The 55,886-nt window shown below is 37.5% G+C and overlaps 1 protein-coding gene across 2 annotated transcripts; it reads left to right on the top strand.

Moving 5' to 3' along the window:
• Nucleotides 1-13,721: 13,721 nt before the first annotated feature.
• Nucleotides 13,722-55,669, top strand: ZFC3H1 (zinc finger C3H1-type containing). Of its 2 annotated transcripts, none has more exons than XM_065838234.2 (35): nt 13,722-14,405; nt 17,844-18,263; nt 21,268-21,332; nt 21,585-21,780; nt 21,982-22,208; nt 23,785-23,908; nt 24,974-25,071; nt 26,050-26,253; nt 27,000-27,164; nt 30,850-30,987; nt 31,378-31,496; nt 31,835-31,981; nt 32,757-32,931; nt 33,124-33,255; nt 33,946-34,494; nt 34,578-34,687; nt 35,935-36,066; nt 37,137-37,258; nt 37,798-37,899; nt 38,242-38,358; nt 39,242-39,425; nt 41,476-41,662; nt 42,139-42,324; nt 44,205-44,442; nt 45,564-45,669; nt 45,747-45,945; nt 46,415-46,509; nt 47,417-47,527; nt 48,956-49,060; nt 49,165-49,330; nt 50,050-50,150; nt 51,761-51,862; nt 52,452-52,491; nt 54,640-54,702; nt 54,828-55,669. In XM_065838234.2, exons 1-35 carry the CDS (start codon nt 13,817-13,819, stop codon nt 54,963-54,965), a joined length of 5,952 nt encoding a protein of 1,983 aa, XP_065694306.1. In that variant the 5' UTR covers nt 13,722-13,816; the 3' UTR covers nt 54,966-55,669. The 2 variants fall into 2 exon arrangements, with proteins under 2 accessions (XP_065694306.1, XP_065694297.1); XM_065838225.2 differs by having other exon boundaries at nt 21,582-21,780.
• Nucleotides 55,670-55,886: the final 217 nt, after the last annotated feature.

Raw genomic sequence — 55,886 nt, 5'->3', positions numbered from 1 at the left:
AAACAGTGATCAAAGTCTTCAAGGCCATCAATGAAACACTCCATGTTTGAATAATAGTTCTGAGTTCTACCCGTGAACTCCCTCTGTCCTTTGGTCCTTTTGAGCTCCCCAAAAGTGTTGAGGGGATCCACATTACCATCTAGTTCCCAGTCCAAGACACATCCCCCTGGAGTGTTCAGTTCTTTGAGAAGACCACTTGCTTTAAATTTAATACATTATTGCTCAGTGATCCTCTTATATACGGTAGCAGTCCTGAGGTTAGCAACCTCCTGGCACTGTCCTTGAGTTATCCTACTGTTTTCATGATACCTTTGTCACTTTCAGATGAACAAGTCACGTTGTTAGTGGATTTCTGAGAAATGGAAGGCATTTTACACAGCAGGAAAGTTAAAGAGATTGGACTAGATTGTGAAAATAAGGTTATAGTGGGGTAAAATCACAGGAAGAAAGGGAAGTAAAGAGGTGAAAGGACTATGCACAAGGAACGTGGATGACTGAGGAAGGATCAGCAGAGTTTCATGAAGGGGTTGAGAGCTGGCAGCTGAGGCAAACACTCCCATGGCATTTGGCTCTCTAGAGCATCAGACAGATCGATGATGTGTGAGAGCTCTGACATGCTAGAGAACCTCTAATTCACATTTGTTAGGTACATGCTGTAGGACATGCTGCAGCACTTTGTGATGGCATGGGCTACAGGTGGGGTTACACCCCTTAAGCCTTGGAGTGTGTCTGGAGGGCAACTAGGAGGTTTGGCTCATCCAGGAGGAATCTAGCTCATGTACACCAGAACTGCTTTGAGAAATGAATAGACATATGGTGGATGAGAACAACCATGGGACTTGCATCAAAGCTGCTTCGTTGTTCTGTATTACTATGCTAAGTAGACCACAGTCTGTGTTGACAGAATGACAGCTATGCAAAAGAACAGGACTGAAACAGGATAACTTTTGAGTGATTCAGAATCATTAAGTTAAATACATTTTTAGTCAGTGAAAACACATGTCCTTCCATGTCTGCTGCAACACAAGTGGGTGTAACTTGTGACATGTAATGATTCGTATCAGCAGTTTGACCTGTTTAGGCAGACTGAGCAGAAGAGATGGCAGTATGCACATACATATTTCTTTTTCTGCATAGTTCAGAGTTAGATTTTAAGATTTTCAGCAAAAAAACTACATCGCATTTACCTCTAGGGTCGTTAGCAGAATTGGACAATTCTGTTAAATACTGCTAAAGATTTAAGATGATTATTAACTTTGTTTAAAATAATTTATAAGAGATACTGGGGGGTGAGGAGATGAAACAAAACTAAATCTAGATATGGATTAAAGTCTTAATAAAAATATTCCCCTCCCGGTTATTAGTGACTAGGCCTTGATTTGTACAGGTTTGCCAAGCTCCCATTGATTTCAGTTGGCAATGGGTGCCCAAATATCTGTGAAGGCATAAGTGTAGTTCTTTAAAAGGAAAATACCTGCAAATGCAATCCAGAGGAAGGGCAGATTCCAAACATTTTCAACAACTGAAGTTTCTCAGGAAAAAGAATAACTGTATATTCTGCTGCTTAGCTCTGATAATTTATTCCCATTCTTTCAGTCACACAGTAAAGTGATGCCACAGCAAAGCGTCCTGTCATGAAGTATATAAAAAAACTGAGAAATCAAGATGCTGACAAACAGGGTGGATCCCAATTCACGCTTCTCATGCCAAGACAGTGTCAATTAAAGAATTATTTTCTTGTTTTTCTGACTTCAGAGATCCACCCAGTGTCATAAATTGGTACTGAAGTTGCAGAGCACTCTCTTACTGTGTACAACACTCTAAGGTACCACTGTTTTAATCTCAGAAAATATTGTATTTTTGACTAGCTGTGGAAGAAAAAAATATGCATTTTTAATCTGTGAAAGGAGTCTTTATTTATTTCCTAGCATGGTCATAACAAAAATAAAACACCCCTTCATGCTCTGCTTTTCTACTTAAATCTGAGATACTTCCATTTTGGGAAGTCTAAGACATTGCTATAACAGGAAGTTATCTCATGGCTGCCATGTCTTGATACATTTGGTATTTTTTCTTGATGACATAGGCATTGGATCATATGAATGCAGAAAGGAGAGTGACTTGGATTCAAACAAAATCTTCTCAGAAGAAATCTGAAGACACAAATAAAAAGTGAATATTTTTAACATTCGTGTTTATTTTAGTAGAACAGATAATGATTTTTTGATATATTTTGCATACTTCTGTCTTGAGACTTCACCCAGCCTGCTTTTATGTTAATTATTTGAGCCTCCCACCTGTATATCTGTGCAACTATCTGGAATTCATCTTACATGTTTAATTTCTTTTATGTCAGCCACTGTTCTAGTTGTAAGCCTAAGGCACGCCGGGGCTGTTCCAGTCCTTGTGAGCACAGTACTTGTATTTTTAAAAAAGGTTTTTTTTGCCTAAAAATCCAAACCTAAAATAATTTTTGTCAAAGGCTTTTGATTTCTTTCTTGCAAGTGAGGAACTCAAGAACTCTTCCAGAGTTGGTGCTGCCACACAGAAGAGCTTCTGAATTTTTTTTTTCTGAAAACTGATCTTAAAGTTTCACTAGAAGATACATCCAAAAGGTAACTAGTAATTAAAAGTTCTCTATACAACAATTGTGCCACTAGTAGCTGCTGGCTCATGTGAGGTACTGAAACTCTTGCAGAAACGGCTCATGGCATGATAGTCACAGATTCATTGTCTTAAGGACACTGGCGTTGTACATATAAAAGTTAAGTTCAGCCTGTGGAACCCACTCTCTTATTAATTAATACAAAGCAATTTCTGCTATGTATCCCCCTCTGAAGTCACTTGACATTAGGTGAACTGAAACAACCAGTAGAGAAAATCGTCTTTCTCCATTAGCTAAGAGAGAAGACTTTGACAATAAATTTATACTGCTAAATAAATAGGACCTGAGTGCAGCTCCAGCACTGACCTCTTCGTAATCCACACTGCTGAATGTCGAATTATTGCAAGGCTCTAACGAAATGTGTGAGGACTATTTGCTCACAGGTAAAAGAAGCCCTTCTAGAACCTCCCTCTGAATGTGCCACTCTTGGCAACCTGGAGACTTGAGTCTATAGCAGGGTGACACACGGACAACTCACGATCAACAAACATAAAGATGCCCTGTCCTCCAAGAGTCAAAAGTCTTTATATCATCACATACACTATTAAAGTACCTTTCTTCAGTTTGCCTACCATTATGCTAAAGACCTACACATTTCAAAATCTTCCCTTATCACTCTAGTGAAGGTGTCACTATGCTTTCTATAGCATGTAATTTGTCAGTAAAAAGACCAGTCTGGAATCCCCAGAGGGCAGAAATTCCTTATCCAAGAACATTCCCACTGACAATAAATGGGAACCGATCCAAGTTGAACCAATACAGCAGCATGTGAAGATCCAACTCCTACCCACAACCTGGGATTAGTTGCCCCCGGGAACATTTCTTACTTGAAAGTAAATGCAACATGCTACCTGGGACAGAGTAATTGTACTGAAACAATTAATTATCAAAATGATACTAGATATTTATTTGATAACTCACGAAACTGTGAGTTGATGTTGTCTTCTATAGCTACTTCCTTGGGAGTCTATTTAATTCATGATACATTAGCATACCTGTGGCTCCCATGGGACTCATTTTTGGATCATGTTATATCGGGTATCTAACCCCAGCTATTCAGTATTTGTCCTTTCTCCCCTCTTAATATTCTCAGAAAAGGCAACCTATCTCAGAGCCTGAAAACATTGGGACTGTTATGGTTCCCATATACGAGGTGGCAAGTATCATTTAAAAAATTGTTTATTAGTTACTATTTAAAGCAAATCGTTAACAATCCTGCACATTCTGCTTGTCAAATGAATGAAATGACTGATATCTGTACAATCCCCCTTTCAAAACAGGTTAACACTTTACTTTATGCTGGCTCATAAAGGTAAAATATCTACCTTCATTGGAAAATAATGTTTTATGTCTATCCCAGACCATTCTGAAGCCATTCATGATTTGAGTGAACACATTAAAAAAGAGGCAGCCAAAGCCAAACAACCCAATAATGCAGGGGTGTCAAACTCATTTTCACCTGGGGGAGGGGGGAGGTCACATCAGCCTCACGGTTGCCTTCAAGGGGCCGAACATAATTTTAGGTCTGTGTGAATGTAGTAGTTACATTTATACAGTCCTAAAATTACATTTGGCCCTTTGAAGGCAATTGCGAGGCTGATGTGGCCCCTGGTGAAAGTGGGTTTGACACCTCTGCAATAATGTATTTCTTAAATACATTATCATAGAGGTCCTACCAACATTGCTTAGCTTTGGCCAGCGCAGGTCTGTCTTGGAGCGGACTGGAACTGGCTCTGACATGGGGAGAGCTGCTGGTGTCTTCTCACAAAAGCCACCCCTGCAGCTCCCCTCCCACTACCAAAACCTTGCCATGTAACCCAATGCAATGTAACACCAGTTAAACTGGTTTATTTGAAAAGCATTTTGTCAAAATACACAAGAGGGTTAATACATTCTGCAGTATTTGCACTTGAGAAATTACTATTTAAGTAATACGTAAATGACATGCTAAGTCATTTATTTCCTAGATAAAAAATGCAGTCTCAGTCATCCAGAAATACTCACAATTCTGAAGGACAGGTTAAGATGAAGAAAACTATTTCCTGGTCAAAAAGGAGGAGTTATTCTTATCTCCTGTGTCTCCAACAGCTCAAATCTTCACTTGTTACCAATACAAATAAATAAGTACTGTTTTGTGACCCTTTGTTCCCTCCATCCAAAAAGATGTTTAATAAAGGCTCCTTTTATTATTGCAACAACTAACATGAGACTTGTGTCCAAGAGCAATTTTATTATCCTCTGCTCTGAGTATATGCTGTAGGAACTACTACTTTAAAAATGTTTATATTGAGGAATTTTAAGAACTGAGAAAAACTGCAGGACATAACAGGGTATTGCTACTATATGTTTCTAAGGTGTTTCTAACAAAAAGAAAAATACCGTACCTTGATATAGATGAAAATGCTATAGTACAGTTTCACGCATGTCATCGGAAAAAAGTCTCATGTGAAGTTAATGTGAGGTTTATTTTTTTTTCACTTCTTTCTCCTTCCAACATTCTGCGTGCAACCCAACCCATGGCAGTATTACCATAGAAAAGGTACAACTGCTTATATTAAGTCGCGTTAACTTGAGCCCTTATTTTCAGATTTTCTGTTTTAAGTAATATTTGAAGTATTTAAAAAACATTTAGGAAAAACATGAAAATACCAAAAAAATGGAAATGGTTGCACTTAACCATCTATATATATACTTGCATACCTATTAAAGTGTAAAAATTTATCACGGACATTTGATCTATTACATCTCTCTAACATGAAATAGTCTGTAACATCCACATACTATGAATAACAACTGTCTTGATCTTTTATCTGAAGAGAAATTATACTCAACAATATTTTTTGTTAGTAAAAATACATCCATATGGTAGAATGCGAAATGAAAGGAAAACACAACCAGATCTTCTAGTTCTTTATTTTGATCATACTGTGTGCATTTTTGGGCGCCACAGTATAAAAAGGAGATAAAGCTACTGGAGAGTGTCCAGAAGAAGGCCATGAAGTTGATAAAGGGTTTGGAGAGGAAGCTGTATGAGAAGCAGCTAAAGTCACTGAGTTTGTTCAGCCTGAAGGAGACTGAGGGGAGACCTCATGGCAGCTACAGCTTCCTCACAAGTGGAGGAAGAGGGGCAGGTGCTGATCTCTCCTCTCTGGTGACCAACAACAGAACCCAAGGGAATGGCAGGCAGATGTGCCAGGTGAGGTTTAGGTCAGACATTAGGAAAAGGTTCTTCACCCAGAGGGTGGTGGAGCACTGGAACAGGCTCCCCAGGGAGGTGTCATGGCCTCAAGCCTGACAGTGTCCAAGAAGAGACTGGACAAACACTCAGACACATGGTGTGAATTTGGGGTTGTCATATGCAGGGACAGGAGTTGGACTCGATCCTTGTGGGTCCCTTCCAACTCAGGACATCCTACGATTCTCTTATCCTAATTAAGGAACACCAGTCATGCCACCAAAGGGCAAAAATATGCATTACACACTTGCCAATGTCTTTGGAGTTAACTCTGGGCTAAATGTACAAGCACAATAGAAGAATAAGCTTCAAGTACAATACAAACTCAACAGAAAAAGCCTGCAGTCTTCTTTGACTTAAAGAGGGCATAAGTTCTATGGTTCAATTTTTGACCTTGCTTACTTACTTCTCCTCGACATGCCATTATATCTATGAGTTCTTACAGAGAGGCTTGTGTAGAGTCTAGTGTCAAGACAGTATCCTCAGCTGTACATCTGCAGATAATGGAGAGGACACTGAGGTTGTCTAGAGGAAACTGCAATTCTTTTTAGCAACATCTGAGAGGAGGAAGTTAACTGCTACTCGAGTTGAATGTGTTCCATCTAAAGTTATCTGCAGCGATTATTTTATGTTCCTAAAAATAAAGCTTCTGCCAAAAGAAAAAGGCTTCTTGTATGCACTTTTGGGAAGACTGAACTCACAGAACCATCTCTTCCATCAGACACCATTATTACTGTGTGAGCTGACACAGGCAGGGTGCAGGAACAACCACAGAAGCATAGATGAAATTCAAAGAGCAAACTGCTTTTCGTTGCCTTGTGAACCAGGGGATCCCCAAAGCAGCATCTGGGCAGAGGAGCGGGGACACAGGCACCGCCAAGCTTGGTCCTTGCTAGAGGATCACCAGACCTGCCATTTTCGCCTGTGAGTCAAGGGATTCACACAGGCAGAGTTTACCACCGTGCTTTCATCTTTCCAGCAGCATGGCAGGAATCTCAAGCATGTTCGATAAGGTGCCTCTAAGTCTCTCACAGGCCTGTTATCTAAACACAGATGTTCTACTTGTCCGACACACAAGGCCAAACAATTAGTGTGATACATGTGTTATTCAACACGCCAGCTGCAACTTGCTTCAGCATGTTTACAGTCCTCCTCGCCCATCTTCCGTGACATTCACACAACTATCTGAGCTGAAAACTTAAAATCCCATTTTAACATCTCCCAGATTTTAAAGGTCTTCATTAATAACTGATAGTACTGAAAAACTGAGTGGTCATAAATGGAGATTTTTCTCATCACTGAGTGGATGTCTGAGAGCGTAGCAATGGGGCTGATTCATATTTTAACATTAACTCAGCATAAGTACTGAAGTAAAGATTACAGACTACTTTTTGATTTGAAAAGCTTTTATAAATAGTTTTCAGAAAAAGATCTCATTTTAATCTCTTATTTCATATAAATATAAATATTCATATAAATATTTCACATTTTTATCTTGTATTTTTAACTAATCCAAGGAAGATTCCTTAAGGTATTCTATATAATTTGCTCAGATATGTCTCTTGGTGAAATATTATTTTGAGCTGCTGATTAGACAAGTATTTTCATATATCATCATGAAGCTCTGCCTGCTGTTTGAATGTGATTCTTCATTCTTTTTTCCAATCTTACTGTGTCCTCTAATTTTTATTTCTTTTTAACTTCATGTATCTTTTGAAGGTATTAAATGCGTTCAGGAAGTACTTGTTTACACCTGATGCTTATTTTGAAGTTGGATATTCCTCCTGGGATATAAACCTCTTCTTAGGAAGATTTCGCACAGGTGTGGTGTTTTTTTTTTTTTTTTTTTTTTTTTTGTTTGGTGTTTGTTTTAAAGAATAACAAGAAGAAATTATGTAGGAAACAGAGCAAAAAAGTAATATGAAATTGTGCAACTTGCATAATGTCAGATTACATATTAACTGAATATAATTATCAGAAATTCAAATAAAATCTATATAGTGTTGAACTATTTCTGTAGAATGCCTTCATCATAAAATTTGACACCTTCAGAACCTATGAAGAAGCATTTTGCTCTTTATCCTCACCATTTCCCCAAATTCAATATTTAACCACCTCATTTTCTTGATTAGAATAAAAAAAAAAAAAACCTCATTATTCAGAGTCCATTGTATTTAAAATTATAATTGTTTGAATACCAAGAATAAAATAAACATACCAGCAAACAAAAGGCATTGAAGTCTCTTAGTTCCAGAAAAAAATATTGTAGAATCGTATAAAAGTTATTACAATTCAGCCTGTCAGAAGTTTGGGTGGGGAAAAAAAGTGAGTATGAATAAGCACTAACTGGTGGCATGTGTATATGCTGTGCGTATAGGTTATATATCCAACTGTGTTGGCTGACCCTTGCCAGCAGCTAAGCAGCCACACAGCCACTCGCTCACTCACTGCCCCCCACCAAGGGGGCTGGGGGTTAACAGGAAGCACAAAAGTGAGAAAAATCTTGGATTGAGATAAAAACCAGGTTAATAAGTAAGAATAAAAAAACAAGTGTTGCAAAGGTAATCACTTGCCATCTCCCACAAGCAGCCTGACGCCCAGCCAGTCTTTGAGCAACAGTCAGCTTGGAATACAACCCCCCCACTATCCTTCTTCCCCTACTGTTTTTTCTTGCTGAGCGCCAGGTTCTGTGGTGTGGAATGTCCCTTTGGCCCGTCTGGGTCATCTGTCCTGGCTGCATCCCCTCCCTGTATCTCTTGCTCATGGGGGCATGGGCAGAGTGGAAAAAAAGAGGTAGCCCTGGGGCTGTGCAGGGAGGGCTCAGCAACAGCCCAAACACAGGTGTGGGATCTGCGCTGTGTTAGCCCCACAGCCCAAATACAGCACCATACGGGCTGCAATGGAGAAACTCCATCCCAGCCAGACCAAATACACCAATACAAGTTTCAATTTAAGGTAAAGTGAATTAAGCTTAAACTTGACTAGATTGTGTTGGTATCAAGACAATTGTAACTGACACTTAAAAAGCAGGAATGGAAGAAAAATAACAAAAATAATGTAATTAGCCTCAGCCAAACATTATAGAACCACAAGGTACTTAGCATCTTTTATAATCTGAAATGTGGCCCAGTCCTTAAAGCTCAGATTGTGCTTCTGAAAAACAAGATTCCACTTTACTTGTAACCATTTAATTTTTGTGGTAAACGTTACTAATTTTCTGCCTCAGACGTTGAAAATTTGATTTTTTATGTTTTGTGGACCAGAAAAAAGGTCTCTAAAAGCAAAAATGTCACTGAGACCACTAACTCCAGTATTGTTTTTCAGCTCTGGATGAAGAACTCGAGACACGCATCATGAGAAAATGAGAATATGGGTTTTTTTAATATCAGGGATATTTAAAACTTTAATAGAAATAATGCTGCTAGGATTAGGATAGCTGCACTAATAGCCGTGGTTCAAATTTGTAAAGTATGCAATTAGCCTTAGTTGCATTATATATGTGTAATCATCCTGTGACCTTTGCTATTTATCTTTAAACACAGAACTTGTTACCAACTGCATGAGCAGAGCTGTAAGAAAAGATCTTGAAGATACCTTTAATTCATTAAGTCTTAGCTGCTTATGTAGACAAATTTCAGTAATTCAAGTACATCTTCACAAACTTGCTATTTCTCCAGTGCTTTTCTGCCCATGTCTAGAGGTGCAGATAATATTCAGGGAATGTGATAAAGAATAAATCAAATTTTGTGCTCCAGTATTAAGACATATGCTTTCCTATATTTTAGATTATTACATTTGTATTTTACTGAAAACATATTCAGTATTTAACACAAAAATTTGTGCTCCAGCAGCCATATCAGATCTCTTTTAAAGAGAAATTAAGTAAAATGCAACTAAGATAAAATCTCTTTACTTTGGATTTTGTCTTAAATTTATAAATTGCAATGAAACCTCACAAAAAAATCCTTCATCTCTTACCCATGCCATAAGCAAGGAAGTTTCTTAAAATTTTCTCTTTGAATGGCAGCTCTCTTGCAGTTTTCAAATGTTTATGACTTCTTGTTCAAATGTGTAGATACCAAAACCACCAGATCAACACATTCTATTTACACATGCCATTTTCTTCCCCTTACAGAAGAGAGTTTAACACTATAAATTTCCCTGTTTATTAACAGTGCTAAATACAGTTGATGAATCCACTTCTTCCTGAAAATTTAGACATAAAATTATTTGCCTGATAACCCTAGATGAGAGAAAAAAGCAGGCAGTATCAGATGACTGAAATCAAAGAAGGGATATATGATACCACAGGATACACAAAACCACTGGAAGATTCTTAGGACCTTCTTTTTCAGATGGCTAAGTATCTCAGCTAGAAATGTATAATACAGATCATACAGTAGTGTTGAATAAATTCAGCACGTTTGTTGAATTAACTCAAGGCAAACATACAGTAACAATCAACAGAGCAAGAATATCCACGTAAGGTTAATTTCCCATAGAGCTGCTGCTTCTTTGCCAATACCTTACAGTTCTATAAATGTCTTCCTTCCCACTCTAAAAGATGCTGATACTAATGAAGGTAATCATGCAAAGCAAACTGGAACCAGATATATACAAAGCTCTCAAATGCCCAAGTAAGCAAACATCTGCTGGGAGGGAAACTTCTGCAGCTTAGATGTAGTGATACTGAAACTTCTTTGTAACTACAGCAGATCAGATTTCAGACACAAACACAGGCACCAAGCACTGTTTAATAAACTAGACCGACCTCCAGCTGCTACTTTAGAGTTTTCCGTAGGTCCTGTGTCACATCTGTGGGCCTTTTGAGGATGTTTTTAGTACTGTGGGATATGTAAAACAGTATAAGCCACCAAGGAAGCATCATTTCTAGAGGTAACATCTATTTAAATAGAAGAACTGACCCAAATAACACACTACTGTAGTATGATGAATACCTTTAAAAAATAAAAAGGCAAACTTTTGTGAAAAATGCAGTTGTGATTCGAGCTAAGATGTTTAATGTTTAAAGGTATAACCAAATGAGGCACAGACTCTGAACTTGAAAAAGGGAAAAAGGTGGTTAAGTTCTATGTATAAAAAAAAATTAATTATGAAACTTGTTTAGGCAGTTATATTGATAGAGGGAACTAATATTTTAAGGGTTAAGCAACTATATTATAAGGGCCTACTAACAAGCTAACATTTAAACCACATAATTAATATCTATTTTAGAGCTATATGTAACCGATTGTGCTAAAAAAAGCAGGACTTCATTAAATGCTGAGATAAGAAGTTTTACAGCACCAGCTGCAACCTTGAGGAGACAAGATAGCCAAGATTTACAGCAAAAAGGGGGCGCCAGTCCGGTTTCAGTCGGTTTGGTAGCCTGGGTTCCAGCCAGTTCTTCATAATGAGCAAAAGGTAAAAAGTCCACTGTGACGAAGCTGAAGGAGCCTTCATCCAAAGACCCCTAAAGACCCTTCCTCAAATTCACCAAGTGACATTGCACAGGCGCAACAGGGGAGGGTCAAGGAGGGGAATATGTAGATGGTTATATGAAACTCATTTTAATAAAAAGCGGGAAAGGTCATGAATATGTATAGGCATTCCTGGGATCATTATGAATATGTAATACCTTACTGTATTTAAACACACTTCTTATTGTTAAGAGTGTGCGTGTTGGGCGGAGCGAATCCCCCGCGCACGCAGCGCTGTTTTGCTTATGCTCTAATGAACACGTTTAAAAAATACAATTAAGCAATTGGATTAAACGTTGTTTATCTATAGAAAAAGCGTAAGTTATTTATTTCACTTTTAACTTGCTTTATTGTTTCCTGTAAATATTTTAATATAATCCACACTGTTTTAAATAGGAGAAATTAAGGACATGATATACACATTCCATTACTCTGAGTTTTGTGTGAAGCCAAGTCATTGAAAATGTATCTATTCTAAGTCATGTAGTTTGTCCAGATGGGTTAAAACAAGAGGATGCAAAGTGTTTTGAGCAAAGTAAAGTTTGGCACAACATTTTGTGCTTTACAAAGCATACACATTATCCACCCTCCTATTCTTGTTGGATCTAAAGAAAACCTAGAGAGAAAGAAAACTAATAAATAGTAACATTATTCTGATTTTTGGTACTTGTGCTTTTGTAGTTCACTGATATAAAACCCCTTCATAACTCACTTTCAGGAAAAGCACAAAAAGGCAGCAGTCTTTTTCCAAGTTTTAAAACCATGGAAAGTCTGCAAAGACATTTAGCATGCATAATCATTGCAAAGAAATGCTCAGTGACCGTGCTAGTTTTGGAAGTCAAGTTTTGGGAGTTTTCCAAGTACAATCATTTGACTTAGAAAGGCTGAAAAGCTTTATTTAAAAAGTTTCTCCTACCCAAGTAAGCCATCAGTGCTCTTCTGACAACATGCTGGTAGGAGGCCAAGTCCCTGAAACAAAAAAGGTAGCACCAGAATACTCTAAACTAAGTGAAATTAAAACAAATTATTTATGTAATTGCTTTACCCTCGCTGATGCTTACCTTTTACTCCTGTCACAGAAGCCATTAGGGCCTATCTGAACTTCAAAGCAATTACAGGTCAGGAAGGCTTCCCAGAAACCGCCTTCTTAACATTTTAACAGCACTTTAGCTTCTGAGACAGAGCTGCTGGGTTAAAGATGCCTACCCAGGGTGCTGCCAGAACACCCACTGCTTTTTGTCTTTATCAAGTTTGCATGCCATTTGGTGGCCTGCAGGACATAAGCCCCACCAAAGGAGAAGCAATCACAGAATCACATAATGTTAGGGATTGGAAGGGACCTCAAAAGATCATCTAGTTCAATTCCCCCACCAGAGCAGGAGGACCTAGATGAGAAAACACAGGAATGTCTCCAGAGAAGGAGACTCCACAAGCCCCTGGGCAGCCTGTTCCAGTGGTCTGTTAACCTCACTGAGAAGAAGTTTCTTCCCAAGTTTAAGTGAAACCTCCTGTGTTCCACTTTATACCCACTGCCCCTTGTTCTATCACTGGTTGTCACCGGGAAGAGCCTGGCTCCATCCTCATGACACTCACCTTTTACATATTTATAAACATTAATGAGGTCACCCCTCAGTCTCCTCCAAGCAGAAGAGCCCCAGCTCCCTCAGCCTTTCCTCATAAGGGAGATGCTCCACTCCCTTAATCATCTTTGTTGCCCTGGGCTGGACCCTCTCCAGCAGTTCCCTGTCCTTCTTGAACTGAGGGGCCCAGAACTGGACACAATATTCCAGACGTGGTCTCAAGGAATCTGCGGCTCATGGGAATAAGCACCCACAAGGCCTCCTACCCCATAGGCGCCGTCGTTGGCGCTGACCCGGACGTTGCTAAGTGAAGTTGCCATTGACAGTCTTGCAGTAGAGAGCTGCCCTGCCGGTCAGCATCGTTTCACGACCCACCTCCTCCAGATCGCTCGCTTCACTTCAACAAGATGGCGGCCTTCCCACTCGGCCTCCTCTACCAACATGGCGGGTAGAACGCCCATTAGCGAACGCCCATTAGCGAACGCCCATTAGCGAACGCCCATTAGCGAACGCCCATTAGCCACCACCCCCCGCCACAGCCCCGCTATAGGCTGAGCCAGCGGTTTTCCCCGCCCCGTGCCTCACACGGGCTCGATGCGAACTCCATTACCCAGGACACCCCGCGCTCGGGGAGTTGCCCCACCCCCTCTCTTTTATTTCTGACGCACCGCCCCGCCCTTCCCCTCCTGGGCAGGAGGGACGGGGCGTGGTCTCGCGAGAGCGCGCGGGGGCTGGGGCAGCGCGGGGAGGGGGCGCGGCGCAGGCCGCCCTACGCAGGAAACGAAAGCGGCCGAGCGGCCGGGGCGGGCTGAGCGGAGCCGCGCGCTGCCGAGCCGAGACCGTTGGTCTGGGCCCCATGGCGGCCGCGGAGGCCGCGCCTGCGGAGGCGGCACTGGATCCTAGCGGGCTCTCCCCGAAGGAAGAAGGGGAGCTGGAAGACGGCGAAATCAGCGACGATGACAACAACGGCTTCAGGCCCAGCGGCAGCGGTGGCTCCGAGCCCGGCGGCAGCCTCGTCAGCAGCAGGCCCTACTCGAGGCGCAGGCCGCCTGCCGGCCTCCGCGGGGGCGCCTCCCTCTGTTCCTCCGGCCAGCGTTTCCCCCGCTCGCGGCACCAGCCCCCGCCGGAGATGGGGCACCTGCACGGCCACGGCGGGTACCGGCCCAAGGACTCGTTCCGCTCCCATCCGCCGCCCATGCCGGCGCCGCGGATGCAGTCGGGCTCGCACTCCGAGACGGGCCCCCGGCTCTCCTTCTGGGAGCGCAGCCACAATGCCTTGGACCGATTCCGCTTCCGAGGCCGGCACTACGGGGGCGGAGGGTGGTGGGGCAGGAGCCGAGGCGGCGGTGATCGGGGAGGCAACCCTCCGGGAAGGCCGCCTGGAGGGGGAGGCGGTGCCGGATTCAGTGGCAGCCAGGGCTGGAGGGAGCCCTCGCCTCGGAAATGTATCCTTGAGACGTGAGAGGGAGCGGAGGCGGGTGGGCCGGGGTGTGTCAGTGCCGTGGGACGTGGCCGAAAGCCCTGAGAAGGGACGCACTTCCACCCTGGCGCTGGGGATCCCGTAGCGGTAAAGGGAGGGGACCAGGGGCTGGCTGGGGCAGCAGGCGCTGCTTCTCAAGGAGAGGCTGCTGGGAGGCCGGATTACTGCCATGACCTGACTTGTACGCTGGCTGATCAGTCCTGTGTAGGGTAAAAAAGAAAAAGCATAGCCTGAAACAAAGCCTTAGTCGGTTGGATCCCAGTTGACTACTTTTCTAGCCCCAAGTGTGACTATTCTGAAGCAGGGTCAGCCTTTGGTGCAGAGGTTTTAATATGTATAATTAAAGTGTCACAGCTGTAAAGCTAAAATCTGAAGCTTGTTAATTTCCCTTATTGAGCAATAAGGGATCCACTGTTTTTTCACTTTTGCTTCCAGCCCTTGAGAGGCTATTACACATAGCTAAAGCTAACTTTAGAGCTAAGCCTGAGTTAAACTGGGACTGTATGCACAGAATGTGGCTTATATGGGAGTTTGCATAATATAAGAAAGCTCTGTTTCTCTCTAAAGCAATACCAGGGATTCCTTGTAAGTTGTTTTCCACTGATTGCTCTTAGGTTTGGTTAGGTGGCTTTTAGTAGAGCTCTAATATTTCTTCCTTTTAAGAGCAGGAACTGCTAAAGTCATGGAAGAAAGCTCCTCTCATTTTCCAGGTTTGCCATAGAAAAAACGTGAAGAATCGACTGCAAGTGTAACTCAGGGACAGGCTGGTACTGAAACGATGTAACTACATTGTTGCTTAACTGAAAGTGTAGACAAATGTAAAAAACACTGGGCGAGAGTACTAGTGGTTAAAACCTATTCGTCAGAATCTTGCAGTGTTTTATTGTTCTCCGTACCAACAGTCAAAGGATGTGCACTGTTTGTTGACTGCTGGTTGATCCAAGGAACTGGAATTTTTCCTACTTGACCCAGCACTTAGAGCTTTGAAAACTACTTACAGGACCTTTATGTTATTTTAGATACAAGATAATTTATGTGTGTATTTTTTTAATGTGGATGGAATATGTAAACTAGTGATAAAGGGATGTTTTTATTTAGTCTCATCTGATAAAGTTACAGCATTACTGAAATCTTCGTAAGAGCTCTTTGTTCAAGGATGTTATCTTAAGAGGCAGCACATGAAGATATGATTTGCCTGAAGTCGCACAGTGAGACAGTTCTAATGCTGAAAACAGATTTTAAGTCTCTTAATGTGCAGTGTTGCTCTAAGTACCAGGAAATGGTTCCTTTCTGTGTAATGAGTAATTTGCAGGACAAATGCATTGATCATCCTGAACAGACCTTGCAGTGCTTGTTAATACTGATATAGAGCTTCCTTCTCCCTTGTAATTAAAAGAACATTCAGAAACTGATAATTTCATTTTCAACTCAAAAGGAGAAAATGACAATCTTTTTTTTCCCTGATACTTAAGATTGCTTTTCTGTGGGAGTGTGATAGAGAAGATTCTAATACTTTTGCTCTTTAGCAACTGACATTCAGTTGTTTATGGATCATATAGTTAAGGAAGCCCCCTGATTTTCTCTCAAAGTAAGTTCTTGTCTGTAATTTTCATATCCTTGCCACATAAAGGAATCAATATTACAGGATTCCTAAATATTAAGGTGCTTCTGTGTTGCTGATATTAGTGGAGATGGGGGCATAGTTCATGAGCATGTGACTTCAGAGGAGACCTTCACATCAAGTGGTACAAGGAGGCTTGTGGCCTGGAGCAGTATTTGTAATTCCTTCCCAAAAGTGAAATTTTTGGCTGTTAGAGAGATGACTTTTTTTTTCTTTATCCTTGGAACTTGAAGAACTGTTGTTTTAATGCATATATGCGTGTCTGCCTTTCACAACACTCCATGTAGTCTTGCATGCTGTGTGTAGAACCACAAAAAACATTTCTACATATGTGAAACAAAGATTTTCTGATTAATTCTGATTGTGTGAGCTCTAGCGTCCTGAGCACAAAAAATATTTCAAAGCTTTGTCTTGTTATCCAACTCCAGATGACTCCAGAAGCTCTTGAAGTATTTATATATCAAATAACAGGCTTATTTTTATAAATGAAGTTAAATAATTTCATTAGCTTTAGAGTTTGCTGTGACTCACAAAATCACTATTATAGTTGTCTTTTTGGAAGTAGAAATGTGTTGGAAGTGAATTTGGCAAATTACACAGCTCTTAGTATGTTCAGCATATTTATAGATTCTTTGATTGCCTTTTGGATTTTATGTAGTTTACTAGTTTCTGCTTTTTATGCTGATACTTAAGAAAGTATTGTTTAGCAAAACATTCCAGAAGTTATTTTTGTAGGATGCGTACCAAAATTCTTTATTCTTATGTTCGAAGTTAACATAACAGAACATCCAAGATGTTGATGAATGTTGTGAGCAGCATACAAATATAAATTTATCTTCCTCTGGATTCAGTATATCTGCAATCAGAGAACACTTTATTTTAGCATTTACTTTTACTCCATGTATTGGTTTAAGAGATGACATTGCTGATAAAGCATTTCACATAACTGGGAGTGAGTCAGCTGTTATCACAGCAGGGTTGATACTGAAAGTCAAACGAGTCAAACCTGACCTGGTATCCTAAAAGATTTCCCCTGGAGCATGAGTATTTTGCAGGATAGTTTAGCCTTTCAGGTGTCAGGTTAAGGTAAGAGAAAGTGAACCTCTAATAGTGAGAACTTAAACTCTAATATAACCGTTGCCTGCCTTGGTCAACATGTTTTCAAGCAAATCTGTCCCCTGGGCATGGATAGACAAGCTTTTCTGAGTAATTAGTAATTCCCAATCCTCTTTTAGCATTTTTAAAAATGTTTTTATTGCAAGTCTTTAGCCACCTGTTTTTATTCCCTTCAGATGTTGATTATTCTGTGATTATTTTGTTGAACTGGAGTTATTGCACTGTATAATTGTGCTGTGGCTAGACTTGGCATTTTTAAAAGGATAAAATGAGCATGAATTTAACCTGTTTCTTCCAGAATGTCAGGTGAGGAGACAATACTTGAGTTACGAACGCTGGAAATCTGACTTACTCTTTGTGATAGGGAACCTTCTCAGCATTACAGCTGTTGTTTCTGAGAGGATGTTGTGAGCAAGAGGCATAAGTAGGGTACTTCAAATTGTTAGTTTGAGAAAATGTTCATTTAAGCTGTCAATATATAATAAGGGATGCATCTTTTGCATGCTACTCATATTTATAAGGGATATTTTTCAAGCTAGCCTTAAGGTAAATTAAAGTATATGAGGGGGATCTTCTGTTTGTCATGATTTAGAGTTCAGTGGTGTTATCACTACTGTTTTAAGGTTATACAGGTTTTTGTTGTAGTTTTCTTGACCAGTAATTCAGCCAAAACTTTTGGAAGGTCCCCCTCTAGAAAGCAGAGCTACTCTTCTAAAAATGAAAACTCCATGGAAGAAAGTTTTGAGGATCTGCTCTTGAAGTATAAGCAGATACAATTAGAGCTCGAATGCATTAGTAAAGATGAAAGACTGGCTTTGAGCAACAAGGAGGAAAGTGAACAGCAAGATGATGATAAAAAAGTGGACACTGAGGACCAAATAACTGTAGAAAATAACAGTATTACAACGGATGCTATAAAAGAAGTATCTCCTGAGGAGAAAAATCCGGTTATAGCCTTTCAGGCATTTGAACTGAAACCTCTCAGACAAAAACTGCCTACTCCAGCTGAGAGGAGCAGATTAAAAAAGGGCAAAGAAGGAACAAAACAGCCATCACAAAAAGCTGAAGTCACAGAATCCTGCCAAGGTAAATACTTGTGAAGTTGTTTTAGCTTGTAAATTTGTTTTTACTTGCAATTATCTGTCATATTTATTAAGTGTTGGGGAAAGTTGTACTTTAATTGAAATAGTAATTTTAATAAAAGTGTTAAATGTTTTAAGTTATAGATTTAATGTACTTAATTCCTGTTTTATGTAACTCAATTACATAAAACAGGAATTAAGTACATTAAATGTAATTCCTTGAATTACATAAACATGCTTGGATGCATGTTTTTCTGTGTTTTTTTTTTTTAACTAATGTTTTCTTGGACTAACGGATAGTTTGGCAAAAAGCATGAGGACAAGACTTGAAGGTTTTAATTGCTGTTCATACCAGAAATCATTGACTTAAGGTTTTCTTTGTTTTTTTTCCCTTGTTTTTTGTTTTTTGTTTTTTTTTTAAGCTGAAAAGATGACATTTATAGACATATTTTTCTGTATTTCATCTTTGTTCTTTGTTTTCTTCAGTGTAATGAGCCTATATGAGATATTTTCACCAGAATTATTTTGGTCATAAATTATATTCACAAATAGAGAAGAAATCATGGCACAGAAATAGAAAGGATTAGTAGAAGAAATATAGCGAAAGGGTAGAATAAGTATCTTGTCCAGGTGATTCTGGACAGCAGCCCAAGGAGGATAATTGCTCAGATGCATCAACCAGTTAGTGAGAAACAAGTTACAGTGTTCAGCTCACCTGTCATAAAAGTCCTTGAGCGTATGTTTAAATCTGCAGCTAACTTAAAGTTCCTGTTCTGAGGCATCATCTAATTCTAATAAGTGTTCGCTGTGGTTGAGGGTGTGCTCGTGGATATCACTTGTCACCTTGTGTTAGCTAATTTGTTAATGTGTGTAAACTATCAATTTGAGTGAGAAGAGGCAAAGTAGTAATTGGACGAGTTAAGAACACAGGTGAGTAACTGGTAAGAATATGAAGAAGGGTGGGGCTACAACACTGAAAATCAGAATGATTTACGCATAACTTCAGAACGAGAATTTAGAAGACAGAGCCTGTAAAGAAACCAAAAGAGAAGACTGGTAGTTAGTAGTCAAACCTCACCTCATCCTAGGCACTTTTCCACTTATGTCTTTCCTATTTAAAAAAAAAAAAAAAAAAAGGAAAAAAATATGTTCTATTAGTCTTTAAGAGGTAATATAGTTTTTTAATGAGAGACATAAGCTAAACCAACAGATTTTGACCATAGAAGAAAAACCAGTAGCCTGCAGGAAGAGAACACAGCAAGGCAGAAGTAAAAGAGCTATTTAAAAAGCTAAACAGTCACAAACAAAATCCAACTTCAAAACTGAGAAACACTGAAGTTGAAAATATAGTTCATATGATGGTGAAAATAGCCACTATAGCACACACATAAAGAACATCTTAGTTTTTGCACACCACTCAAATTTATGACATGAAAATGATCAGAAAGCAGATTATGTATGAGTGGTTATTTATGACAATGTAATACAGGTTTCAAAAGTAGAGCAGCTCAGCTGATTTCAGCTATTGCAGATTCATGTATCTCAAATGAATGTATACTACTTGATTATGCATGTATTAGGAAATAGGTGACATTTGGTTTTCCCATTATATTTATTTATAAATGATGAAGAACTCATCTTGAAACTCAGGGAAGTTGGTGCCTCTAGAATTCATTCTCTGTGGTTCAGCTGCTCTGACAGAGGCTTTACTGTATTCCTCACTTTCCTTCCCTTGTTGCCCATTAGTCTGTTCTACCTATGTTGTCCCCTTCTGGTTTGAAAAAGCATTTTAGTTTGTGTAGTATGTTCCTGCATATGTCTTGTCTGCGTCACAGAAACTAGTGTACCATCTGTGTCTTCCTACTTCAATCCTGTGATCTGGTTAGGGTCTTTGCTTAGTGTAATAACTGTTTTGTATTTTATTACACATATGGGTATTAGATAATATTTTCCTTCCTTTTGTATGTGTGGTTTTAGAAAATGCATGCATATGTAAGCAGGAAGGCACTGAGCATTTGCTACATGTAATTTTTCTTTAGATATAAGATCTTGGTGTATTTTAAATAGTGTCCTTGTGAATGTGACTTTTTATAAAATGCTAGGAAGAGTAAAAACTCTACAGAGTGCAAACTTATTTTCTATAAATTCAAATTGTATGTGGGAATGAATCTCTTTGAAGAAAGACTAATATAGCAAGAGATCTCTAGCCTTCTCTCTATATGTTTGTTTCCTTTCTTTGATGCACATAGGCGTATATATATATGATTATGTATAAATTATGTCAATACAATTATAATTTTTCTAGCACTTTTATTATAGCTAGTAATTATTAATATAGTGTAAATATATGGTATTATGTATATTATATATAAAATATAACAGTGTGTATGTGTATATATATAGAGAGAGAGATATGGCATTTGGGCAGTCTAACACATTAATATGTCAACATCTTAATGTTTAGCAGGAGAAGCATTACTATTCATTATTAATTTCCATAGGATAACTCTTTTCTATTGTCCTTTGGCATGAAATGGAGCAAGAGTGTTCTTACTGCAGCTTTGGGCCTTTATATTTAATTCTGCAAAAGGCTGACCAGTTACTCAGAATAGCTGCCAGTGTAATATGAGATGCTCAGGACAGCAGCCAATATGAGATGGTAGCATAAAACAAATGGCAAGAAGTAATCTCTTCCCCTTGTCTCCAAATCTGTGTGTTTTTCTGCTTGAGGAAGTCCGTGTCAACCTGAAGACAGAATTATTAAAAAATGACAAATCTTACCTTAGGCTTGTGGCATCGCTATGATGTGGATTTCATCAGACATGCCAAGTTTCTATTATTGTTTGTTGGTGTGCTTTCATATGTATAACTGCTATTCTGTTTTACACTATGTACCAGTGATACTGATAAAATAAGTTTGTATGGATTAAATTCTATGCATCATTTTAATGTAGCTTTGCCTCATGAGAATCAGTGTATCCAAAAATATGGTATTTTTGTTTTGGAAGGTGCAGAAGACAAGGAACAAACATCAGTGCGAAAGCTTAGCAGTTCAGATGTTACATCTGAAAAGGTAAGAAAGTATTTCTCTGTAGATGAGACATAATTACATTATGATACTCTGATGGCTTTTTCCATATTACAGTCCAGAAATGTTTCAGTAATAGAAACAGTGCATTCTTAAGAAATCATAACACTACAGTAAGATTTTTAAGCTTTCTCCTGGTAAAAATTTTGGTACAGACTTCAAAAGACTTTTTCAAGAAAGGTTTAGTTAATCAGTGATGTTTCTTGACTTCTTGTCTTATTCTTTCTTCTTAAGAAGCTGCTTGATGATGAGGAGGAGATGTCTGAATTGCAACTTAGGCTTCTTGCACTTCAGTCTGCTAGTAAAAAATGGCAACAAAAAGAACAACAGGTGATGAAGGAAAGCAAGGAGAAATTAACAAAAACGAAAAGTGTAACCCCGAAAGTCAAAGCCAGTACAAAAGCACATTCAACAAAAAAACCTAGTGCTACAGGTAATAAATTTAATGTTACTGAAATAGCTATCAATGTCATGACCTCTGAAATAAAAAACATAGAATGTTATGTGAAGCATTGAGCAGTGAGCCTTTAATAATTCCAAGAGCCCATACATCTACTCAAAGCCATGAAGAATCTAGGATTAGGGGGAACCTTTTAGGTAAGGTGAAGTTAATCGTGTATCTTTTTCTTTAAAGGCAAGCAAACTTTGAGGAAACAACAGACAAAGACATCAAAGAAGATGCAACAGCAAAAGGAGCTAGACAGGCGTCAGAAAGAGGAAGATCAGAGGAAACAAGAAGAGGAAGAGGAGAGAAGAAAGAGAGAAGAAGAAATCAGAAAAATTAGGGACCTCTCAAATCAAGAAGAGCAGTACAATCGATTTATGAAGCTAGTTGGAGGAAAGAGAAGATCGAGAAGCAGGGTAACAAATTTATTATGTTTTTCAGGTGTTATATTTGTGATTCAGGAGTGATTTCTGGTTTTATGCCTCTCTTGATTCTATGTCCCTCCTACTCTTGTCCCCCTTAAAAGAAAAGCTCAAAATATTTAACTGTTTACAGTGTTTTAATCCCAAGCTAGACAGACATTCCCTTTGGGTTTGGTAAAATCAGTTTTGCGTGATTTTGCAAGTCAGTGGTGAAACATTTTGTGCCTAAAGATTTTTTGAATGTTGTGATCAGTCCGTCATTTAACACAACCAAACCAACCAAACCTTCTTGGCTTTCTTCTGTCAGATCGCAGTTTTGTCTCTACATTTTCAAAGTTCTTGTGTTTATACAACTTCAGTGGTCTGCTTCTTTCAAATTGTCCTCTGAGGTTTGGTTTCTTTGTAGTATTTTTTGAATTTGTCAAGTTACAAAATATGCCCACCCACAAAAGATAATGAATTACCTCAGCTTCAGAATTGTGTTAAATTTATGAAGAAATAGTTACTGCAGTGGTCATCATGCTTCACTTATGGGCTGTCTTAATGCTATCATCTTGAGATTAGCAAAAGACACTTGAATCACTAATGTTGTGTCTCTAAAACGTTACTGAAAAAAATTAGTGTTTCTTCAGCATTAATTCTTTTGTCATAGAAGCAGTACAGCTGCTGTAACTACATGCTTCTAGTGTTTGGAGCTACTGATGCTGGAGTGAGAAGTGAAACTCTAAGAGAAATGGACCTCCCTATTTGAGGTCGTGTTATAGAAGGATCACATTTATAATAATGATGAGTGGAAAATTAAGGCTAAATGTGTTTTAACTGTAAACAGCAGAAATTCTGAAAGCTACCAGGATGTCTGCCTCTGAAAGATACAAATTGAGGAATGTAAGAAATCACACTTTCATGTTCTGTGCATTTTCTTTGTTCACTGAACATTGATTGGCACCCATATAGTGTGCACCCATATAGCTGCCTTCTTTGAGACATCTGATTTATTAGTTGACAGTCTCTGGACATGTTTCAGTGTGATATGTGGCTCCATCTGGGACAACAGAAAGATTCTCTGCCTGGGATGTCTGCACAACATGTTTCACCTAAACGCACAGCCTTTGTCACAGTGAAGATGATCCTTGTGCAATTTTGTATTGTCTAACAAGGCTAATTTAAGCACTCTTGATAATTGCCATGGCAGATTAACAGGAACAGTAAAGCATTTAATTCTCTTTCAGTCTTTCAGAAATATATAACCATGGCAATTTACCAGATACATAATGACCTAATAGGTGTTTAAAAATTGCTTCTGTGGATCATGATACCTTCACAGCTCTCCCCGAAGATATCCAGTTTTAAAACAACTGCCTGTTAATTTGTCAAGTCAGTACCTGCAGTAGATTTAGTTAAATGGTAATCTTCATTTTACTCTTTTTCTACAAGCCAAGTAAATGATATTTATAAAGCAATTAGAAATCAAAATTATAATAGCTTGTTTCTAAAATTTACCTTTAGTTAGTTTGCTCTAGCAGAATAACATAAGACCAACTAAATAAAATACACTTTTCTTTGTGTTTAGTCTTCAGATATGGACTTGAGATGGTCTTTGGATAAGCAGCCTACAGATAGGGCAGGAGGCATGTATCAATATGATAATTATGATGAAGTTGCTATGGATACAGATAGTGAAACTAACTCTCCAGGTAAGACTTATGGTTTTCTTATCTGGTGGTTGGTAAAAATAGTTAAAAAGTAGGAAATGAGCTATCATTTTACAAGGAAAATCTTTATTTTGAGATGCAACAGTTACAGAACTACCATTTTAAGGTGAGCTAATTCTGTCTTGTTTTAATGCTCTTTCTTCTCTGCCTTTACTGTAGTGGTATTTTCAAGGTCTACAATGTTATACCATTTTCATTGCAGTACTGGAGAGTTTATTATTTTAAATTCCCAAGCAGCTGTGTAGAAATTAAGAGTCTCAGGGTGTTGACTAGATGGACAGGAGTTCTGCAAAGAGGTGCTGGTGCGTTCCGGTGATCTCTTTGCCATCCTCCCCCAGTAGTACTCTTTGCCTGTACTTGCATATTGTATATAAAGCAGAAAAAGGACATATAACTAGTCTTTTTATATGCATATATGTAAGAAATAACTGCACTTTGTGTCTGGTGTTACCTTTCAAATTGGTGCATAGTGAAAACATTTTCTCCTGCTGCATTAAATCAGTTCAAGGAGGACAGGGAACTGCTGGAGAAAGTCCAGCGCAGGGCAACAGAGATGATTAAGGGAGTGGAGCATCTCCCTTGTGAGGAAAGGCTGAGGGAGCTGGGTCTCTTTAGCTTGAAGGAGACTGAAGGGTGGCCTTATTAATATTTACAAATATATAAAGGGTGAGTGTCATGAGGATGGAACCAGGCTCTTCTCAGTGACAACCAACGATAAGACAAGGGGTAATGGATTCAAACTGGAACACAAAATGTTCCACTTAAATTTGAGGAGAAACTACTTCTCAGTGAGGGTAACAGAACACTGGAACAGGCTACCCAGGGGGGTTGTGGATTCTCCTACTGTAGAGACATTCAAAACCTGCCTGGACACCTTCCTGTGTAGCCTCATCTAGGTGTTCCTGCTCTAGCAGGGGGTTTGGACTAGATGACGTTTCGAGGTCCTTTCCAATCCCTAACATTCTGTCACTCTGTGATAAGCATGAATTGATGCTTAGTAGTTACCTGCCATATTTTTTTTACACACAATACTTTTTTTAATTACAGCGTCTTCTCCAGTGCAGCCTCCTTTCTATGAGTGTCCCGTAGGATATTTTCCACCTCCAGTACCACCAATTTCATTGCCACTGCCACCTCCAATTCTAGTAAGTAACCTTGAAGGGTGTGTATTGTTTCACATGTTGACAATTCTTAATTCCTATCTTATTTCTAATACTAAAATTTGGATTAAATTTACATTGTTTGTAATACAATTCTCTGGTGATTCCCTTGGAACTATCTGATAGACTTGTTTGCTTTCTAAAAACTTATTTTAGCTGTCTTTTGGCTGATCCAATTCATGTTTAATGGAAGTTGTCCCTGTTTGAACTAAAACTTTCCTCCCCATTGTTAGAGTTACACTGTTCCATAATAGAGATCAAAAATTGCCTGAAGCACATAAGGAAAATTAATGAATTGGAATTGTTAGTGCAAGGCAACTTTGCCTCTGATCTCTAGGCCACATATGTGGATATACTTATTCTCTGACTTGTTACCTGGGGGTGTGGAAATAAACAAAAATGTAGCTCATCACAGTCCTTCTTTCAAACTTTGTGCATTTTGTTTATATGCTGTCTGTCTTCTCACCTAAAGTCCATGTGGAAATTGGTGTGTTTTTCTTCCAGCCACTTTTCTTCACTGAATGATTCTTACCCTTCCTAGTAAAGCAGTAGAAAGTTACGTTTCCCTGCCATGACAGCTTCTGAATTTTTGACTAAGGGAAATCGTAATTTTTTTTAGCTTAAATATAGTCATAAAACTGATTTAGGACTGTTTTTCAAGCAGTCTGAACATTTCTGGTCACCCATATTTGTGTGGCTAGACTATCTCTGGTTCTGAATTCTCATTTATGTTTAGTTTGTATGTCTGTGCTACTGTATTATCCAAATGTAACCTTGTTGTTTTGTTTATCGTCTTTGAATAATTACATACTGTTTAGCAGCAGCCTTTGACAGTGGTTTAAATACACAGCAGTTTGAGTTAGTTTTAAACCATGAAATAATTTATGTCTCAACCTCTGCTAAATAATCATAAAGTAGTTGTAATTTTGAAGTTTCAAACCCTTTTTTTCCTTTTTATCTCAGCCTGTACCATCTTTGAGCCAACTTTACGTGGAGGGTATTTCTTGTCTTTCTCTTGAGCCACCTCCACCTCTTCCACCTCTTCCTCCTGAAGAACCCGAACAGCCACCAAAGCCTCCGTTTGCAGATGAGGAAGAGGAAGAGGAGATGCTCTTAAGAGAAGAATTACTCAAGTCTCTAGCCAACAAACGAGCTTTCAGATCTGAGGTACTCAGTTGGTTCTTGAATGTAAACCTCTAGATGGCAATCTTGACCAAAACTTAAATGCAGCCTGCTAAGTGAGGATTTCAGGCTTTATTTTATGCTGCCTTTCTCACAACTTAAAAAAAAAAAAAAAATCTCTGGATTTCCATCACCGTCTGGCCTCCAAAAGAAACCTAAAAAACCCACCCTGGAACACCCTTTGAATTGTAAATTGCAGCTTGTTTTTTATTTCTGAAGGAATTACGAAACTTCAAGGTACTAAAAATTGAGTATGTTCAGGGGAATGGGGATTTTATTTTCTGAAAAAAAAGTTTATGGTTTATCAGCTGTTAGTTACAAAGCAAGATGCTTAACTTTGTTTCAGCCTTCTAGCAAAAGGAGTTAGAGGTTAACTGTTCTTGTTTTTGTGTTTTGTTTTCTCTGTGGCTTTTTTTTTTGGTGGGGGGGAGGTTGGGTTTTTGTTTTTTTTTTTTTTTTGTTTGAGTAAGAAGCAGAATTTACATTGTTTTTGACCTCATTAAAAGGTCACAAATGTGTTTCAGTTAACCTTTGAATAACTGGCATATTCCTGTGTGTCTTTTTGGATATTATTGCAGAATTGCAAGATTTGTGTAATATGTTTAGATAGTTTGCTTAAATCACAATTCCAAGCTCCAAGACATGTATGGAACAACCTCATTTACGCTTGTCTTTTAAAACAGATGTGTGTAGTGTGTTTTCATGACCGTATTTCTGTTTGATTTTCTTAGGAAACCTCAAGTAACAGTGGTCCACCTTCCCCTCCTGTTCCAGATAATTTGCAGTCTGTGCCAAGAAGTAATCTCTCTGCTGTCAGTATTAACACTGTGTCTCATCCGCGGATACAAAATACAAAGTTTGTTAGAGTACCCAGACCTCCACGAGCAGTCATCACAGTAAGGAAATATTGATGCTTTTTATTAATAAGACCATGAATTGAAGTTGTCTTCTGTTCAAAAGAACAGTGAATAGACTTAAGGTTTTCTAGTGGTATAGCACAGAATGGTGGAGCTTCAGTTAAACATTTGAATTATTAGTAACTTTGATAATCCATATGCTCTTCTAGAATGAATTTGACACTGAAATAAGAATTTACAGCTTAAGAGAGCATCAAAACATGCTAGCACTCATCTGAACTTAAAGAGGCTGTACGTATACATAACTCAAGTAATTTCTTTGCCAGATGAGCACAGCCTAAAGGGTGCTGTTCAATGGTAGCTGAGACAATATAGTCACTATTTGTTGCCAAAAAAAGAGGTGGTCTTGCTCTTTGTCCTGCTCCTGACCAAATACTGTCTTCCTTCTTTTAAACTGGGGTCTGGAGCATCAGTCTTGTTGCTTAAGTTATTCAGCATACTAAACTAATTAGAAAACTAACCTTGGGGGTGGGAAAAAGGACGTATCCTTCTAGGGGGAGTTGAATGTTTTCAGTGAACTGTGTGTGAGCATCAGAGCTAGCGCAGAAGTGGTGGCAGATGGCAAGTCTGTGAGTGGGGCTGAAAGACACAGAAGAGGATATTCTCTTCATGCGACAGCAGTCTTCATTACATTAGCTCAAGCCATATTCTGTAGTGTGACCTTCATTTGAATGGTCATGGGAGGTATGTGCAGCTAGCACTTAGTTTGTGATGTCTACAATCTTCATGGATTGTTGGAATTGTGTTATAAAAACGTATTTGCCTGTGTTATGCCTGACTGGAAGCCCATGTAATCTTCTATTCTCTTTATGGCAGTGAACCATACATGGTGGATAGGTTGCATTTTAACAACACATCATACAAAGCTTGGGTTTTGTAGCTCTTTTGGGTGTAATGAATAGTATGATTGAGTCCATACCTTTGCCTTTCTCTCAGTGGATGGTATCTCTAATGAACTATTTGTTTTACTAAATTTGGAAGAATATACAGGGTATTTCAAAAGTATGGACCCAATATGAAATCACTGTATCTTTGAAATTTGGTCCAAGCACCCTGTATAATATCTTAGGTACTATAATACACTATCAAATCTAGCTATAGCTGACCAGCAGCTTTCTTGCTTATAAATACAGACTCTATGATCACTTGATCACCTGATTCCATAATAGGAAAAAAAAAAGTTTAACATGGTAGAGACTTGAATGTTCCTTTTTGGGCATTCTAAGGCCTACTTTCCGTTCTGTAGGAAAACTCTGCTCTTAAGCTTAAAGTGAATGTATTTTTTGTCTATACCCATCTGTACAATCTGCTTTAATGTGGGCATGCTTAAATCCTTTCTATAATAATTTCATGTTTACTTACATATTTGTAAGTGTTCAGAATTACCACATATTCTGTTGTCCTGAGACCTCATGAACTGCTGTTGCATAAATGAGGGAGAACATGTGTTACCAGGGAACTGTTGGCTTATTTTAATAAAGTAAGAAGTGTCTTTTATCAGCTGTACTATTAAAAAGCAACTGAAATTTACTGTCTGTTGCTAATGATGGTTAGCTTAGTTAAAGATGACAGATATACCTTGCATTTGAATCAGCTGTCTTGGCTAGTGTCTTTTTTACAAAAAATAATTATAGAAACAAAGCATTTTGCATTTATTAACAATTTTCTTTAAATAGCTTGGGATGTAGACTATTTCTATATTAAAGAGGTGTGTGTTTTAAGAACTTGTGGACAAATAGTGTTCACAGAAGAATGGGCACAACTTCCATCCTCTGTGAAAACAATTGGCTATGAAAATAATATCAATTACTTGTGTTAGTTTAAGCTTTTAGAAACAATTTGCATTGAATGCTTATGATTTTTTTTTTTTCCTTTAGTAGTGTAGAGCCTAAGAAAAGTGAATTCAGGAGAATTTAAGTTTGAACTTACAACTGATAGTTTTCTTGGGAGCATTGTTGGATATATGCAGAAATTAGAAAATCACAAAGATATAGAAAATGAAAATGCAGGTTTTTGAGATCTGATTTTATAGTTTTGGAGTCTTGGTAGCTTGCAGATGTTTGAGTATACTGACCTTATTTTAGAGGAGGTTCTAAGTTTACGAATCTTAGGATTTCTTCTGTGGAGTTGAGGACCTCTGTGTCTGCAGATACTAGTTTACTTTTCAATTACTTCTTGTAACCCTTTTCCAAAGTATTTGTGGGCGCTCAGGGATTTGTTTGCTACAAATTGACAGTACGTCTGAGAACATCATGGAGAGAGATCCTTGCATTACAGCTGAGGCCATGGTTCCCCTGCACTGGAAGCTAATCTTACCGAAGGCAGTGTGATGGGAGTTACCTGGGGTTACTGATTGTTAAACATTTTGCTGAACCTCATCAAAAAATAACACCTGAGAAAAAACACTTGGAGAAAAGCTGACTTTGACCCTCTCCACTATTAGCTTTTCCTGTAGAAGGAAAAGAAGGAAGGCAGTTATGGATGGTTTAACCTACACACGTGTGCCTAAAGCAGCTTGGCAGCTTTGGTTGTTTAATACCAAGAGCCAGTGAAAGGAAAAGGGGTGCATCCGGCATCTGAAGATGAGAAGAGTGGGGTGCCTTGCCTGATTAATTTAGATTTCCATGGAGCTGCAGCCAGAGAATATTTGTGAGGAGAGGACCAGTGCCTTGTTCTGTTTTCTTGCACTAATGCAAATTGGAATTTTACCTGCCTATGCTATGGTGGCATAAAAATGATGAAGCTGTAGTACGTTCAGGAGCAGTAGCCACAATCCTTGTTCTAAGAACTGTCCAGAAAGAGAATATAAAAAGTGGTGTATTTTTCACTTGAAAAAGTAGGAAGTTTTGTGAGGTGTGTGCTTTAAAAGACTTGAGAGCTTTGAAGAGGTCCTATCCCGAGGTAGAGGTTAATTGTATAACTGTAATTGCCCAGACTTACACTGGGAGATGGGAAGAACAGTCCTGGAAATGTAAACTATGTTGCTTCTTTTCAGGCTGTAACTCCAGAGCATTTGAAGTTAATCTAAATTATCTGCTCGTTTCTGCATCTTTGTGCTGTAATTGGCAGTCATCTGATCCTCAGTGAGCTGTTTCAGTTAGTGATGTTAGCAAAAAGTGATTAATCTTTTTTCATATGGTCTTTGTGTACTGTTAGTGTTCTGCCAGTTTAACTGCCCAAGCAGCTTGCTGCAAGGTCAGCTAAAGTATAACTGCAGGAGAAGAGGCATCGCAACTGTGTGGCTGGAAGACGAGGAGGTTCTGGTATGTCTGCCACAGCATTTCTAATGCAGGCTTGATTAATTGTTACCTCTCATTACTTAATTGCTTGCAAATGGCAGATAATTTTCATTACCCTTGAAATAATTTATGAAGTATAGGAGTCAAAGGTTTTGAGATTTGTCTGTTATGACCATAGAGATGTGAATATGCTGCAGATACTTGGGAACAGGTTGAAAGTGTTGGAGTACTTTTCATGTTACGTTATCAAAAATGGGTGCAGTATCTCTGGCTTGTAGTAGAGATGCACAGATATTTAGTTTTTTTTCTTATGATGCAGAATTGGTGTTAACCTCCTTTTGGTCTTCCAGTAAACATAAACTTAGTTGTATCTGTCTCTGTAGCTTTTTCTTCTTGCTATAAAACTTTTTTATTTCTCCCCACAGCTTCCAAAACACAAGTCTGTTGTGGTCACATTAAATGATTCAGATGATAGCGAGTCTGATGGAGAGCCGTCTAACTCCACTAACAGTGTATTTGGAGGTCTGGAATCTATGATAAAAGAAGCAAGGAGAAATGTTGAGGTAAACATTATCAGCATTTTATTTTGTAATGATTTTGCTTTGTATGTGGAGTTTAAACTTCAGAATTTGATCAAGACATGCTGGATTACATCAGAAATGGGCAAGAGTGAGTACATTACTCCTGTCTGGACCATTACTTTGTAATTTGGATCACAGAAGGTAATTAAAATGATTTCTTTGGTTAAGATGGTATCCTGAAGATAGAATTTTTAATGTATTTTGGTTTCATTTTTCAACTAAAATTCAGTACGTATTTCATTACTACCAAAAAAATACTGGCTTAAAAGATATGATTAGCCTTGGACAGCTTTAAGTTTGTGCTGAAGTGCTGCTTAAAAATAGGAGTAAATAACTGTGTGACTAGTATTGACTTGAACCTTGTTGTAACAGGCCTCAAAAATCAAAGCACCTCCAAAATCAGAAAAAGAAAATGATCCAATGAGAACTCCAGAAGCTTTACCAGAAGATAAGAAGATAGAATACAGACTCTTAAAAGAAGAGATTGCCAGGTACAACAGAGTTGAATTGTTAAAGTAAAATGTATGTTCTTTGTAGTCCTTCACACTAGTCTATTTTGTAACTGGAAAGAAAAATCAGTTTGAAAACCTTGCCATTACCTTCGGGCTTTTCCCCCTACTCAGTTTTTAGTAAGAAAACATAGGAGTCTAAAGAAAGTGTTTGGATTTGTACTGTCTTACAGTAGTTGATTGCAGTTGCGGAAAATTCTTTGTATTTGAACCTGAAATATTGTCCTGCTACTTTTTTTAAGATTTTAAAAGTATTGGGAGTACACAATGAAATGAATGTTGAAGATACTGAACATATTTGCTTTTAATATCTGTTTTAGTCGTGAGAAGCAACGCTTAATTAAATCTGATCCTTTGAGGAACAATTCTTCCCCTGCAAATTCTGATAGTGAAGTTGATGGAGTTGGGAGAATAGCAGTAGTGACAAAACAAGTTACAGAAGCAGAAGCAAAGCTTAAAAAAAACAGGTACATATTTCACTGTCATAAGTCCTGCCTTTGAGGGTGGTGTGACTTAATATATAAAAATGAATGTTTTTGCAGAACAGGTATGCTGTTTGAAGTGTTTTCTGTACACCTTTTCTCTTTTAGCATGCCTCTTCCCTGTTTTTCACCCTTCTTCCAAGTTTCCTTGGAAAATACAAGTACTTTGCATCCTTCTGTGCTTCTGTTGCCACTTGATTATTTCTGTGTGGTCTTGTGAGCAGACTGGTTCCTGGTCAGACATAAATTGAGGGACACTCTTCCACCCTGCCTTTATTCACACTAATCAGTCTAAGTCTTTATCTTGCTTCGTTTCATGCATAACTTCTTATATTTGATTACTCCACTCTTGTGCTGTGATACTATGGCATGTAATTTGCTAATGTGTGTATGTGACTTGAGTTAAGAATTGGGTTGTTACTTAACAGGAAGCAAGAACATCTGTGTCTTGGATGTCTTAATTTTAAAAGCAATATCAAAGATAAATCACTTGCTTACCTTCTCTTGTCCTCATAACTAGAATGTTTTTCATCTCCTTTACACTGACATGGTGAACTTGAGAAATGGAAGTCTGTCATATGTACTACCGGTACTTAATGTGTCATGGATGTTAAGACTTCCTGGAAAAACTTGGAATGTTGTTTGTTGACAAGTGAAGAAGAGCTGCGTTTTAAATAACAAGTGTTTCAGAGGAGCAGCAATAGCTCTGAGAAAGTTCCCTTTGGAAAAAAAAATTCTTACATGGCTTTTCTGCTTCTAGACTTCTGTTGATGAAAGATGAATCTGTCCTGAAACATTTATTGCAACAAGAGGCCAAAAAGAGAGAGAATGTTCGAATTGCTGAAAATAAGGTTAACAAGCTGGCTGAACAGCTGCAAGCAACAGAGAAGATTTTGAATGCTAACAAGATGTTTCTCAAGAAGCTTCAGGAACAAGTAACTTTAATTTTGAAATGTTTCTGTTTCCTAGAGCTTGAAATCTTGAAATGGGAAGCCTGATTTTCGGAGGCAGTAGTCTTTCTTTGAATTAATCATTAATTCCCCTATCTTTTCTGATTATATTTCATTATGTGGTCATATCTGAAAATTTGCATCTTACTGTAGTATTTCTTTATTTTCTTTTTCCAGATTCATAAAGTTCAACAACGAGTAACAGTAAAAAAAGCTCTGGCATTAAAATATGGTGAAGAACTTGCTCGAGCAAAGGCAGTAGCAAGTAAGGAAATTGGGAAAAGAAAACTGGAGCAACATCATCTTGGAGTAAGTCTGCATGCTTTTAAACCATGCTGTACTTGAAAAGCAGTAGCAATTTTGATTAGGAAACTTAGTTTAAATGGGATCTTAGGTAAACATTTCAAAAGCACTGTAGGTATCTTCTTATGGAATTCCTATATTTTTGAGAATTCAACAGAAAAAACATTAAACATTTTAAGACTGTTCAAAACCTTCATTTCTGTGCCAGGGGAATGTCATTCATAGCTAAGTAATAACAGGAGCTATATGTCTGTGAAGCAAATACTTAGTACCTGTAGACATCAATGATCTTGTTAAAACTATCTAGCAAAGATGCTGAAGTGGGGATCTGATCATCTTATTTTGAAAAACAAATATAGAAAAAGATGACTAAGTTTTTATTTTTTTTTTGTTCCCTGCCCCCCAACAGTCTCTGCATACTTGTTTTATGGCTCACCTTCTAAATGCGGCTAGAGCTTCTGTTGAAATCCTGTATGTGATGTATAGTAATTTTTATTGGAAAACCTGCAAACATGCAAGTCGAATCATGGCAAACTCTTTTGTGGTTTTCCTGCTGTTTATTGAATTTTTCTGGCAGGAGTTTAAAATACGTTTTTATAAACTCTAAGTTAAATATCTTGCCAATGTTTCATTTACCTCCTGTCAATAGATCAGTAAATGTGAAAATGAAATAAGGGGAATTTTTTTTCCTTTCAGCCAAGCAAAATGTTGAAATTGGAGACCTCACCTGCATCAAGTCCAAAAAAGCATTCAGCAGAATTGATTGCACTAGAGAAAAAGCGGCTGCAACAACTGGAGTATGAATATGCTCTGAAGATTCAGAAACTTAAAGAGGCCCGTGCACTTCAAACTAAGGAACAATCAAATATTGCACCTCATGCCGAAGAGGAATCTGACTTTTCATTACCTCAACCGTCGCTTCATGATCTTACACAAGATAAATTGTCTTTGGACAGTGAGGAAAACTACTTTGATGATGAAGTTCTGTCTAATTCTAACCGAGAACGAAGGAGGTCTTTCAGAGAATCTAATTCTTTTACTAAACCAAATCTTAAACACATGGACGCTCCAAAACAAGAAACTATAAACAAACCTTCTAAAAAGGCATCAGAGGAACCTGAGTTGTTCCTTGGATTAAATGTTGATGAACTGAAAAAACTTTATGCTAAAGCTGACAGCTTGAAAGAGCTGCTACAGAAAAGTACTGCCTCTGTAGTACCAAAGGAAGATCTGTTATGTGGTCAGGTAAATGCTTTAAAACTAAATCTGAAGGTTGTCTTTATTAGGTGGTATTGCAGTTGCTATATATCTATTTATCTGTTTCCTAGGAAATTTCAGTGGATATGGATTTTGTTACATTGCAAAATAAACAAACTGAAGTGAAACCATTTCCATTTGGACCGTATCATAGTCCTCTTCTAGTATTTAAATCCTACAGGTAAGAAGACCGTAGCAGCTGTTTGAATTCTGTCTATATGTGTTCTTGTTCAAGTATTCTTCAGTGCTCTTCCTTGATAGCCAGGCATGTACAGAAAGACAAGTTGCAGCGAGAAACTTGACTGTCCTGAATCAATTCTATCATTATGTTCCCTAAATTAGACTTAAATTACTTTTTCTGGTATGCAGGAGTCCCTTGCTTTAGTGCAGTATGCTGCTTTTATGTTGTATTGTGTACTGTTCCCTGCAACTGGATTGTTGTTTTGTATAACTAAATTAAAAAATAACAGTTAAGATTTTCATAGCCATTATGAAGCAATCTAAAATCCAGGAAATAATTAACAGAAATGTATTTCAATTACGCAGTCTTTAAACTTCGCTAGGATTTACATTAAGTCAAGATCGAGCGAATCACCTACTTTTGGATTCCTGCTCTGTGGAAAGAGACATGAGCAGAGTGATTCATCTTGACTTACAGTAGGCACCTGCAAATATAATCAATTTGAGACCACAACTGTCTTTTGACTAAAGAGCTTGATTCCTGCACGTTAACTTTTAAGAAACAAAAATTTGGAATTTAAACTAGAGCAGCAACTACCATGTCCTTCAGGTTTTTGATTTGTGTTCTTAAGCAGCAAAAGATTGAGAATGCGTCATAAAGGAGTATTCATTTTTAACTTATGGCTTCAATTACTTAAGGAGCTACAAGTCCCTGAATTGACATAGTCCAACTTTAGGTAAAGATTTTAAAAAAGCATTAGTCTGCTCATCTCAGACTTTTTGTTTGTTTATATGTTCTAAAATCTGATGTGGATTTTTTCACTATTTTCAGATTAATCTTTAATGGTTCTCTTTATACTTCCATTTGACAATGATCTTATGCTGACTTGAGCATGAGTGCAGGGTTTTTTTAGAACTAAACTAAAATATGGTTTCAGTAGTTTGCTTTTTACTACTGAATGATTACTGCCCTTCCTGTTTTGATATGAATTAAGTTCTACACCTAAGGGAGAAGAGAATGCTAGAGGAGAATCTGTTTAGGTTGAGAAATACTGTTTTGTTCTCTCTTTCCCACTGTTTTCACCTTCCTCTTAACTCACAGGTCAGTGGTGCTTTTGGTTAGTAGTAGGGTCTTGGAAATAAGAGGTTTAATACAGAAGAAGTGATTATTTTAAAAAATGTTTTATTTAGTAAAGCTGATGTCTTACCTTGTAAGCTTTGTCATAATAATTCACTGTTTCATTTTAGGTTTAGTCCGTATTTTCGAACTAAGGAAAAACTGTACCTCAGTTCAGTAACATATAGCAATATGATTGAGCCAAAACAGTGTTTCTGCCGTTTTGATTTAACAGGCACATGTAATGATGATGACTGCCAGTGGTGAGTTCTTTTTAATTTTTTGTTTCGAATAAACCTTTCTTCTAGATGTCTGACTTAAAGACCAAAATAGGAATGTTTTTCATTCATTTAACAGGTCTAGATTTATGATCCTATGCACAAGTTCTAGAAAAGAAGGTTATTTTTAATACCCTATTACAGATACTTGGTTGGCAGGACAAAAACTCCTTCATCTAAACCATGAAGAAAGGAGGCTTTTTAGATGTAAATTTAGAAAAGCAGTATGGACTATTAGAGAACATTTCACCTTTTGGTTGCCTTGTAATTCAGATGGGACTCCTTGGTTTATAGCTTCAGCATAACTTCAGACCATCATGGAACCTCAGGTAGTGGTTGATACTGTTAAGCACACTAAACATGTATCATGCTGCTAACAAAACAAAAGCCTATACCAGATATTATATGATTATGTAAAAAAACTATTGTAGTAGTGGAATTCTAATTTTCTGGGCAAATACTTGCGAAGTTTTTTTCTTTGAAGCTTGGTGTTAAATTATATTAGAAATAGTTTGTTAATGTTGCATACTATATTGAAAAAGTTGGTACAAGAGCAAATGGATATGAATTGGTCAGGAATAAATGCAGTTTGGAATCTTCTCACTACTGGAAATATGTAATAGGCGTGGACTTTAGCTTTTTTTCCTTTTCAGAGGCAGACACCTTTTTGGGTTAGCTTTTAGCTGTTACCATCAAACCAGAGTTTCAATCTTACAAGAATTAGATGTTACTTTTTATTTATAACTACCTTGTTTGACATGGGGAGTTCTAAATACTATGTTTATGTCAGTGTGAAATGAGAGTGTAGAGGTTTATTTTAAAGAATAAGCCTGTAGTGAAATAGTGAAGATAAGGATTAAGTTACTGATGCAGGTTTAAGTTTAGAGAAGACTGTAGCATATTTAAGAGAAATTTCAGAGTAGACTATAGTGTTTTCTATGGGTATCATTTACTTTATACCTCACCCTAGCATGCACTAAAACCAGCTTTCTAGTTACAAGCCTTATAACATTTTTGCTGTGATAAATATATTAATTGCTTATTTCTTGTTTCAGGCAGCACATGAAAGACTGCACTCTTAGCCGTACGCAACTGTTTCAAGATATCCTATCTTACAATTTAGAACTGATTGGCTGTTCAGAAAAAAGCACTGATGAGGAAATCAGTACTGCCACAGGTTGCTAAGAGCCTTTGTTCACTTTTGTTCCCAAAGATTCGTTTCTGAAGGAAATGGCTTTCATTAAAAGCTCTGGGTGCAAGGAGTTTGATGTAAAGCAATGTATAAGATACAGCTATGTGAAAAAATAGGTTTCTGCAGTTGTGCAGTTCAGTCTTTTGTAGTGATCGTTACCATGATGTCTTTACAGAAAGAAAAAAATCATTGATCTGTGGAACATTTCACTCAAAAATTATTGAGGGGATTGGGAAGCCATGGACATGGAATCTTTCCCTCTCCCTTTCCTCACTTCTTTTTGTAGCTACTGGACTGGTCTGCTTCAGTGGATCTGGAATTTTATAATAATGCTGTTGCCATATAGGAAAACTGCAGAACAGAACTTTCAGTTTTGCCTTTCTTTTTTCTAATATGTTACATTACGATACCTCTTAAAGCAGTCACATTTCATGAATTTAGCATAGATTGTGCTAAATTTCTGTTAAGTTACCTGTCCATTTTCATATATGTACTTACCTAAGATAAAAATATTATTGTTTCAGAAAAATATGTTGAAAAACTTTTTGGTATAAACAGAGACCGTATGTCAGTGGATCAGATGGCTGTTCTTCTGGCCAGTAACGTCAATGAGAGTAAAAGTCACAGTAAGTAACTTTGTAGATTAAATACAATATGAAGGTTTTTAAAAATCATATAATACCTTGATGATTTTGTGAACCAAGAATAATTTTTTAGTAGTTTATCTCAGTATTATAGACTCTGATTATCATAAATGAAAGGCAGCAGAGTCTGTTTTAAGGTGATAATAGTTTGAGTCTCAATTTGGTAAACTGATTTATGCACTTAAGCTTTTAAATAAGTAGGACTGAAACTTACACACTTGGGTTTCACTCACAGGATGTTTTTATCTAAAATACTTATTAGCAAAAAGGTTTTAATCTTGAATGCAGAAAAGTAAGAGTTTCTTCTACTTTGCTTGTTTACAGCACCTCCATTTACAACATGGAAAGATAAAAGGAAATGGAGACCAAAGTACTGGAGAAAACCTCTGTTAGATAGTAGCAGCAGTGAAGAGGAACAGTGTGTTGGACCTATTAAATATGGTAATTTGGATGTGTGGCATCCGTTAAAAATGAGTACTGGGGGAAAATACCTACCAGCCTCTTCCCACCACCTAATTGTTAAAGTGGTTCTTAAGAAAACTTATGCTTTTAGTAGCTCTCTTGACTTTGTATTTCCTGCATGGAAACTTTATTTTGCATAATTGTTTGGGTAAAGTTTTACCCAAATTTGTTGTAGTTAAGGAAAAAAAAAAATAGTGTAACGTGTGACTGGCAGTTAAAGTAGAGTTTTTACTGACCTGTTCTTAAAAGGAGTATAAGGAACTATTTCCCTAGAATGTTTCAGCTTTGCTCATAGACCTTTAGGATTTTTTAAATTTTAATTTTACCCTCTCAGAACTAAAAGTAGTAAAACTTTATGTCCTTGATTATTTTAAATTTCTATAGAGTTAGTATTTGGTGTTGAGGTCAGGAGTTAAAAAAAACCTGCTGTTAAATGGCATTTGAGACTTGGAAGCTTGCTAGAGCATCAGTAACCCAACAGTGTCTCACATGTGACTCATGCAAGTGAGAGATTTAGGATTTGTTAGCAAATCCTGTAAAAAGGATTTTTAGAGACTCAGAATTGAAATGAATTTTTCTTTGTCAGATATGTTCATTTCCTAATGCTGCTTAAGAAACTGCCTTAGTGTCTGTTGGTTAAAGCAGCCTTTTACTGCTTTGCCTTCACATTTGAAATATAACCGGTTTTCTACAGACTACACGTTTGTGAGTTTTAGAGGATGTTGAAATAACTGTATTTTGTTCTGGTCAATGACTATGCTTGAAATATATAAATGCCACATTTTGTATGAGTTCTTATCTTACAGGTCACTTCATTTTTAAAATGAAACATCTTTTTGTAAAATTCTTTTTTCATTTGCAGCCAATCCCACAGAACATAAAAAAAGAATCCCAGCTCTTGATGCTGTGGTGACTCCAGATGACGTCCGGTATTTCACAAGTGAGACTGATGACATTTCCAACTTGGAGGCAAGTGTCCAAGAAAACCCCTGTGATGTACAGCTTTGGATTAAACTTGCATACAAATACTTGAATCAAAATGAAGGGTAAGTCTGCTATATTTTGGATTTTATTTTGTGCCTTACCCATGCTGCTATGATCAAGTTTCCTTTCTGATGTTAAAGAACTTCCTTCAACAATGCCACAAATAATGTATTACTTAAAAGGAAACTAAAAAATAGATTAGATTTCCTATTGTAGGCAGTATAGTATGTAACAAATTACACTGGTGGTTTATCTTTAGGTAGGTTCTGATTCAGGATGGAAGTTGATGGAAAGCAGCGTGGGAGAAGTGATTGTGTTTGAAAAGTGCACAAGCTACTGTGTTCCCAAGATTACACTGGAATGTTGTACTTTCAGTGCTGAAGTAGTAGACCAATAAACTCAAATCAGTTTCTCCTCTCTTGAGTGAATGGTTGGAATAATGTTTGAAATTACTTTCATCGGAAAGCTTTCTTATAAGAACAATGGTTTTATCTCTGTAGAAATGGTCCAGCTGAGCACTTGTCTTCTTATTTTGTAATTTTTTAACTTTCGGATTTCTAAGTTTTTCTAATTTGTTATTTAAATTATTCTGCAGGGTATCATGTTTTTATTGGCAATCAGATAATTTCAGTAGGAGTTCTGTCATGATGATTTCATTCTAGAAATGGACTTTGATTTTAATAGTGAGGTACTAGCTTAAGCAGCTGCAGCGGGAGGCAAGGGAATGGAGAGGACCATCTCTCTTTCAAAAGACCAAGAAAAGAAGGGAGAAAACCTAATGGGAGACAATACATCCTTTTCTTAAAACAACCACCTACTCCTCCTCCCTTTTCTATCACCCTCCCAGTACTCCAGAGAAACTGAGTGGTTTAGTAAGTGGCAATGGTGATCTGAATGTTGGGAAATGTAGTAATAATTAATTCGATGAATGCAGATGCCGGCATAAGCTCTTTGATCGCATGGACGGGCCGGGCGAGAGTAGGGAGTCTAATTCAATATGAATTTATCATCCGTACTCTTTAATGAACTCTTAACAACACTGAATATCAATGTCCCCGAGACCACGTTTTTTCCAAGCCTTATATACTCTATACCAAAAGGCCGTGCGGCAAGTGCAGGCTACAGTTGGTTACAATTACAGTCACTCATCCCCCCCCACTATGGTGATTGGCTGCAGGGCACTGTTCACAGACTGTTCATGCGCAGCGCTGACGCCCCTCCTGCAGCCTGGGTCGAGGGCAGACCAGCTTCTGTTTACTTCCCTTCTGTCTTTGGTGTCTCAGGGAAATCCTTCCATGTAGCACAGCCACATCAAGCTCTGGCTTGTTCACAGCACACAGCCAGAAACTCTCCACAGGGAAAGGCTTGAGACTTAAACCAGTTGACTGTATTAGTTTTGTGTTGGGATATGTGCTTTTCCGTTCATAAATGGCAACGCAAAGTAATTTCTAAAGATGGTTTTGAAATAAATGTGACCTCAGAAGCTTTCTGTGGTTTTATGGAAGTTTGTTTATGCATTAAAGCTCAACTCTGTGGTTGGCAATATAGTCAGTTATTTGAGCTAATCTTGCATCATCTTGTAATAATTATCTCAAAAAGTATGATCTCCTTTATTTAATGGTTTAGAGGCAGAGAAAACCTGCATGGCATGCATAGTAACCTGAAATAAAGGCTTAAATTTGATTGTAGAAAGTAAATTAAATATGTAACAAAAATTCCAACTTTAACTTGCTCAGCCTTTGAAATTTCTACTTGCATTAAGTCTGTATGTTGTAAATGCCTTTGTATGATTGCAGCTTGAGACTTCTCCTTACAGATTAATCTTACCCATTTTCAATTAAATTGGATTCTGATTTGAATCTGCATTATTTTTCTAGAATATTTATTTTTCTATCCACTATGATAATTGCACCTAATAATGACCTTTGAAGGATAGAAACTTACTCAAACTTTGAAACTCTCATAGTAAAGGACAACATGTTTAAAAACAAAAAAAAGATGGCTGATGGTGTGTCACTTCCATTCGAATTATAAGCATCCATTTTAATATTTAATATTGTGTAAGCTGTGATACTAACACAGTTGATGTGAATGCTTTTTTAATTTTTACAGGTCATCATCTGAGTGTTTAGATTCTACTTTAAATGTTTTGGCTCGAGCCCTTGAGAACAACAAAGAAAATCCTGAAATTTGGTGTCATTACCTCAGACTCTTCTCAAAAAGAGGAACCAAGGAGGAGATACAGGAAATGTGTGAAACAGCAGTGGAATATGCTGCCTCTTACCAAATCTGGTGGACAGTAAGTTTAAAAAAAAAAGCATATGTGAACTGTTTACTTAAGTGTGTGTGTTCTACTGTAGCAAACCAGTATGTGTGACAGGGAGAGTGTGAAATGAAAAACACTACAGCTTTTTGAAAACTCAGAAGTTGCTCAGAAAGTGAAGCAATTCCAAGTTCTGTTTGCAGGATGTTTGTAGAAATCATCACTTTTCCTCAGGTATTAAGAGTTATTTAAAATCAAAATGTTACATTTCTCAATTTTGATTACTTAAGGTTGAAAAACTTACCTTTGACTATTTACTCTTTAATATTTAAACAGTATTTTTTGATATTTCATGTGGAAATTTGGTGTGAGGGAGGGAAATATGGTTCATAAGGTGGTGAAAGACCTTATCTGAAGTTTGTGATTCATATGATTTTTAAACTTAAAGCTGGAAGATTTAGTAGCATTCTGACTGTAGTAATTCATTACAAATATTAATTATTTCTTTCTAGTTTTTGAATTTGGAGAATTCCTTTGACGGAAAAGACTATGTATGTGGGAGGATGCTGCAGTTCCTAATGGAAGTGAGAGAAGAAAATCCAAATCTTGTGTCCTTTCAGCTGCTGGAGACTCTCCTGTACAGGGTCCACTTAAGCCTGTTTACAGGAAGACATCAGAATGCTCTTGTTCTGCTGCAGGTAACTTCCAGGTTACTACCCCAGGAGTTGTCTTCACACCTTCACCTTTCTAATGCCTATGACTCTGATAGTGTTGATTTCAGAAGAATTGTTCCTTCCTTTATTTACCAAAGAAATTCTCCTAGAGACTCCTGTTTTTGAGATATTATGCCATTGTAAAATTTGGATATACCTTTGGGATTTTTGTTATCTGTTTTGCTTTGCTTGTGTAGCTAATAGCCTAGACCACTACAGCTTGAAATAATTCCCAGGGAATTGCTTTATTTCTTGATTTCTGGTAAGCAGTAGAATACACTTCTGCAGAGAAGGGCTTTTGAGTACTATCTTGCCTCAGGTGCTCAAATGTCTATTGATACACACAATTATCAAACCAGTTGTTATTGGGAAGAGCATAATATGCTATCTACCAGCATTGCCCTGCTCCAAAATTAGTTATCTCAGGCTTTTATTGTGGTTGTAGAAAGAACTTTGATCACTGTTCTGTAGTCAGAAGTGATGGATGAAGGTGAGAAATCAAATGCTGATGTCGGCTCCTCCTACGAGTGGGAGCTGCTGTATTTTCAATGGCAAGTGTTTCATTCCTCCCGGCAGGTGGCACCGGCTGCTTGCTCTACACCCTGTAACATTTTTCTCAGTTGTGTCGCTTAAAACCATGTTTTCTTCTACGTCCAGTTTAAATAGAGAAGTGTAATGCTGTGTTGACTTCCTCCAAAAGCTATTCTGAACACAGCAGTACTGATAAATGTAACTCTGTATGTTTGACTGAATGAACCAAAAGAACAGAGGGAGAAAAAAGTTTGTGTCAAATTGATATGGAAATCCAGTATGTATGGGGGAATAGCATGGGTTAGTTGCCTTTACCTTTCCCCATTTTTTTGTTAATCTGAAATGCGTAGTTGAAAAGAATGTCTTGTGGAAACCATATTTAAGAGAAGATAATCTCTAAGTAAATGCTACTCCAGAGTGGGTAGTAGTGTGTCTCTTTATAAACTTAAAAGCAAATTTGCTGAAGTAAATATTTGGAAGGGTGAATAAGTGAAATGTTTTTGAAACAACAGTTTTTGCAGGACAAGTGTCCTCCCTCTTAATTTTGCCTGAATTTGCAAGTATTTTGATTCCCTTGAAAGTGCATTGTTTGATTGTACTGCATTTATCCAGAAAAAAATGTTGGCACATCACTAGCCATGAGATTCTGTTATGTTTTAGGAGCAATTGTATTTAGACTTTGTCTAATTGCATACTCTAATGATTTTCTTTGGGATCTGCCAATTTAACTGGGCTATTCTAGTTTTGCATATGACTGGGAGGAAAATTTGAAGCAGTGTCCTTGGTCTCAGTAATGTTTCCAACACTTTTTTTTTTTGTAAACAATATCTCTAGACATGGTGGTGCTTTCAGTAGGCTTGGAGAGCTGTGACTTTGTAGCTGTATAACTAGAAATTGATAAAAAACCCCAAAACAACAAACAACCCCCAGACTAGAAAATCAGTAGAGTGTAGCCAGATGAGTCCAGCTTGCACATGGGTTGTTTCTAGAGCTCATGTATTAATTCTATGTAACTGGAAATAATTGTCCAAGAATTAAGCAGAAAGACGGAACACATGTTGGGAGATGGATGTTTTCACATGCTGTTCACTTTTCAAAATAATGATCTACAGTTTTTCTAAACAGGTTACTAGAAATCATGCATACTGCTTGAATCTAGTCATGTATTAACTTAAGCCAAATAGAATCATGATGGGTGTTAAGAATTAGTTCCTGTGTTTTCTATGGAGAAGATTTGAGAATATTAAAAATTACTCTTTCTGTTTCCTTTTCTCATGATTAGATCTTAAAAATTTTATGGTTGAAATATAACGTATTTCTTTTAACCTTTACAGAATGCTTTAAAATCAGCAAATGAAAAGACAATATCAAAGCACCTTGTTGTAAGTGACCGTTGCTTGGCTTGGCTGGCTTACATACATCTGACTGAATTCGACTGTCTCCCAGGCAAGTTCTATGATCCAGCCAATGTCAGTCCTTCAAGGATGATGAACAAAGAGCCATTTTTAATACCATGGCAAACAGCTGAAGATGTGAAGACCGATCCTGATACGCTATTAGCTATGTTTGAAGGTAAGATTGAGGAGGTAAACTACCTAATACATCACTCGTTATAAATCAAGAAATACTATCCAACTTCTGGAATTTCAAGGCAGCACAATATTGTTGATGACCATGTTAAGCTATTGGGATTCATATTTTATCTTTATTTGAACAGAGCACTGGGGAAAAGTCCATGTTCTCAGATACTTAACACACGTACACCCTGGGTTTTTAATCTATGGTTCAAAACCATAACTCTTTCTCGGAATGACGATATTCCATGAAGATAAAGACCAGTATGACATTGCTAGTTTTCTTGGGCTTATACAAGTATAAAGCCAAGCTTCTGTTGTTCTCACCCTCCCTCCCCTCAGTGGGATGTGTCTATTGGAAAGTTAATTCCCTGGAAGATGAGTGTGTTTCCTTAGAAGAGGCAGAGCAATGAATGTGTGTGTTTCATTCAGAGTTTAAGTAAGCTGAATAATTCTTGAAGATGTAAAATGAAGATACTAGAAGAAATTGAATTCTTGACTTGTGATGCTCCAGAGGTAGACTTTATAATAGGGTTGTGTAAATGTCAGTACTTAGCATGTTAGCTACCAGCAATATTGAATTGCCACTGAAAATATATCTATGCTGCAGATGGTGATGGAGTGTAGAAGTACTCAAGGACAGGTTGAGTAGCCCAGCTGTGGGAGTGAAGACAGTCTAGCCATGGTAGCTGGGTGGTCATTATTGGGTAACTTTTTATTGTGCTGAGAAGAAAAATAATATATTAGCTTTTGTTTCAATAGCTTTCAGCAGCTATGCTGGAAATCCTGGAGTGAAGTTTTAAATATAGTGATGCACTGCTGTCTGTAATGTGGCTTTAACTCTTAGTTGGTAGGATGTTTCCTGTTTTTTCAAATGAACGAGGGGTGAATCTTCTGAAAGGCTTTTGTCTTTGTACTGTGGTGATAAGTGTTAAGAAAGCTTTTGGTTTTGTTTTTTATTTTTCTTTAATACTTTGCAAAAGCAGCACTCTCAAATATTTTTCCACGCTTTGGTATTTTCATTATGTTAAATGAGACTTTTTTATTATGTTAAGACTTCAAATAACTTTGACATTGCTTGAGGTCTAAAAGCTTGATTTTTGTACTTTTGTTTTGAAGATGCAATCAAAACATGTACTGATGAAAGCCTTGAGGCTGACAAAAGAATAGCTATCTGCTTTCCTCTCTACAAAAACATGATAGCTTTGCTGAAACTTCTTGAAAGGTAAGTTGTTTCAAGATGGTTTTAATTGGACTGCTCAACTCTTCTTTTCTGAAAACTTACCTTTAATTTTCTTTAAGGTGGGAGTCTGCTGCAGAACGTTGTAGATCTTTATTGGAGCTCTGCCCAAACAACTGTCAGCTCTTGGAGAGTTTGGCCACCTTGTATTTGCAGATGGGGCAGAGTGACAGTGCCTACGAAGTGTGGATTGGAGCGTTTGAGAAGAATCCTCAGAATGCAGAAATTTTTTATCAGTTGTGTAAATTCCTTGTTTCTCAGGTAATACTCTTCTCCAAGTCATTTTGTTGGTCCGCTGGCTTTGTAAAGTTTGGATTTTATGTTATTTTAAACACTTTTCAAATCAACTGATCTTCCTGATTTTTTGGTAATGTTTAGTTCTCTTTTATATAGATGGGAAAAATAGAATTGGCAAGATTAGTGACATGGCTAAAGATAATAGAAGAAATTATGTGCAGTCATGAATTTATAGTTTGGATTGTTCTAATCCAGCATTAATATCCTTACGCAGGAACAGATGTTAACAGGAAACCCTGTAACTTGTTTTCGGCTTTCTGCTACCTGCAGACTGACACAGTTAGGCTTCATTCTTGAGGGAATGAAGACAATGGAGCATTGCAGAGATAGAGACACCGCTGGTTATTTATTGTGCTTAAATTGTTCCTGTCATTTTCAGGTTGATATCTGACTTTGTTTGTTTTTATTTTAAAATAATAAAACCCCAAAACAGGAAAGGTCAAGCAGTATTCTTCCACTGTTGCAAGAATTTGTGGCAGCTTTCTTTGAGAATACATGCCAACAGCATGGTCCCATGGATCTCTTAAGGTATGCTTAGAATATTTTTTTTCTGTTTAAATTTAGGTAATATTGGCATTTTCTTGAAAAACAAGAGTCTAGAACTTTTAAACTCCACTATTTTTAGCTTGGCATGTTTTGATAAAACTTCAGTGAATTATGTTTTGGTAGTTTATAAGGTGTGTGCTTGTTGTTTGTGCAAATACACGGAATTGTAAAACCACAACTATTTAAAGATGAAACAGCCAGCAAGTTTAATGTCTAGATTTGGGGAATGGAAATCGGTCATATGTATGCCAAAGTTGATTTGGTTTGTGCGAAGCTAGAAGCCTAAAATTGCATCCTAAAATACTATATTTAGGCACTTGCAAAAGGCCTCAATGCAGATGTCTAGCATGCTATTAATCAGCAGATAATTATTTAAAGGCATAGGTTACTGAAGTTTTGAAATATGCAAGTTCCCTGTAGTCAAAATAGATGCTTCTGAAGGCCTTCAAAAGGAGACCTTCTGTGCTAAAGCTTATGCAGATGAGGCTTTGAAATGTGTTTTGTTTGGGTTTTTTGTCTCCAAGTTAGGTGTTAGTTTTTATTCCTGCTTATGTTTGTTTGCATTAAATTTAGTACTGGCAATGCTACTTAGCTGACTGTACGTAGGCAATTGTACCTTACTTGATTAAATTTTATCATGTGAGGGGAGAGGTCAAAGACAGAAAGGAACATTTAACATGTACATAATGAGGGAGTAAATGCTTTCTACATAAGCTGTTTCTATATTTCCGTATAATGCTTTTTTAGTATAAATTGTCTGGAGTTAAACTAAAATCTAGGGAAAGTGCATCTTTTTAATATGTCACATGAACTGGATTTCAGAAGTAAATGTTACATCCACATAGGACTCTTCCATGTTATCATCTGCTACTATTGTTTTCTCTTGTAGATATCTCTTGAATTTTCCAATGCCAATTGAATTTACATCACCTCTCTATAAAGAACATCTTACGGATGATGTTGTAAACCAGCAAATCCCGTATCTGTGGCAGATCTACTGGTGAGACTTTCTAAAGTGTTTCTGAGAAACAACTGTTGGGTCTGAGTAAATTGCATTTTCAAAAGCAGAAAATTTGCCTGAGGGTGTATGACTTAAGCTTCTTTCAATAAATGATCTGCCGGTCCTTAGAGAAACGACCTGTCTGCTGCACAACAGAGACAATTTATATGTTTGTATGTCAACTTAAATTCTCCACTTGAGAAATCTTTCAGAAATTCTTCCCTATGGGAACAGTAGCAGGTGTCTTCATATCACAAAATGATTTTTTATTTTACTTTTATGTTGCTACTACTAGTAGTGTTCTTCTTCCTTCTGGCTTTCAGTTGTCTCTCTTTTATTTTACAATCATTCCTCTGTTCTGTTTAGTTTTGTTTAGCTCTGGTCTCTCCACCTACCTTGACTCATTGTTTCAGCTGATTATTAACAGCCTATAAAAGCTGGAACTAGCCACAGATGCCCCTCCATAACAAAGTGACCTTTTACTCTGCAAGAGGTTGCAAAGATGGCAGATATTTGTCATGTATACAGTTTTTGGTTTTGTTTTTTTCTTCCAACATTTCCTTAGCAGTGATATCCAGGATTGGCAAACACCAAAGTATTAGCCATCTATAACTATCTGGAGGGTTCTGTAGCAAGGGAACATCATCAGCCCTATCTTATTTTGCATCTCTGTAGTCGTCGTCTTCATGAGAGGTGTGTTTGTTGGTTTGTGGGTTTTTGTGTGTGTATTTGTGGGGGTTTTTTTGTTTGTTTTTTTTTTCCCCTCCTCTTGTGACTTACTGTCTTACCTTATTTTCATTGTTAACTTTACACTGTAAGGATTGTTCATTGAATCTTTGTAAAAAAAAAAAAAAAAAAAAAAGTCTTATACTGTCTTTTGTGAGGTTTTATATGTTGGTCTGACCATGTGTTTCTTTGAGAAGCTATGTTTGTTTGTTTGTTTTTTTCTTCAAATGAGATGATATTTCTACCCCAGATTCCCAGTAGTATTTGTGTCAGAACTAATTCTTGTCCCGGTCTGATACCTTTTCTCAAGTGGTTTTAATCTGACTTTGAAATTTATTGTTCTGGAGCTTTCCAAATGGAAGTTCGATAATTGTCTCCATTCTGTAGCAGTCAGAGCATCCCTATTACAAGGATTAGTAAAACGGTGCTTTACAAGAGTAGAAGACAATTCATAATATTTTGTTTTTATTTAAGAGTTGCATTTTAAGTTGCATGGTTTCTGTATTATTCCTTATTATCTGTAGTTGTGACTTCCGTTTTAGTAAGTGAACTGATAAATTAGTCCATAATGCTGCTAAACTGAAGTCTTTGTGTTTTTTTTATATCTCAGAATAGGAGGTTCTTGATTGTTTCTTATGGTTAATATGTAAGAACATGTGTTGTTTATGACATATGACACTTTTTAACTTCCCATATCAACAGTTTATGCCACTCTCTTCATGCAAGTTTTGGTGAAACACTGGATGCTTACGAAGCAGCTCTGGGGGCAGTGATGCAGCAGGAAACTGTTCAGAATATCTGGCTGGAGTAAGTTTTTAAGGGAGGGAAATAAGTTAATCTCAAAACTATTAAGCGAAGGCTACCAACACCATCTTTTTATTTTGTTGTTGTTTTTTTTTTTCTCCTTCCAGTTACCTTGTTTTTATCAATAGCAAAGTTGTTGGATCCAACAACAAAGCCCAGGAATTCAAGCTTTTTACCGACCTAGTGAACAGATGTCTGGTTACAGTCCCCACACGATACCCAATTCCTTTTAGTACTGCTGATTATTGGACCAATTATGAGTTTCATAATAAGGTAAAAATGTGTCTGTGGAAAGTTTAAATTAAACAAAAACTTATGGCCTTCTAGTAGGTACCTGTAATTGACTTGTTCAAATACAGCACAACACTGAGAGCTAGGAATTAGTAGAAAAGAAACAAGTATTTGAGGAGAGTGGTGTTCTGAGCAGAAGACTGTCTAGCAGTGACCTTTTGAATAAAGGGCATGTAAGGTAAATAGAAACTTTGTGATGTGTTTTAGTATGGTGAGTGCAGCTGTTAATGACAAACTCTTATTTCCTAGAGAAAAGAGAAATTGTGTAAGAGAGGGAAGAGATGGTTGAGCAAAAAGGGTCTGCAGAGCTGTAACACTTACAGATGGAAACAGTATTTAGGCTGTCAGTTTTGATAATAAAAATTACAGTGGTTAAGAAACAGAAGCAATAAAGTAGAAGTAGGAATCAAAATGAGTTGAGCACATATAGACGGAATAAAGCTTAGAAATCCTGGGTCCCATTTTGCAAACATCCAGTGCATTTCTCTTTACTCACTAAATGCAGGCTAGAAGGACTAAAATATATGGTGTTAGCAACTTGACACTAACTTCTTATTACACAAATTGATTTCTGTACCCTTGAGGAATAAGGTTTGTAGGTGGTAACTCACTTTAGTCATGTTCCTAGTTTGTCATTCCATTATTCTTAGCAAAATTAGACAGCTATAAAGTGGATTAATGTTATAACTCAAATTCTACAGGTTATTCTTTTTTATTTGAGCTGCATTCCAAAATCTCAACATTCCAAAACCTTGGAACGGTTTTGTTCTACCATGCCTGCTAATCCTGGACTTGCACTGAGGTATGTAAAAATACTTGTAATCAAGACAAACAGCTGGTTAATATAACTACTGTTGTTTGTGCAAGACATGCATGATTTGCTTTCTACTGCAAAAGTGAAACTCTGTTACTGCATGTTGCTTGAGGCATGTTCTGCCTCCTGACATCTCAATCTGACTTGTGTTTGACAGAGTTCTGTTCTGTCCACGGAAAGGTTGTAATTATACTGGAATTAACTCTGCATTGTATCTGATGAGTACAAATGGTCAGAGTTTCAAGTGTGTAGAGAAATGTCATATATTAAAAGAGTGTTGTTACTTAATGATCTATTAAAAGTATAGGTCCAGCATAGAACAAATAAAAATGGATATACTCATGTATAACAGTCCTACCTTAAGGCTTAGCTGGACATTTATTTAACAAAGATAACTGTTCTTTGGAAAAAAAAAAATCTTAGTAAACAAAAAGCATCATACTGATTCTTACTTAAACAGTATCTCAAAATGTACTCTTCCAGGATTAGAGAGTCCATGTTTTACTGTATTCAGCTGCAGTGAACTCGTGAACATTTAATTGAATAATTTTGAAAAGTTTTGAGATAAGTGTGTGTGGTTGGGAGCATGGAGAGAAAATATGGCACACCTGCCTTTGGCACACAAGGTTACATGGCTCCACCTTGAATCAAGTTGTGATTCTGTCTAGAGGAACTTGCAGCTTCCTTTGACAATGTCAATACTACATCAAATGGGTGAGCAGAACTGACTGAACAGTGTCCCCTTGCCACCCAGCTGCTACAGTGAGCATTTAAGCACCACACAGCCACTTGCTCACTGTTCCTAGTGGAATGGGAAAGAGAGTTGAAGAGTAAGAGTGAGAAAACTCATGAGTTGAGATAAAGACAGTTTAATAGGCAAAGCAAAACAAGGAATTCATGCACCACTTGCAATGGGCAGTCAGGTGTTCAACCATCTCTAGGACATAAGGGCTTCATCAGCCATAATGCTTACTTGGGAAAACAGATGCCATCACTCCAAATGTGCCCCCTTTCCTCCTTCCACCCACATATATACTGAGCATGATGTCATATGGTGTGGAATATCCCTTTGGTCAGCTGTCCGAGATGTGTCACCTCCCAGCTTCTTGTGCACCCGCAACCCACTCATTGACAGGGTGGTGTGAGAGGCAGAAAAGGTCTTGACTCTGTGTGAGCACTGCTCAGCAGGGGCTGAAACATTCCTGTGTTATCAACACTGTTTCCAGCACAGATCTGGAACACAGCCCTATACCAACTGCTATGAGGAAAATAAACTCTATCCCAGCCAAAACCAGCACAACTATAAAACTAATTAGCCTCCTTTCAAAGAGTTACCTTGTGCATGCTAACAGTGGATCTTGTTAGTGCCAAGCTCGTATATTCTCTCTGCTTTCACACTTCTTAGTAGTTCTCCAAAAGCGTACCTTAACTTTTTTTGTTCTGGGAGCATGTTCAGTCAGTATTGTATATGGTGGCTTGGTTTTTTTTCCTACTTGCAACTCTAGGCTCAGATGAGATGTACTATATTTTGTGTACTGTGTTTTTATCTTTAGATTGTGATTAGAGCAGTGTTCCTTTTTCATGAATGCCTTTTACAGACTGCTGCTGCAATACTGGGAGGAGAGCAATGTTCAAATTCTGAAACTGCAAGCCAAGATGTTTACATATAATATCCCAACATGCCTGGCCATCTGGAAAATGTAATGCAACAGTCATACATCTGTTTTCATAGATATTGCTTTTGTTTATAAGGTTTACATCACAAAGGTAAATCTGAAATGTCCTTCCAGTTGGGCTTGTGCTGGAAGTTTCTCTTTCATTATCTTAGTATTTAAGCAGTAACTGTTACAACAGACAGAGGTACTGTCACTTCTTTAAAATGAGAAATGGAATTTCCCTCTCGGGGAAACTTATGTGAATGGATATTATGCGGATAAATATGAATGATGTATTTACAAGTTGCCTTTTTAATTCAATTATTGACTTCTGTCTCCCCCTCTCTACCCCCCCCTTTATATATCACAATAGCAGTAATCTCCATTATCCAGTGATGCTGAACTGATCTTTTTCTTCAGTGTTTGTTCATAATGGGGAACCACTGAAATGTCTTGCTCATGTAAGGTTGTTTTTAAAAAATGGCTATTTTTGTCTTTTCACTGTAGATTAACATCATTGGAAATTAGTTTCTTCTCAAGGAATTTGTAATTCCATTCCACAGTCAGTATTCTGCCACTAATGGCATTTAAAATAATGCAAGAATAAGTATTTTTGTATATTTCTTTTCCTCAGAGCCATTGCTGCCGAATGCTTTCTAAGGGGACAAAGAGAAGTAAGTCAACACAGATTACTAAAATGAGTAATTATAGAATTCTGTAAAACTTTTCATACCTTTGCTTTATCCAAAGCAACAATCGTCTCTCAAACTCAGTTTTTCTGGATAGTTGAAATACTCTACGTGTAGACACTGAAGCATTTGCCTCACGTGTGAGAAATACCTTTGGTGATCAAGGTAGAATGGATTTCATCATGAGTACTTGCGCAAACTCTTTGCGTGCATATTTCCCTTGCTCAGGGGGCTGTATTCTTTCTGCCACTTGAAATACAGTAGAGGGAAGGAAGGATTGCTGTGCTGGAAGATGCTAGTGACTATCTTGACTATCTTTACAAGTAGTTGGAAGGGTGAGTCTGCCAAGCCAATCTAATCCATGTAAAAAGTTTGAGTAGTTCCCAACCACACCAAAGACATCAGTTTTTTTCTCCAAAAACAACAAGTTTACTTATTGGTACTTTGGGAAGGGAAATATTCTTATCACTCTATATACAAATGCAAGAGATTTTTGACACAGCAACCAAATCGTTTTTCAGTTCAAACAGAATGGTTCTGTATTCCTGGTATGGTTGCTACCATCTTCAAAATATTATTCTGCCTGTGGAAAGATGCTTTGTATTTTGGGGTACCGAAGGCCCTGGGTTTGTGACTCAGCACTTGTTTGTGGTGCTTCTGAGCTGGAGCTCTGCTGTATCTTATTTTGTAGTATTCTTGTAGTGGCTGATTCTCAGCATCTTTCTTTTCGGTCCGTAGTCTGTCTTTGAAACAGTATTCAAGCTTTAACTGATCCGTACTGGATAGCATAGCTATTGTTAGACTCACATATGAAATCTTCTCTCCTTTTTTACTGTCTCCTAGAACATTTAAAAAGTACACCCCACAAGCAGACAGTTATTTGGCTTGTAAGATTAAATAGTTCAAAGTCAGGAGATATCAAAGGCATGGTTGCCTATTTAGCCTCAGTTCTATCTCCGAGTTGGTTTGGTGTAATCCGTAATCAGTTACAGATCCCTGCTTCAGTCATTGCCTTCAAATGTAGCCCATCTAATCCACTGTTGCCTATAGTGAGGCCACCGACTTAAAAGATGCCTGCTATATTTGTTTAGAAATTCAGAAAAATATATTTCAAATAAATCAATAAAGGGTCCTTAGAGAAAATGAACCGGTTAGAATGAAGGTATATGTAAAACACTGTAACTGGATTATACCCAGACAAGATCTTGTGGTTTTCTTCTGTAACCACCTGAATAACTATACAGTGTGGAATAAAATTGCTTAGGTGGGTATGTACAATGCAGCTATGTTTTTCTGGGGGTAATTAGTTTGGGATGTAGTGAGCACTTATAACGGTTTATGCAGATCAGTGGCTGTTCCAGATAACTGGATTTTCTAGTAAACAGGTAGGATATTGTTTTAAAATTGAATAGTGATTCAGATTCTGGATTTCCTGTTCCTGGAAAACCTGTCATTTGTTCCCTTAAGCAGGTCATGTAAAGGTTTTTTAAAAGAATGTAAAAATGGGTATGAGTATTTAAAATGCCAACAAATACCTCCTCTAATGACTCTTTGATTAGAATTGGTACTTCAGATACCAGTAGTTGAAGAAGACTTGAGTAAATACTTGGATTAAACATTTTGGTTCTTTATTTCTGAGCATAAAATGGTAAAACCGTTCTGTGGTGTTTTTTTTTTGTTTGTTTGTTTGTTTTTATTTTTAGGCAGGCACATAACGATCATTAAAGCACTAGATAGATGCTGAAGGAAAAAAGACTGTGAAACAGTTATTTTCATTGCAGGGTTGAAGTGACATGCAATAAGCAAGAACTTGAGCCTACATATTGAGTAGTAAAAGAGAAATATTCAGTAAGGTGCTTCATTCCCTGAGCATGTTCCATCCTGCGCAATGAATGAGGCAAGAGTGTTGGGAAGAAAAATGGAATGTTGTGTAGTCAATCGTGTGCTTACAGGGGTCAGAATTAACATCAGACATCAACTTGTCTTTGCTTTTAGTAGCAATTTAATGTTTGATTTTGAATGTTTTTTAAAAACAGATTTTTAAAATTATTGCAATATATTTTTGTGCTTCAAATCACTCATTTTAAATGCACAAAATTGTGCTGACTTTTAATACTCAGTTTTATTTTACAGGTCCATCACTTATATCAGAGAGCCCTTCAGAAGTTACCTCTATGTGCAACACTGTGGAAAGATGTAATGTTTTCTCCTTATGATTCAGTTTGAGGTTTCATATAAATTTTCTGCATATCCCATATCCATAGATGTGGTGATGCTCAGGCTCTGGCTAAATCTTATATCTGCTTCCCCATCTCTTACAGCAACTCTTGTTTGAAGCATCAGGAGGAGGTAAAACTGATAACCTGAGAAAACTAGTTTCCAAGTGCCAAGAGGTTGGAGTGAGCCTAGATGAGCTTTTAAATTTAAACACTTACAGAACAGAAAGCAAGAATCGCTGAACGCTGGGTACGGTCAGCCATAAGTCCTATTAAATGCCAAAATCAGTTGAATGATTCTTCAGGCTGATCCATGCCTAAGATCTGTGTAAGGCAGATGAGTATTGCTGAGCATATTGAGTCTCCAGTCCGCTCTCCTTCAACCTGGAAACAATTAACATGACCCTCCTGTGGAAAAATGAACTTCCTGTCTGGCCTTGCTTCTGGGCCCTGCCAGATTCTCATAACGTCATGTACGTAAGTATAGTTAATCAAAATGACAGACATTATTTTTTTATGTTTTTATTTTCTGTTTTCTTTGTTTTGCTGTTCCTGATTCACTTGACACTCTCGCTGATGCCTGAGAGATCTGTGTTTGGGATTAATTTACTGGGCTGTGTTTACAGTAAAAAGCAAGTAGTCCATTTTGGGTTTTTCCTTTTTTAAACCTTTTTTGAGACTTTTTCATTACAGGATTTAAAACAAAAGCAGCCGCTCTTAAGGAAAGTGTAACTGCCGTGGCCACAAGTATGCTTCTTGCACTTGAAGGCTCTAAGAGGGTTGCTTACTGCCCCTTTCTGCATTGGACTCACGGCAGAGACTATTAAACTTGAAGATTAAAGAAACTATTGCAAATGCCAGTGCATCAGAACCTAAGAGTGGTCAATTATGTGCAATTTTTTGTAAAGAAATTTTAATTTATAATAAAGTTTAACACTTTAAAGAAAGTTGAGATCTGTTTTGTGTTGGTACTACCTTGTAGTATTACAGGTGTTTTTACAGAGATATTTTCAATACAAACTGATGGGGGTTTTTTTAAAAAAAAAAAAAAAAAGTTGTCTTTTGTTGTTTTGATCAAAAGTCCAAGTGAATGTGGTTGAGCTCCTTATTGTGGATGTGGAATAACTACATATCAATGAGGTTTCATAGAACTTGTTTTAGAAT

Source organism: Patagioenas fasciata, chromosome 1 (assembly GCF_037038585.1).
Source record: "Patagioenas fasciata isolate bPatFas1 chromosome 1, bPatFas1.hap1, whole genome shotgun sequence".
Taxonomy (NCBI): Eukaryota; Metazoa; Chordata; class Aves; order Columbiformes; family Columbidae; genus Patagioenas; species Patagioenas fasciata.
Note: the sequence above shows the minus strand (reverse complement) of the source record. Positions and strands in the feature narration are given on the sequence as shown.

Coding starts and splice junctions, on each gene's coding strand:
- ZFC3H1 (XM_065838225.2), top strand. CDS start 13,817: ATGGCGGCCGCGGAGGCCGCGCCTGCGGAGGCGGCACTGGATCCTAGC. Junction 47,528..48,955: donor TATCTGTGGCAGATCTACTG/GTGAGACTTTCT, acceptor CCATATCAACAG/TTTATGCCACTCTCTTCATG. Junction 54,703..54,827: donor GTGCAACACTGTGGAAAGAT/GTAATGTTTTCT, acceptor CATCTCTTACAG/CAACTCTTGTTTGAAGCATC.